Source organism: Oncorhynchus mykiss, chromosome 7 (genome assembly GCF_013265735.2).
Source record: "Oncorhynchus mykiss isolate Arlee chromosome 7, USDA_OmykA_1.1, whole genome shotgun sequence".
NCBI classification, from domain to species: Eukaryota; Metazoa; Chordata; class Actinopteri; order Salmoniformes; family Salmonidae; genus Oncorhynchus; species Oncorhynchus mykiss.
In genome coordinates, this window is record NC_048571.1 from 28,927,248 (window position 1) to 28,987,138 (window position 59,891).

General features: G+C 41.3%; 2 protein-coding genes across 2 annotated transcripts; one reads left to right on the forward strand and one right to left on the reverse strand.

Moving 5' to 3' along the window:
• Nucleotides 1-17,571: 17,571 nt before the first annotated feature.
• LOC110528935 (zinc finger protein 2-like) lies at nt 17,572-27,733 on the reverse strand. The gene is made up of 2 exons (XM_036983120.1): nt 26,909-27,733; nt 17,572-20,049 (listed from the first exon to the last, which is right to left on the reverse strand). Exons 1-2 carry the CDS (start codon nt 27,429-27,431, stop codon nt 18,668-18,670), a joined length of 1,905 nt encoding a protein of 634 aa, XP_036839015.1. The 5' UTR covers nt 27,432-27,733; the 3' UTR covers nt 17,572-18,667.
• Nucleotides 27,734-48,235: 20,502 nt separating this feature from the next.
• Nucleotides 48,236-50,366, forward strand: LOC118965279 (zinc finger protein 239-like). The gene is made up of 2 exons (XM_036983136.1): nt 48,236-48,787; nt 49,458-50,366. Exons 1-2 carry the CDS (start codon nt 48,514-48,516, stop codon nt 50,186-50,188), a joined length of 1,005 nt encoding a protein of 334 aa, XP_036839031.1. The 5' UTR covers nt 48,236-48,513; the 3' UTR covers nt 50,189-50,366.
• The last annotated feature ends 9,525 nt before the right edge of the window (nt 50,367-59,891 follow it).

The following is a 59,891-nucleotide window of genomic DNA, read 5'->3' on the forward strand; positions in this document are numbered from 1 at the left end:
AAAGAGAGTAGCATATTTCAACCCTGCAGGCGCAACACAAAACGCAGAAATAAAATATAAATCATGTCTTACCTTTGACGAGCTTCTTTTGTTGGCACTCCAATATGTCCCATAAACATCCCAAATGGTATTTTTGTTCGATTAATTCCATCGACATATATCCAAAATGTCCATTTATTTTGCGCATTTGATCCAGAAAAACACAGATTCCAATTTGCGCAACGTCACTACAAAATATCTCAAAAGTTACCTGTAAACTTTGCCAAAACATTTCAAACTACTTTTGTAATACAACTTTAGGTATTTTTTAACGTTAATAATCGATCAAATTGAGTACGGGACAATCTGTGTTCAATACCGGAAGACAACAAACTCACGCTACTTTTCGAGTCATGCTCCTCTCTCAAAAAGTACACTTCAAATGACACTCATTCAAGATGTCCGTACTTCTTCATGACACAAAGGAATAACCTCAACCAATTTCTAAAGACTGGTGACATCCAGTGGAAGCGGTAGGAACTGCAAACAAGTCCCTTAGAAATCTAGTTTCCCATTGAAAATGATTGAATAGACAGTGACCTCAAAAAAAAAAATCAGAATGATTTTTCAGGGTTTTGCCTGCTACATAAGTTCTGTTATACTCACAGACATGATTCAAACAGTTTTTAGAAACTTCAGAGTGTTTTCTATCCAAATCTATGAATAATATGCATATCTTATATTCTGGAAGAGTAGCAGGAAGTTGAAATTGGGCACGCTATTTATCCAAAAGTGAAAATGCTGCCCCCTATCCTGAAGAAGTTTTAAGATCAAATTCACTGAAAGTACACCTGGGAATACACACGGGAGAGAAACTAACACTGCTGGAGAGAAACTAACACTGCTGGAACGAAACTAACACTGCTGCTCTGACTGTGGGAAGAGATTAACCTCTTCAGTAGACCTTCAAATACATCAGAGAATTCACACTGGAGAGAAACCTTATGGCTGTGATCAATGTGGGAAAAGTTTTACTCAGCCAAGCAACCTGATAGTGCACCAGAGAACACAAACAGGAGAGAAGCCATATGACTGTCCTCATTGTGGGAAGAGATTTGTTACATCTGGCGTCTGAAGACACACCAGAGAACACACCATAGTTGTGATCAATATGGGAAGAGTTTTACTCAGCCAAACAGCCTGATAGTACATTTGAGAACACACACAGGAGCGAAATCTTATAGCTGTGATCAATGTGACAAGAGATTCTCTGATAAAATATTTCTGATCAAACATCAGAAAATACATACATGAAGGAGTTTTTTCATGATATCAATGACATAATGTCACAATGTGGAATGTTTTAACATTGTAGTCAGAGTATTTTAATGAATGTCACAATGTAGCACCCTAAATGTTTGCCCCCTGTCCATTTGATTTTAGCATTATATGGATATTAGCCTCAGGTGAAAAATCCAGGCTCTGAATTGAAAGAGTACTACTTATGAGATTTAACAAAAAAGTGTTGTGTAACTTACCATGTTGGCCACCCTCTTGAATCAAAATATAAAACTTCAAAATGTAGCTAGCTGTCTTCTTCAGGTTGTCCTCTAACCAGTGAGGTAAAAGATATCTCCCATTTCCATGAGTTTTTTTTAGTTGTGTTAGTTTCAACAGCACGTACAACTGATTTCCCCCCTAATCGATATCTGTGATTTATTGCTACTTGTCAAAACAACAGCGTTTCTGATGCTTGTGCAGTTTATTGTGCAGGTTGCTTATGAGGGCATTTCACATTACTTTTGGATTATTAGGCTCGCTTGAATCACCTGCTTAATATGTTTGTATTATTGTCCCATATCAACTGCTTTATACTTTAAAAAAACTCTTCAACCAGTAAAATGCTCTTTGGCTAGCTGTTCCATCAGCCTGACAATGAAGGTTTGTACACTAAGTGCTTGCCAAATTGGCCCATAACTTCACCTAACAATAACATAGACCTACTGTAGGACCCATAACTTCACCTAACAATAACAGACCTTAGGACTATAAATAATTAAATATTTCAGGTGAAACATGGAAACTAAAATGTCTTTATCATGACATTTCATAACCTGATCACCAGATAATTTTGTGAATAATCCCACTAGGCTACTCTGTAATGTGTTGTCATTCTAAATGTCCTGAATAAGAAAATAGCTCTGTGTGTTGTACAACAGCCTATCCATCAAGGAACAGGTCTCTTAACACATTATGAGCTAAGTATTTCTGTGTCCAAACAGACTAATGAGACCCTACTATAAATCAAGCAGACAATAACATTATAAACATCAATTTGTTAGGGATGTTGAATCCAACGTGGAGCACGGCATAACTGTCTTTACCAGAGTAATGAATGAAGAAGCACTTTGGTGTTGTTGCATGTCGGGATGTTTGTCATTTGATTGGAATTCAGAAAATTATTTCCTGGTTCAGCTGATGATAGTTGAACATGTGATTAACTTAATAACAGCTACAGTATTAAATATTATGTGTAATTATTGAAGAACCGTGTTAACGACTATCCATTTGGGTGTTTTCTATAAAGTTAAAGTGACTCTTAACCATAAGAACCATTGGATTTAGGAAACTCTGAAATGATTTATAATTGCTGTGCCCATGAAAACTGTTTTCCCAGCGAAACATAAGGAGACACTAAATGTGACGTAGTTAGAGTGCATTTCAGAGATATGAATACAAAAAACTGTCCGACAGCTAGATCCAGTATTTAAGTTGATGTTCAACATATGACAAGCTTAACATTATGACAATAACTACTGTTCCCTGAAGGAGGGAAACTAGGTACAACATACTATTAAATCCACACCTCGCTGGAAGCCTCGCCTTCCATAGGTGATGAGCGTGAGGCTCAGATTCATTCATTCAATTTAATACCGCTGTTCACTGACCCAGGAAAGGGAGGAGCCAAACAGGTGTTGTATTTTAATGTATGTTTGAGAAGAGTTTAAAACAAAGGTTTCAAACCAATTCATGAATGTAATTGAATCTAGGTATGTCTTGCCTTTAATATAATGGCATGAAAATAAATTGCCAGAATATTATACAATGACTTGCCAACAGCTCTAACAATATGACCTCCACAGGAAATCTTCACTGGCAATTGTAGAATACACTATATTTCCTAGAAACCTGGTTAAACTATCATTATGACATCATGGATGAATTCTAGAATATACTAATATATATATATATAGAGAGAGAGATATACATATTATAGAATATACTATATAGCCTAGAAACCTGGTTAAACTATCATTATGACATCATGGATGAATTCTAGTATATACTAATATATATATACATATTATAGAATATACTATATAGCCTAGAAACCTGGTTAAATTATCATTATGACCTCAGGGATGGCCAGTCGTTGTATTCATAGTGTAGTGAATTCAGGGGGTAGCCCTGAGCTGAACTCAAACCTGGGTCCAGCGACTGTCAAGCCAACACCTTATAACTGTTACGCCAAGATGTCTGAACTTCTTGACGAGGTCGCCAGGTTTTGGGTTACGGTTTCTACAATATCGTTCTCTATGAATTTGAGAGTGGTTACACTTCTCCTTCCCCCATCCCTCAGCTGTTTACCAAACCAAGTCTCTGGGCAGCCATTTTGTTGCTGTTTAAAAAAAACACACAACCCAGCAATCTGCAGTTCAAACAATAACATATGTTATTCCACCACTGTTTTGGTAATAAGATTATTATGGGGTTGGAGAAATGTAACTACAGATAGACCTATGGATGCAAGAACTGACCGCCCATGATATCAACATTATAGTTTTAACCATGTTTTTACCATGTTTAGGCTATACAGTGTTTATTTACATTGTTTCTAAACATTAGTCAAAAAAGCTTATTTGGGGATCTGATGGGCACAACAGTTGGTACAACAGGTACAACAGTTGAACTAAGCTCATGAAGCATGTGTTATATTCTTCAAGAATCAATGGCTATAAATAAATAATTTAAAAGTCACAATATGGATGTAGCAATTGCAGATTTCCGCTTTAACACCAAACATCAGTTAAACAACTGCAGAGTTTGTGCCTGTTTTTAAGACAGTACTTACTAGTGTCAATCAGGGAACGGTTTCTCAAAACCATCTTATGGCTAAATTCATCGTTAGAACCATTGGATGCCTTAAGATGTGTTTGGGAAACCAGGCCCAGGTATCCAGTTTCCTCCTCTTCTTCATCCTCCTTTTTCGATGTAACAGTCATCTCCCCCTCCTCCTCTTTCACTCCATAAACTGCATCCTCCTCTCCTTTTACTGTAAGATCCTCCTCCTCTTTCACTCTGAACGCGTCTTTCTCTTCTTTCACTCTCTACTTCTTGTTTTACTGTGATATCCTCCTCTTCTTTAGAAGGAGAGTAGCTTAGTGACCGCATGGTCGGGGATGCTAGCTGACTAATAACAACAACACTGTAAATTTGAAATTAAATCTAACTAGACGACAGAAGAGTGTTTAAAACACCGTGGCTAGTATACACGATAGCGTCTAAAGAGCTTTATTGGTTCGGCTATTGTGTCTAGCAAGCTACCGAGGTGGCTGACTAACTGTTGCGGCTGTTGAAAGAAGCGTTCTGTTCACTAGATTATACGTCACACCAACAGCATAACCTTAAATTCCCACACCGCCATCTGCTGACTGGAGTGGGTAACGCAGTTGAGCAAAATGTATATTAAAATGTACAGACAAAAAGTTATAGGGGGTAGGAACTTCCTGAATTGGAATTATCCCTCTACACCCTCTACACATGTACTGCACTGGCATTATCCCTCTACACATGTACTGCACTGGAATTATCCCTCTACACATGTACTGCACTGGAATTTTCCCTCTACACATGTACTGCACTGGAAGTATCCCTTTACACATGTACTGCACTGGAATTATCCCATTGGCTGGCAGAAACATGCAGTTTCGTTTTTATTGGGCCATCAAATCTGGCTCAGTGATTTTTGTGATTGGTTACATTTCAGTCGCATGTGCACAAGGGAGAGGTGGTGTCTGATGTATGCAGGTCAATGCAACTGAGAAATATCATCCTTGTAATTATTCTATGTGAATATGAGCAGTGGGAATGATTGTGAAATATTTAGTTTGTGAGAGCAACATGATAATTAATGATTTCTGAACAACCATTTTTTATTTAATGTCTATTAATAGTATCTTATCAACTTTATTTCACTTGGAGATGTTTCATTATAGCGAACATAACATGACAATACATGACATCTACAGTGGCAAGAAAAAGTCTGAGGTAGAAGGCAGAGAGCTCGATGACAAGAGGAGTGCAGAAGCTTAAAAGTGTCGTGAAGTACAGTGCCTTGCGAAAGTATTCGGCCCTCTTGAACTTTGCAACCTTTTGCCACATTTCAGGCTTCAAACAAAGATATAAAACTGTATTTTTTTGTGAAGAATCAACAACAAGTGGGACACAATCATGAAGTGGAACGACATTTATTGGATATTTCAAACTTTTTTAACAAATCAAAAACTGAAAAATTGGGCGTGCTAAATTATTCAGCCCCCTTAAGTTAAAACTTTGTAGCGCCACCTTTTGCTGCGATTACAGCTGTAAGTCGCTTGGGGTATGTCTCTATCAGTTTTGCACATCGAGAGACTGAAATTTTTTCCCATTCCTCCTTGCAAAACAGCTCGAGCTCAGTGAGGTTGGATGGAGAGCATTTGTGAACAGCAGTTTTCAGTTCTTTCCACAGATTCTCGATTGGATTCAGGTCTGGACTTTGACTTGGCCATTCTAACACCTGGATATGTTTATTTTTGAACCATTCCATTGTAGATTTTGCTTTATGTTTTGGATCATTGTCTTGTTGGAAGACAAATCTCCGTCCCAGTCTCAGGTCTTTTGCAGACTCCATCAGGTTTTCTTCCAGAATGGTCCTGTATTTGGCTCCATCCATCTTCCCATCAATTTTAACCATCTTCCCTGTCCCTGCTGAATAAAAGCAGGCCCAAACCATGATGCTGACACCACCATGTTTGACAGTGGGGATGGTGTGTTGCTTTGACGCCAAACATAACGTTTTGCTTTGTTGCCAAAAAGTTCAATTTTGGTTTCATCTGACCAGAGCACCTTCTTCCACATGTTTGGTGTGTCTCCCAGGTGGCTTGTGGCAAACTTTAAACAACACTTTTTATGGATACCTTTAAGAAATGGCTTTCTTCTTGCCACTCTTCCATAAAGGCCAGATTTGTGCAATATACGACTGATTGTTGTCCTATGGACAGAGTCTCCCACCTCAGCTGTAGATCTCTACAGTTCATCCAGAGTGATCATGGGCCTCTTGGCTGCAGTTTTTGCAGTGGTCTGATACTCCTTCCATTTCAATATTATCGCTTGCACAGTGCTCCTTGGGATGTTTAAAGCTTGGGAAATCTTTTTGTATCCAAATCCGGCTTTAAACTTCTTCACAACAGTATCTCGGACCTGCCTGGTGTGTTCCTTGTTCTTCATGATGCTCTCTGCAGCTGTTAACGGACCTCTGAGACTATCACAGTGCAGGTGCATTTATACGGAGACTTGATTACACACAGGTGGATTGTATTTATCATCATTAGTCATTTAGGTCAACATTGGATCATTCAGAGCTCCTCACTGAACTTCTGGAGAGAGTTTGCTGCACTGAAAGTAAATGGGCTGAATAATTTTGCACGCCCAATTTTTCAGTTTTTAATTTGTTAAAAAAGTTTGAAATATCCAATAAAGTTCGTTCCACTTCATGATTGTGTCCCACTTGTTGTTGATTCTTCACAAAAAAATACAGTTTTATATCTTTATGTTTGAAACCTGAAATGTGGCAAAAGGTCGCAAAGTTCAAGGGGGCCGAATACTTTCGCAAGGCACTGTATATATACTTTTTGTCTGAATTACAGTTGTAAAGACCCTTTGGGAAGAATTAAACTTGGTTCAGCTTCTCTGGTGTCCGTGAGTTATTTACTCTGAAAATGTTGAACCTAACACCAGAATAGAAAGAGGAGTGGGAGGCCCCGGTGCACAACTGAGCAAGAGGACAAGTAAATTAGAGTGTCTAGTTTGAGAAACAGACACCTCACAATTGCTCAATTGACAGCTTCATCAAATAGTACCTGTAAAACACCAGTCTCAACGTCAACAGTGAAAAAGATGCTGGCCTTCTAGGCAGAGTTGCAAAGAAAAATACATATCTCTGTCCAGTGTCTGTGTTGTTTTGTTCTAAATCTTTTATTTTTATTGGCCAGTCTGAGATATAGCTTTTTCTTTGCAGCATCTCGGATTCGCCTCTCCACTGTTGACGTTGAGACTGGTGTTTTGCGGGTACCATTTAATGAAGCTGTCAGTTGAGGACTTGTGAGCTTTTCTTTCAAAAACAAGGACATTTCTAAGTGATCCCAAACTTTTGAACAGTGGTGTAACTTATAAATACCTCAAATATTTCAACTGTATTGCCCCATCAGAAACCAAAACATTGCATAACTCCACTGTGTAGCCTCGAAACCTGGTTAAAACTATGATTTTGACCTTATGGATGACCAGTCCTTCTATTCATAGTGTAGTGAATTCAGGGGCTAGTCCTGAGCTGAACTCAAAACTGGGTCCAGTGACTGTCAGTGAAGCAAACACCTTATGACTGTTATGCCAAGATACAGTTTGCTAAGAGATCTGACTGCCCCTCTGAAGCCCTCAAATAAAACATTCACAGAGATTGTGGAGATATTGCAAAATCACCTATCACCTAAACCAATCCTCATCGCGGAACGTTTTCGTTTCCACAAGAGAGATCAGAATGAGGGGGAGGGTGTTAGTACATATGTAGCAGTGTTGAAGAAACTGTCTGAACATTGCCAGTTTGGAGAGAACCTAAATGACACATTAAGGGATAGATTTGTTTGTGGACTGGAACATGAACACATTGAAAAACGTTTGCACACAGAATCAGAGCTCACATTTGCAAAGGCTGTTGAAATTGCTGTGGCTATGGAAATCGCAAACTAAAGATGCATTTGAGTTGCAAAGTAAAAGAAGTACTGACCTGTCACAAATTTCCCTGCGCAAGTTTTCACGCAGTCGACAGCGTCCCTGTGTGACCGAAAAATGCAACAGGTGTGACAGAGATGGTCACAGAGCAGAGGACTGCCGTTTCAAAGACGAAATTTGTCACAAATGCAGTAGAAGAGGGCACATTCAAAGAGCATGCAAAGCAAAATTCAGTCACAACAGGAAAACTGAGAAAATTAAAGGGTCTGTGAATACACTAGCAGAGAACAGTGGCAGTGATTCAGATGAACGATTAATTGGTACAATGGAGTTTAACACAGTGACTTATCCCAGCAGTAGCATAATATGGGTGACACCAGATATCGAAGGCAAACCCCTCAAAATGGAGCTGGACACAGGATCTGCAGTGTCTATAATTTCCACTACTGTCTACAATGAGCACTTTAAGGCTATCAAGCTGAAGAACACAAATGTGTTGCTGAAGACATACTCAGGAGAGGGATTGAGCCCAATGGGGGCGTTGCAGGTCAGAGTGCATTATGGGGGGCAAACACAGCAGTTACAGCTGTATGTGGTGCCTGGAACTGGCCCCCCATTATTTGGCAGGGAATGGCTTTCAAAAATAAAGCTGAATTGGTGTGACTTGAAAATGCTCCACACGTTCCAGTCCAAAGAGAATGGTACAGACCAAACACTGGAACACTTGCGGAAGAAATACAACACAGTGTTCAGTGATCAGATGGGAACAGTAAAAGGCTTCACAGCCAAACTTGTACTGCGAGATGACACAACCCCAAAATTCTACAAAGCCAGATCTGTTCCATACTCCCTGAGACCAAAGGTGGAAGCGGAAATCGATCGCTTGCAGGATACAGGGATCCTGACGAAAGTGGACAGAAGCGAATGGGACACACCCATAGTTCCTACTGTGAAGAAAGACGGGTCTGTTAGAATGTGTGGGGACTTCAAGGTAACTGTGAATTCAATGTTGCATGTGGACCAATACCCCCTACCATGTCTGGATGACATCTTTGCTGCACTAGCTGGTGGGAAACACTTCAGTAAAATTGATCTGAAACTGGCTTACCTGCAGCTACCGGTTGAAGAGAGTTCCAAACAGTACCTGACAATAAACACACACAAAGGTGTATACAGGTATAACCGCCTGGTTTTTGGCATTGCATCAGCCCCAGCCATTTGGCAACAAACTATTGACCAGATTTTACAAGGAACCCAGTGTATCCTGGATGACATGATCATAACAGGACGCACCTGGCTAACTTGGAAGAGGTCCTGAAAAGACTGAAAGAGTATGGTCTACAGGCAAACTTAAAGAAGTGTGAGTTCTTCAAAGACAAGATTGTCTTCTGTGGACATGAGATTGACTGCAATGGATTGCACAAAACACAGGACAAAATCGAGGCAGTGGTACAGGCACCACGACCACAAAATATCACAGAAGTGAGATCTTTCACGGGACTGATCAATTACTACAGAAGATTCCTCCCAAAACTTTCAGCAGTACTCCAGCCTCTAAATCAGCTCCTGGAAAAGAATAGGACATGGCGGTGGACAGAGCAGTGTGAAAATGCATTTCTGGGGGCAAAACGGCTCATAACATCTGAACAGGTCCTGATGCATTACGACCCTGAAATGCCAGTGAAGTTGGCTTGTGATGCGTCCCCTTATGGATTAGGGGCCGTCCTTTCACACACACTGAAAGATGGGTTAGAGAGGCCAGTTGCATTTGCGTCACGAACATTGAATGATGCAGAGAAAAACTACTCACAAATCGACAAAGAAGCACTGGCACTAGTGTGGGGTGTCAAGAAATTCCATGCATACCTATATGGCAAGCGTTTCACACTGGTTACAGATCACCAGCCGTTGCTTTCCATTTTCAGTCCAAAGAAAGGCATTCCGGCAATGACAGCAGCCAGGTTACAGCGATATGCCCTGTTCCTTGCCAGTCATATGTATGACATTGAGTTTAAGCCGTCATCCCTCCACACAAATGCAGATGGATTATCCAGACTGCCGTGTACAAGAGAAAGACAAAGGAGGGTGGATGCAGTGGACATGTTCCATACCGCTCAGCTCGAGGCACTACCGGTCACAAGCACAGTTACCAAACATGAGACAAGGAAAGATGTGACCTTGTCAAAAGTGTACACCTACACCATGTCAGGATGGCCAGCTACTGGCAGAAAGGAGCTGACTCCATATTTCCAGCGGAGAAACGAAATTACAACGTACCAAGGATGTTTGATGTGGGGAATGAGAGTCATGATACCCCAGAAATGCCAACATCTAGTCTTGCAGCAACTACATGAAGGTCATGTTGGAATTGTCAAAATGAAGCTGCTCGCAAGGAGCCACTTCTGGTGGCCAGGTCTGGACCAACAGATAGAAAATATGGCAAAGAACTGTAGCGGATGTTTGGAAACCCTTCACATGCCTGTTCCTGTCCCAGTCCACCCATGGGAATGGCCCGCAGAGCCATGGCAGAAAATTCATGTGGACTACGCTGGTCCCTTTGAAAAGCACATATTTCTGGTTATAGTTGATGCCCATTCCAAATGGCCAGACCTCAGCTCAGACGATAGAGTGTCTCAGAACAACGTTTGCACGCTTCGGTTTGCCACTGCAGCTGGTAAGTGACAACGCGCAAGCTTTTGTAAGTGACGAGTTTACAAGATTCATGTCAGTAAATGGAATCAAACACTCAACCTCAGCTCCGTACCACCCTGCCACCAATGGGTTGGCAGAACGCTTTGTGCAAACCCTAAAGCAAGGACTTCGTGCAGCAAAACGAGACGAAGGGACTTTGCAAACAAAACTGGCCAAGTTCCTGGCCTCCTACCGAAACACCCCACATGCCACGACAAATGAAAGCCCAGCCGCACTGATGTTCGGGAGGCCTCTCCGCACACAGCTGGACATCATGAAGCCAAACAGGCGTAATGAAGTGCTGAACAAACAAGCCAAGATGCGGCCGGGAGCGCCATCTCCAAACAGGACAGGAAGTGATGGTGCGAGACTACAGAAGAGGAGGGAAATGGACAAGAGGGACCGTACACACACAAACGGGACCCAGAACTTACCAAGTTCAAGTGAGCCCAGACATAATGTGCCGGCGTCACATTAACCAAATGCATTCCACGGAAAACAGCACAACAATCGAGAGAGAACAGGCACAGAGATCCTGAGAGTGACACACAGGGAACTGTAGAGGACGGTAGGGCAGTAAATAGACCCCAGGCTGAAAGAAGGGAACGTGTTGATGAAGGTGCTGCTATAGCAGAAGCTATAATGGAACAAGCACACACTGAGGATGTTCAGGAGCCTCCAGATAATCTGAGGCGCTACCCAGAACGAAGGCACCGTCCACCAGACAGACTAGACTTATAAACAAACAAAGTAAAACTAACTGTTCAAGTTAAAATTAAAAGATGCAAAATAACTACAACAAGTTCTGGGAAATGTTTCAGTTGTGGTTTGGTAAAAGTAACTCTGATTGTATAAGAGAAGGAATGTTATGTTCTGTCAATTACTGATGTCCCTTTTAAGGATGGAGCACCCTTGGTCATGCGCAGTGTTGTTCTATGTTATTCTGGTACTAACTCGTTTGAGTAAATGTGAAGCTCCAGTTCAATTGTTTGTATTCAGAGTCTTTCTTATTACATAAATAGGTACTAAGTGTTAAGACACTACACTTTCCATGGCATCTTAAAGTTCTTACCGGGCCGGCACTCGGACCGGGGGAGGCTGCTGCACTAGTGACTGTTAGACTTTCTTCAGCAAAGATGGCTGAAAGAAATACTAGGAGAGAGGGGTACCCCTACACAGAACTGAACTGGATCAAAGATGGCAGACAGAAATACTAGGAGAGAGGGGTACCCCTACACAGAACTGAACTGGATCAAAGATGGCAGACATAAATACTAGGAGAGAGGGGTACCCCTACACAGAACTGAACTGGATCAAAGATGGCAGACATAAATACTAGGAGAGAGGGGTACCCCTACACAGAACTGAACTGGATCAAAGATGGCAGACAGAAATACTCGGAGAGAGGGGTACCACTACACAGAACTGAACTGGATCAAAGATGGCGGACATAAATAGTAGGAGAGAGGGGTACCACTACACAGAACTGAACTGGATCAAAGATGGCAGACATAAATACTAGGAGAGAGGGGTACCACTACACAGAACTGAACTGGATCAAAGATGGCAGACATAAATACTAGGAGAGAGGGGTACCACTACACAGAACTGAACTGGATCAAAGATGGCAGACATAAATACTAGGAGAGAGGGGTACCCCTACACAGAACTGAACTGGATCAAAGATGGCAGACAGAAATACTCGGAGAGAGGGGTACCACTACACAGAACTGAACTGGATCAAAGATGGCGGACATAAATAGTAGGAGAGAGGGGTACCCCTACACAGAACTTATCTGGATCAAAGATGGCATACAGAAATACTCGGAGAGAGGGGTACCACTACACAGAACTGAACTGGATCAAAGATGGCGGACAGAAATACTAGGAGAGAGGGGTACCCCTACACAGAACTGAACTGGATCAAACATGGCAGACAGAAATACTAGGAGAGAGGGGTACTCCTACACAGAACTGAACTGGATTAAACATGGTGGACAGAAATACTAGCAGATAGGGGTACCCCTACACAGAACTGAACTGGATCAAAGATGGCAGACAACAATACTAGGAGAGAGGGGTACCCCTACACAGAACAGAACTGGATCAAAGATGGCAGACAACAATACTAGGAGAGAGGGGTACCCCTACACAGAACAGAACTGGATCAAAGATGGCAGATAGAAATACTGGGATGTAAGGCAAAATGTAAGGGATTATAACGTCATAACAAATCATGCAAAACCATGTACAGTTGACAGGAATGTTAGTTAATGTAGAGACAAACGATTATGCTTTTTTTTTTATCCTGGTCCTGGGACATCAATGGTTACACAGTGTAACTAATAAACTAGAAACAGGAGTTAACTAGTTAATTCATATATAGAGAAATATAATGTTAAAAAACAGTACACTACACTTCCTATGCATCATGTAAATACTCTAAAACCGGTTCATCTCAATATCTAATGCCCTTCATCTGTATTGATCTGATAAACACAGGATAGGTGGAGTATTTCATCACATTACACTTAATTTCAACCAGTAGAGAATGTGAAACACTTTATTGAAAAGCTCATTATCCAAGTGTTATAAATACAAGTCCAATCTGTACTTCAATACACATCTGTTGTGCATTATAAAAACAGAGGAGGAAAGAGGTGGCGGGAGAGGTGTAGAAGACAGAAAGGGAAAGAGGTAAGCACATAGGAGCAGGGAAGGCAGCACATGATTAATGAATCACAGTGCTACCTAAATATTCTCTCAGTTCATCACAATTACATAATAGTGTCTCTAGTCAGCCAAAAGGTCATCTTAAAAGCAGGTGAGGTGGCGATGATGAGACTGGGGGTTGGCATCCTCTCACATCAAAACATGTCTGCAGACGAGAGACAGATGGAGAGAGAGCATGTTTAAGCCTTGTGTTTTATTTTTTATTCTAACATTGTTATTCATCAATCAGGAGGTGAAATGCAAAACTGACCTTGGATCATTAACTCTGGGACTACTGCATCTATCTGTATTTCAATGTAAAGCATCTCTTTAATAATACTTCCTGTTGACCCTATGTAGCCAGTTCAGATGCAGGAGGGGTTCACCGACACAGCTGATATAACCTAGACTATTTAGGGTCGAAGGGGAGAGCGGGATAAGAGCCTGTTTTGGTTTTGTACAGACATCACACCCTTACCTAAACAGCACCCTCACCTGAGAAGTAGAAATCAAAGGGATAGAAATTGTGAATTGAATAACTGCAGTTGACATAGCTAAGTAAATGGAAGAATACTCTTATTGCAATGTGAATGGCTCTTAAAAGAGACTTTGGTTGTGCATAGTGTAGTCTATGGTGTTGCCGGGGAACAGCACCCTCTGAAGAAGTAGGAGGTGAAGATCTCCTGCACACGGATTGCCTCTCTTGCTGCGTTGTTGGACTCCATCCTTGAAACATCCTGCAGAGCAGCAGACACCTCCTCTGGCACACGGTGGCGAGCTGCAGATCCCCTCCTGGTCCTTGTGTCCATCCTCATGAAGTTACGCAGGACACAGGTAGCCTTCACACACCTGAATTCCTCCAGGAGGCAGTCCCAGATGACCCTGGTCACCCGACCTTACATGTTAACTGTAGGCAATCGTTTTGAAGGAAGTTACAAGATATCTGTAGGAATATGGAAGACAATGTAATTATTAGACTGTTAAATCACCAGGTCATTGTGGATTACAAAAGTATAATATCCCTGATAACAAATCATGATTACATTGGATTGATAGATACATGGGCAGACATATGTGCATGTGTAGCTTGTGACAATAACATGATCATATCAAGGATGGCATCACAAATGAATACATAAATACCACTTGAAGCTTGATGAGTTGATCATTTGAATCAGCTGTGCAGTGCGAAGGCAAAAACAACAATGTGCCCCTCTTTGAGTCCCCCAGACTGGCTTTCATAGAGCTCTTTATCTGAGGACAGAAAACCTCACAAGAAACAGACTTCATTCTAGTCAAATTACACCACACTGAATATTATGTTACTATTATCTCCATCCTCACTTCTAGGGACAGGAACAACACAAAAGTACCTGCCCCATCCAGAATAGCTTCCTCTCTCACTGACAGTTGGGGCTGCTATCCTTTCACCCTCCATGGCTGTTAGCTAGCTACCTACAAATGCATTTGGAGTTTGTTTGTGATAAATACATCAAGATAGCTAGCTAATATGAAGTTAGGTAGCTGGTGATATTTAATTCACTTAGCTATCTATTATACAGTATTTGAAGTTAGTTAGATAGCCAACTAGATAGCTAATTTATCAGCTCATTTGAGTTAGCCTGCACTGTAGCTAGTTAGTTAATAATACATTGTGTTTTTTTACATTTCCAAAACCTATTTACTTACTTACTTACTTGAATAGGTTCTCCCAGCCATGTGGACAACTGGAAACAGGACAGCAAAGTTTGTCACCAGAGCGTTTTAGAGGATTTTACTATTGAACTATGATCCCATTTAATAACCAGACCTTCATACAAACTTGCTCTGCTGAATTCTTGACGGAGTCACAACGGGCGGCCTAAGCGGCATCTAGTCCATCTGCTGACTGGACGCAGTTGAGTAAAATGTATATTTTATTTTCAGACTACAAGTTAGTTTAGGAAGCATGAGTTTTTACTCACCAGTGTAACAACACAGTGTGGTTAAAGACTTAGTAACTTAGTTGTATTGAAGATCTGGTTACCTATAAGGACAAACAGTTATGTTTTTGCTTTATTAAATATTTCTTAACTTATTTCTGGATATCTTCTCAATTACCCACAATGCACTATTTCTACGCTAGCTTGGTATCTAGCTCAAGCTTGCTAACATTAGCCACACCTCATGCAACATGTGATTGTGTTCTCTAGTGGGAACTCGTTCGCATGGTAGAGCTTCTGGACATCAGAACAGTGATTAGTTACCTCAAACTTGACAAATATTTTTTCTTTAACGAGTCTGACGCGAAGTATATACTGCTTTCAGGAGACCAGGCCCAAATCCCTGTCATTCACCTGAAGAAAAGGTGGAGACGAGCTGCCAGACGACATAAATGCCTTTTTTGCTTTGAGGCAAGCAACTCTGAAGCATGATTGAGGTGTTCCGGACGTGTGTGATCACACTCTCCATAGCAAGACCTTTAAACAGGTCAACATTCACAACGCCGCCAGGACAGACTGATTACCAGGGCATGTACCCAGAGCATGCGCGGACCAACTGGCAAGTGTCTTCACTGACATTTTAAACCTCTCCCTGACAGCCTACAGGGAGGAGGTCAGAGACCTGGCACTTCCTCTCCCTCAACGTGAGCAAGACAGAGGAGATGATCGTGGACTACAGGAAAAGCAGGGCCGAACAGGTCCCCATTAACATCAACGGGGTTGTAGTGGAGCGAGTCGAGAGTTTCAAGTTCCTTGGTGTCCACCTCAAAACACAAATGGAAAAACCAAAGACTATAACACCTTCCCCCCTAAGAGAATGCTTACAACCAACAGACAACAACTTAAAACTCACTAGCTTCTAGAACTCTCGCCCCCTTGGAACGAGCCCCAAAACTAATCTCCATACCGAAAAACGCGCAGTCCAAATAAATTGTGATCCATGGCAACGCACTGGCTAAATGCAAAACTTGTTGAATGCACACCCTTGAGACAATCAGAAACCATGTTGTCCTCATTTCAAGAGGAAACTCCTGGAATTTCCGAAGTAACTTTCCACCTCACTGCAGAGCTTCTCTCTCTTTTCAGGGTTCACTCGATAGGCATGTTGTTGGATTGGGGCCCAGTCCCCAATGTCATGCTCTGGTACATTTGGGTTGGCACATCTGAAAATGAACCCGGATTTTCTAAAAGCAGGGCAACAGTGTCAATATAATTGTACCCAAAAATTGTCTGTTGGTTGCATAAATAATTTGGTTTACTAAATGTTACATGAAATGAAAATATGAAATATCAAAACCAAATGTGAAATAAATACAATTAGCACTTGAATCTTGTAAATAAATACTGGAGTGATTATAAAAAGTATTAATCAAATAGATTATAGACAAATGTATTATACTGCGTCCGTGTATATAAGCTTCAAGTACGTTATTTTTTTTTTCAACTTTCACTTTCAACTAAAACCGAACTTATATCGGATGTCGGGAATAGTCTTATTTTCAACGTCTTTTCAATGACATTTTGCTAGGTGGGATATCCCAATGTCAAAACACAGTTTTAATGTGTCCAAATCAATAACCAATATGCAGAAACAGTTTGGGATAAATTGAAAACCTAAACATAACATGTGCTATTTACACAAACATCTGCCACAATAATCATATTACTTGTATTTTTTAAACAAGCTCATTATAAACTGCACAAGCACCAGAAACGCTGTTGTTTTGACAAGTAGCAATAAATCACTGATATTGATTAGGGAGAAAATCAGGTTGTACGTGCTGTTGAAACTAACACAACTAAAAAAAACACATGGAAATGGGAGATATATTTTACCTCACAGGTTAGAGGACAACCTGCAGAAGAAAGTCGTCTACATTTTGGAGGGATGTATTTAAATGTAGGGGTCGATGAACAAAGGAAAGCAACACTTATTTGTCATCACTCATCGAATTATGCTAAAATCATTTGCATATGAGAGGAGGGAGATGAGGTTGCACGTCCTGTTAAAACTAACAGCTCAAAAACCACACGGAATCTGGGAATAATGTGTACATCCCTGGTTAGAGGACAATTTGTAGAAAACATCTCTTTACATTTTGAAGTGTTGTATTGTTTCAATTGGGTCCTGTCGTGGAAATTCAGTACTTCGAGAGACTTGGACATTTCTTCAAACAATCATCTTTATTTAACATTGATTAATTATTGCAATAATGAAACCGTCAGCCCAACAGTCTTAACTGACTGTTAGTCTGAGAGCCTACCCTTTACAGACAACGCCCAGTTTATTTAGCTAATACCCAGAATGCTTGGTTCCACCCCTCCCATCTAGATTGGGGGGCATCATAAGCCACTTTGGGCTCATCCTGTCTTCATTTGCACCTGGTGTTATATTAACCCCCGACCATGGCCAAATATCCCAGTTGTTATCTTAACCCCCGGCCCTGGCCTAATATCCCAGATGTTATCTTAACCCCCGACCCTGGCCTAATATCCCAGATGCCAGGATGTCTCAGGACCATTGAGTCCTTTGTTCTAGTCCTCTCTATCCCAGCTCAACATACACCATATATTGTCTATGGAATGCAGGCTCAATCAGACCGGAGACATATGTCTCACCTGTACCACTAATCTTAGAATGGAATGTGGCTGTTTGGTTTTTAATCACCGAGACATCAATCGTCAGCTTCAAGCCATCTCTAATGAAGCCCATGTCCTCGACACCCAGACTAGCTGCAGGAAGCTAGAGTGGACACCATAAAACTCACAATTAGCAGGACAGAAATATCGTACTGTTTGTTAAGTAAATCATTGATAAATATCCACCAAATGAGGTAAATACATCATTGTTTCTGTCACAGACGCATGTGGTTAAGTGTAATGTCTCTGTTAAAACTAACAGCTCAAAAACCACACGGAATCTAGGAATAATGTGTACATCCCTGGTTAGAGGACAATTTGTAGAAATCAGCTAGCTACATTTTGAAGTGTTGCATTTTCATTCAAGTGGGTCACCAACGTGGTAAATGTAACAACTTTTTTTGTTAGTCACTTTTTGTTAAATCATATAAAATAGTACTCTTTCATTTCAGAGCCTGGATTTTCCCCCTGAGGCTAATATCCATATCATGCTGAAATCAATAGAACGGGGCAAACGTTTAGGGTTCTACATTATGACATCATTAAAATATTCCTTCTACAATGTTAAAACATTCTACATTGTGACATTATTTCATAGATATCATGAAACAACTCCTTCATGTATGTATTTTCTGATGTTTGATCAGATAACTTTTATCAGAGTATCTCTTCCCACATTGAACACAGCTATAAGGTTTCTCTCCTGTGTGTCTCCGCTGGTGTACAGTCAGATAGCTAGATGTAGTAAAACTCTTCCCACATTGATCACAGCTATAAGGTTTCTCTCCTGTGTGTGTTCTCTGGTGTACTGTCAGACTGCCAGATGTAATAAACCTCATCCCACATTGATCACAGCTAAAAGGTTTCTCTCCTGTGTGTAGTTTACGGTGGGATATCAGGGAGCTTGACCTAGTAAAACTCTTCCCACATTGATCACAGCTATATGATTTCTCTCCTGTGTGTGTTTTCTGGTGCATCTTCAAAGTATGTGACATTGAAAAGCTTTTTCCACAATCTGAACAGTGGTGAGGTTTCTCTCCTGTGTGTACTCGCTGGTGTATAGTCAGAGAGCTAGATGTAATAAAACTTTTCCCACATTGATTACAACTAAATGGTTTCTCTCCTGTGTGTTTTCTCTGGTGTACTGTCAGATTGCTAGAATTAATAAATCTCTTCCCACATTGATCACAGATAAATGGTTTCTCTCCTGTGTGTAACTTATGGTGGGATTTCAGGGAACTTGACTGAGTAAAACTTTTCCCACATTGATCACAGCTATAAGATTTCTCTCCTGTGTGTGTTTTCTGGTGCATCTTCAAAGTATGTGAAGTTGAAAAGCTTTTCCCACAATCCGAACAGTGGTGAAATTTCTCTCCTGTGTGTACTCGCTGGTGTGTTGTCAGATGGCTAGATGTAATAAAACTCTTCCCACATTGATCACAGCTATAAGATTTCTCTCCTGTGTGTGTTCTCTGGTGTACAGTCAGATCTCTAGATGTAATAAAACTTTTCCCACATTGATTACAACTAAACGGTTTCTCTCCTGTGTGTTTTCTCTGGTGTACTGTCAGATTGCTAGACTTAATAAATCTCTTCGCACATTGATCACAGCTAAAAGGTTTCTCTCCTGTGTGTAGTTTACGGTGGGATTTCAGGGCACCTGACTGAGTAAACCTCTGCCCACATTGATCACAGCTATACGGTTTCTCTCCTGTGTGTGTTCTCTGGTGTGATATCAGGTTGGTTGAATGAGTAAAACTCTTCTCACATTGAGTACAGCTATAAGGTTTCTCTCCTGTGTGTACTCGCTGGTGAATTTTAAGGTATGATGAATATTTGAAACCTTTCCCACAGTCAGAGCAGCAATGAGGTTTCTTCCCTGTGGGTCTATGCTGGTGTTTCTTGAGGAGTTCTGATGTGGAGAGACTCTTCTCTGCCTCGTCAGCATCATGAGGTTGTTGAGGCTCCCCAGAGGATCCACGGTAGTCCCGTCTCTCTCCTGTGTGAATGGCAAAGTCAAACAGATGGTTAAAGGCCCACAACAGCAGAAATCCACTGTTTATATGAGGTAAAAGGTGATGCCCAGAGCGTACCCATGAAGTTGTACAACAATTGATGTCTGTTAAATTATATGAAAATTGTCTTGTTTTCACATTAGTAGTAACATCTAAGATTGTAGACAATAAATAAATTATTAAAGTTGTTGAAACTCTAAGCAGTGTGCCAGACAACTTTTGGTCTCCAATATAGGCCCCTTTTTGTGTTTAATAAAATTGCGGCACGAGGGCGATGCACATGCAATTTGCTTGTAGAAACTCCTCCATGCTAATGAGGAAACCACTAGTTATGGATGTAGTATATCTGGTAATAAGGAAACCACTAGTTATGGATGTAGTATATCTGGTAATGAGGAAACTCCTCCCTGCTATCGAGGAAACCAGACACTTCAGAACAAACTTCCTTTAGATGTTTTGGGGTTACTGTTGTTCCATGTTGTGAATGTTATCTAAGGTGTTACTATGGTTACTGTTGTTCCATATTGTGAATGTTATCCAATGTGTTACTATGGTTACTGTTGTTCCATGTTGTGAATGTGTTACTATGGGTTATAGCAGTATGGCCTAATAATTTGACATAATTTAACTTTTGAATATTTTTGGTTGATACTTCAAGGAGTCTTACAATTCAAAATCAGAAAGCTAAATTATCCTTGGTATAACCTTAAAACAGTACTATACTGGGGAAGCCCTTCATGTTGGAGGGTGTTTCTACAGTACTATACCGGGGAAGCCCTTCATGTTGGAGGGTGTTTCTACAATACTACACTGGGGAAGCCCTTCATGTTATTTAAACCTTCTTAAAACAATTCCGTATAGTTTAGAAGGACCTCCCCCTCAGACAAAGCTTAGACTGTAATGGGTTAAAACTGTTTGAAACTTACATTACTCAGACTAGTTATCCTGGGATCTAACATTACTCAGAGAATAGTTATCATGGGATCTAACATTACTCAGACTAGTTATCCTGGGATCTATCATTACTCAGACTAGTTATCCTGAGATCTAACATTACTCAGACTAGTTATCCTGGGATCGTACATCTTACATTACTCAGACGAGTTGTCCTTGGGAATAGTTTTAATACATTTGCAAAATATCTAAATCTGTTTTTTGCTTTGGCACTATTGGGTATTGGATTGGCATTATGGGGTATTGTGATGGCATTATGGGGTATTGTGTGTAGATTGATGAGGAAAACATTCATAATATAATCAATTTTAGAATAATGGGATGCACCGACATTACATTATTGGCCAATATTTTCCTTGCCCAAAAAACGAAACCGATAACCGATATTTAAAATTGTTGCTGCCTTTTAAGCGATACCGATTATTGGAGGACCATAAAAGCCGATACCGATTAATCGGCCAATTTTTTGTTTATTTATTTGTAATAATGACAATTACAACGATACTGAATGAACATTATTTTAACTTAATATAATACATTAATAAAATCAATTTAGCCTCAAGTAAATAATGAAACATGTTCAATTTGGTTTAAATAATGCAAAACAAAAGTGTTGGAGAAGAAAGTAAAAGTGCAATATGTTCCATGTAAAATATGTGCCATATAAGAAAGCTAACGTTACAGTTCCTTGCTCAGAACATGAGAACATATGAAAGCTGATGGATCCTTTTAACATGAGTCTTCAATATTCCCAGGTAAGAAGTTTTAGGTTGTAGTTATTATAGGAATTATAGGACTATTTCCCTCTATACCATTTGTATTTCATTAACATTTGACTATGGGATGTTCTTACAGGCACTTTAGTATTGCCAGTGTAACAGTATAGCTTCCCGAGTATCCCCCGAGCTGACAAGGTGAAAATCTGTCATTCCGACCCTGAACAAGGCAGTTAACCCACTGTTCCTAGGCCGTCATTGAAAATAAGAATGTGTTCTTAACTGACTTACCTAGTTAAATAAAGATTAAATAAAGGTGTAATATATATATATATATATATATAATTTGGCAAATCGGCGCCCAAAAATACAGATTTCCGATTGTTATGAAAACTTGAAATTGGCCCTAATGAATCGGCCATTCCGATTAATCGGTCGACCTCCACAACACACACACGGAAGCAGCGGTATAAGCCACTGCATGTCAGTGCAAGAGGTGTCACTGCAGTCCCTGGTTCGAATCAGGCAGTATCACATCCAGCTGTGATTGGGAGTCCCACAGTAGTTGTCTGTTATTTGCGTAAAGAGGGCGAAAAGGAGAGGGATCCCACATGTGGACAGGAAGACACAAATTATCATTATTATGGAAAATATCATTTTAAAAAACAGGAATTTTAAAACTTTGGCTTTCTAGGTCAAGCCAGCAGGCTACAACAGTAGGTTGTATCCAAGTGGTTTTATCTCTCTAGGTCATGCCAGTAGGTTGTATCTCAATAGGCCAGTAGGCTACAGTAACCTACTGTATGCCAGTAGGCTACAGTTGGTTGTATCACTCTAGGCCATGCCAGTAGGCTACAGTAGGTTGTATCTCTCTAGGTAATGCCAGTAGGCTACAGTAGGTTGTAACTCTCTAGGATATGCCAGTAGGCTCCAGTAGGTTGTACCTCACTAAGCCATGCCAGTAGATTATAGTAGGTTGTATCTCTCTAGGTCATGCCAGTAGGCAACAGTAGGTTGTAACTCTAGGTCAAGCCAGTAGGTTACAGTAGGTTGTATCTCTCTAGGTAATGCCAGTAGGCTACAGTCGGATGTATCTCTCTAGGTCATGCCAGTAGAATAGACGATTGTATCTCTCTAGGTCATGCCAGTAGGCTTCATTAGGTTGTATTCAAGTGGTTGTATCTCTCTAGGTAATGCCAGTAGGCTACAGTCGGATGTATCTCTCTAGGTCATGCCAGTAGGCTACAAAAGGTTGTATCTCTCTAGGTCATGCCAGTAGGCTTCATTAGGTTGTATTCAAGTGGTTGTATCTCTCTAGGTCATGCCAGTAGGTTTAATCTCAATAGGCCATGCCAGTAGGTTACAGTTGGTTGTATCACTCTAGGCCATGCCAGTAGGCTACAGTAGGTTATAACTCTCTAGGATATGCCAGTAGGCTACAGTAGGTTGTACCTCACTAAGCCATGCCAGTAGATTACAGTAGGTTGTGTCTCTCTAGGTCATGCCAGTAGGCAACAGTAGGTTGTAACTCTAGGTCAAGCCAGTAGGTTACAGTAGGTTGTATCTCTCAAGGTCATGCCAGTAGGCTACAGTAGGTTGTAACTCTCTAGGTCATGGCAGTAGGCTTCATTAGGTTGTATTCAATTGGTTGTATCTCTCTAGGTCATGCCAGTAGGCTACAGTAGGTTGTATCTCTCTAGGTAATGCCAGCAGGCTACAGTCAGATGTATCTCTCTAGGTCATGCCAGTAGGCTACAAAAGGTTGTACAGTGCCTTGCGAAAGTATTCGGCCACCTTGAACTTTGCAACCTTTTGCCACATTTCAGGCTTCAAACATAAATATATAAAACTGTATTTTTTTGTGAAGAATCAACAACAAGTGAGACACAATCATGAAGTGGAACGACATTTATTGGATATTTCAAACTTTTTTAACAAATCAAAAACTGAAAAATTGGGCGTGCAAAATTATTCAGCCCCCTTAAGTTAATACTTTGTAGCGCCACCTTTTGCTGCGATTACAGCTGTAAGTCGCTTGGGGTATGTCTCTATCAGTTTTGCACATCGAGAGACTGAATTTTTTTCCCATTCCTCCTTGCAAAACAGCTCGAGCTCAGTGAGGTTGGATGGAGAGCATTTGTGAACAGCAGTTTTCAGTTCTTTCCACAGATTCTCGATTGGATTCAGGTCTGGACTTTGACTTGGCCATTCTAACACCTGGATATGTTTATTTTTGAACCATTCCATCGTAGATTTTGCTTTATGTTTTGGATCATTGTCTTGTTGGAAGACAAATCTCCGTCCCAGTCTCAGGTCTTTTGCAGACTCCATCAGGTGTTCTTCCAGAATGGTCCTGTATTTGGCTCCATCCATCTTCCCATCAATTTGCACCATCTTCCCTGTCCCTGCTGAAGAAAAGCAGGCCCAAACCATGATGCTGCCACCACCATGTTTGACAGTGGGGATGGTGTGTTCAGGGTGTTGCTTTTACGCCAAACATAACGTTTTGCAATGTTGCCAAAAAGTTCAATTTTGGTTTCATCTGACCAGAACACCTTCTTCCACATGTTTGATGTGTCTCCCAGGTGGCTTGTGGCAAACTTTAAACAACACTTTTTATGGATATCTTTAAGAAATGGCTTTCTTCTTGCCACTCTTCCATAAAGGCCAGATTTGTGCAATATACGACTGATTGTTGTCCTATGGACAGAGTCTCCCACCTCAGCTGTAGATCTCTACAGTTCATCCAGAGTGATCATGGGCCTCTTGGCTGCATCTCTGATCAGTCTTCTCCTTGTATGAGCTGAAAGTTTAGAGGGACGGCCAGGTCTTGGTAGATTTGCAGTGGTCTGATACTCCTTCCATTTCAATATTATCGCTTGCACAGTGCTCCTTGGGATGTTTAAAGCTTGGGAAATCTTTTTGTATCCAAATCCGGCTTTAAACTTCTTCACAACAGTATCTCGGACCTGCCTGGTGTGTTCCTTGTTCTTCATGATGCTCTCTGCGCTTTTAACGGACCTCTGAGACTATCACAGTGCAGGTGCATTTATACGGAGACTTGATTACACACAGGTGGATTGTATTTATCATCATTAGTCATTTAGGTCAACATTGGATCATTCAGAGATCCTCACTGAACTTCTGGAGAGAGTTTGATGCACTGAAAGTAAAGGGGCTGAATAATTTTGCACGCCCAATTTTTCAGTTTTTGATTTGTTAACAAAGTTTGAAATATCCAATAAATGTCGTTCCACTTCATGATTGTGTCCCACTTGTTGTTGATTCTTCACAAAAAAATACAGTTTTATATCTTTATGTTTGAAGCCTGAAATGTGGCAAAAGGTCGCAAAGTTCAAGGGGGCCGAATACTTTCGCAAGGCACTGTATCTCTCTAGGTCATGCCAGTAGGCTTCATTAGGTTGTATTCAAGTGGTTGTATCTCTCTAGGTCATGCCAGTAGGTTGAATCTCAATAGGCCATGCCTGTAGGCTACAGTTGGTTGTATCACTCTAGGTCATGCCAGTAGGCTACAGTAGATTGTATCTCTCTAGGTCATGCCAGTAGGTTGAATCTCAATAGGCCATGCCAGTAGGCTACAGTTGGTTGTATCACTCTAGGTCATGCCAGTAGGTTACAGTAGGTTATAACTCTCTAGGATATGCCAGTAAATTACAGTAGGTTGTATCTCTCTAGGTCATGTCAGTAGGCTACAGTAGGTTGTATCCAAGGTTTTATCTCTCTAGGTCATGCCAGTAGGCTACAGTAGGTTGTATCGCTCTAGGTCATGCCAGTAGGTTACAGTAGGTTGTAACTCTCTATGTCATGCTAGTAGGTTGTATCCAAGTGGTTTTATCTCTCTAGGCCATGCCAGTAGGCTACAGTAGGTTGTATCTCTCTAGGTCATGCCAGTAGGTTGTAACTCTCTATGTCATGCTAGTAGGTTACAGTAGGTTGTAACTCTCTAGGTCATGCCAGTAGGTTACAGTAGGTTGTAACTCTCTAGTCATGCTAGCAGGTTGTAGCCAAGTGGTTTAATCTCTCTAGGCCATGCCAGTAGACTACAGTAGGTTGTATCTCTCTAGGTCATGCCAGTAGGTTGTAACTCTCTATGTCATGCTAGTAGGTTACAGTAGGTTGTAACTCTCTAGGTCATGCCAGTAGGTTACAGTAGGTTGTAACTCTCTATGTCATGCTAGTAGGTTGTATCCAAGTGTTTTTATCTCTCTAGGCCATGCCAGTAGGCTACAGTAGGTTGTATCTCTCTAGGTCATGCCAGTAGGTTGTAACTCTCTATGTCATGATAGTAGGTTACAGTAGGTTGTAACTCTCTAGGTCATGCCAGTAGGTTACAGTAGGTTGTAACTCTCTAGTCATGCTAGCAGGTTGTAGCCAAGTGGTTTAATCTCTCTAGGCCATGCCAGTAGACTACAGTAGGTTGTAACTCTAGGTCATGCCAGTAGGTTACAGTAGGTGTTATCCAAGTGGAAACAATTATCAACCCAATGTGGAAAGTCTCGAATTTGGTTAACAACAAAATGAATGGCTTATTTGCTACGTGAGGTTTACTTGATCCAACAGAAGTTTCGTAATGCTTACATTGTTATGTGGACACGTGACATACCGACAACTTTTGTCTCCAGATCGCTATGCATATTCATGCTAGTAGCTAAGCATCTCTTTCCATTGAATACAGGCGGTTGACGTCAACAACACTCATAGAATATACACAATAGATTACAATAATAAGATGGATCCACCAATCCAAAGAAAGGATATTTTGGAGATAGAGAACCCGCAGTACCGCTATGTGGATAACGACTCCCCTTGTTCGGGCGGAGAGACATCTTGTCAGTATATGCATAATCGTTGGTGTAGCCAACCCAACTCATATGGCACTACTGGGGGGGGCACGGTGTGTAGTAAAACATCACTACATGAAAATCACTACACGCCGGGCCCCAGTCTGTGGTCAGCAGATAGAGACCCTTCTCAAATATATATGTTAAGTCACTTTTTGGAAACCGAACGGAGAAAACAAGGGGTAGCTTGTTCTCTACTTCGTCTGATTTTAGACATATCAGTCATCATCCTATTGCCCCTCCGTTGAAGAGCTATTGACGAGCCAACTCAGAATATCCAAAGTTAGAAACACATTTAAGGAGGTACTTACTGGTGTTAATCAGATCTCCTCTCTCCACCTCTTCATTTTTCAATGTGACAGTAATCTCCCCTTCCTTCTTCACTCCAAAAACTTTATCCTCCTCTTCTTTTACTGTAACATCCACCACCTCTTTCACTCTGAACGAGTCTTCCTCTTCTTTCACTGAAACGTCTTTCTCTTCTTTCACTGAAACGTCTTTCTCTTCTTTCACTGAAACGCCTTTCTCTTCTTTCACTGAAACGCCTTTCTCTTCTTTCACTGAAACGTCTTCCTCTTCTTTCACTGAAACGTCTTCCTCTTCTTTCACTGAAACGTCTTCCTCTTCTTTCACTGAAACGTCTTCCTCTTCTTTCACTGAAACGTCTTCCTCTTCTTCTTTCACTGTAACAACCTCACCCTCTACTTCCTTTTTAACAGTAACATCCTCCTCTTCCTTCTCCTCTTTCACGATAATGTTCAGCCCCAGATCTTCTTTCTCCGTCCAGCAGACCTCCTCTTCTTTAACAGGAGGGGAGAAGTTTAGGGAGCTCATGTTCGGGGATGTTAGCTAGCTAGCTATCATTAGCAACTAGGCTAGTGCTAACTTAACCAGCCAGCTACTATAGCTGACTAATACAAAATAACGTAATATTAAATTAAATAGGTTAACAAGTACATACGAGAGATGTATGTCTAAAACACAGTAGCTAATATAGACCGAAAGCGTACAAATAGCTTGAATCTTTCGGCTATGTTGGCTAGCAAGCTACCGAGGTGGTTAACAAGCTGTTCCTGAAGAATCGTCCACTAGATTATACGTCACGCTGGCAGCGTCGCCTGAAAGACGCACATCGCCGTCTGCTGACTGGAGGGGAAACGCAATTGAGGATCATATTTTATTTTCAAACAAAGATTATTTTACATGTATTTAATTAAATAATACTATTATAGTGAGACATACACAGACAGGAATGTGTGGATTGATTAGTGCGAATGAAAAATGTTTACTACAGCACATTTAAGGCAGTTTCATTCATTCAAACTAAATCTAAATAAGTAGCAAGCTAATGTCGGTCTTTACTGCTCCTACATGGTGTAACAATATATCATGTAGATGTATATAATGAACAGACTAGGTCTATACTGCTCCTACATGGTGTAACAATACATCATGTAGATGTATATAATGAACAGACTAGGTCTATACTGCTCCTACATGGTGTAACAATGCATCATGTTGATGTATGTAGTGAACAGACTAGGTCTATACTGCTCCTACATGGTGTAACAATACATCATGTTGATGTATGTAGTGAACAGACTAGGTCTATACTGCTCCTACATGGTGTAACAATACATCATGTTGATGTATGTAGTGAACAGACTAGGTCTATACTGCTCCTACATGGTGTAACAATACATCATGTAGATGTACAGTGGGGCAAAAAAGTATCGAGGAGATATATCTCACTGGTCATCCCCAAAGCCAACACCTTCTTTGGCTGCCTTTCCTTCCAGTTCTCTGCTGCCAATGACTGCAACGAATTGCAAAAATCGCTGAAGTTGGAGACTAATCTCCCTCACTAGCTTTAAGCATCAGCTATCAGAGCAGCTTACCAATCGCTGCAGCTGTACACAGCCCATCTGTAAATAGCCCATCAAACTACCTACATCATCCCCATGTTTTTATTTTCTTTTTTTGCTCTTTTGCACATCAGTATTTCTACTTGCACACCATCATCTGCACATCTATCACTCCAGTGTTAATTTGCTAAATTGTAATTACTTCACTACTATGGCCTATTTATTGCCTTACCTCTGTACTCCATTTGCACACACTATATAGATTTTTCTATTGTGTTATTGACTGTACGTTTGTTTAACCCACGTGTAACTCTGTGTTGTTTTTGTTGCACTGCTTTGCTTTATCTTGGCTAGGTCGCAGTTGTAAATGAGAACTTGTTCTCGACTGGCCTACCTGGTTAAATAAAGGTGAAATAAAAAATTAAATCTTAACTTTATTGACAACACCCAAATGGATACTGTCATTAACGCGGTTCTTCAATAATTAGACATAATTACACACTATAGCAAACATACACTGCTCAAAAAAATAAAGGGAACACTTAAACAACACAATGTAACTCCAAGTCAATCACACTTCTGTGAAATCAAACTGTCCACTTAGGAAGCAACACTGATTGACAATACATTTCACATGCTGTTGTGCAAATGGAATAGACAACAGGTGGAAATTATAGGCAATTATCAAGACACCCCCAATAAAGGAGTGGTTCTGCAGGTGATAACCACAGACCACTTCTCAGTTCCTATGCTTCCTGGCTGATGTTTTGGTCACGTTTGAATGCTGGCGGTGCTTTCACTCTAGTGGTAGCATGAGACGGAGTCTACAACCCACACAAGTGGCTCAGGTAGTGCAGCTCAACCAGGATGGCACATCAATGTGTGACCAGAGCATGGAGGCGCTACCAGGAGACAGGCCAGTACATCAGGAGACGTGAAGGAGGCCGTAGGAGGGCAACAACCCAGCAGCAGGACCGCTACCTCTGCCTTTGTGCAAGGAGGAGCACTGCCAGAGCCCTGCAAAATGACCTACAGCAGGCCACAAATGTGCATGTGTCTGCTCAAACTGTCAGAAACAGACTCCATGAGGGTGGTATGAGGGCCCGACGTCCACATGTGGGGATTGTGCTTACAACCCAACACCGTGCAGGACGTTTGGCATTTGCCAGAGAACACCAAGAATGGCAAATTCGCAAATGGCGCCCTGTGCTCTTCACAGATGAAAGCAGGTTCACACTGAGCACATGTGACAGTCTGGAGATACCGTGGAAAACGTTCTGCTGCCTGCAACATCCTCCAGCATGACTGGTTTGGCGGTGGGTCAGTCATGGTGTGGGGTGGCATTTCTTTGGGGGGCCGCACAGCCCTCCATGTGCTCGCCAGAGGTAGCCTGACTGCCATTAGGTACCGAGATGAGATCCTCAGACCCCTTGTGAGACCATATGCTGGTGCGGTTGGCCCTGGGTTCCTCCTAATGCAAGACAATGCTAGACCTCATGTGGCTGGAGTGTGTCAGCAGTTCCTGCAAGAGGAAGGCATTGATGCTATGGACTGGCCCGCCCGTTTTCCAGACCTGAATCCAATTGAGCACATCTGGGACATCATGTCTCGCTCCATACACCAACGCCACATTGCACCACAGATTGTCCAGGAGTTGGCGGCTGCTATAGTCCAGGTCTGGGAGGAGATCCCCCAGGAGACCATCCGCCACCTCATCAGGAGCATGCCCAGACATTGTAGGGATGTAATACAGGCACGTGGAGGCCACACACACTACTGAGCCTCATTTTTACTTGTTTTAAGGACATTACATCAAAGTTGGATCAGCCTGTAGTGTGATTTTCCACTTTAATTTTGAGTGACTCCAAATCCAGACCTCCATGGGTTGATAAATTTGATTTCCATTGATAATTTGTGTGATTTTGTTGTCAGCACATTCAACTATGTAAAGAAAAAAGTATTTAATAAGAATATTTCATTCATTCAGATCTAGGATATGTTATTTTAGTGTTCCCTTTATTTTTCTAGCAGTGTATTTACTGTAACAGGACAAACAATTATAATCCAAAGTAGTGTGAAATGTACTCATAAGCAACCTGGAAATGGAGGTTACTCCCCTGAGTTTCCCACATTCACATTCAGAATTCATTGTGAAAAACTAAAATCTTTGCTCACCATTTTTGCTCCAGGCAGATATAGTACATCCATAACTATCGGTTTCCTCATTAGCAGGGAGGAGTTTCTACAATCAAATTGTGTGTGCATCGCCCTCGTGCCGCAATTTTAGCAAACACAGAAAGGGGCCTATATTGGAGACCAAAAGTTGTCTGGCACACTGTTTAGAGTTTCAACAACATGAACATCATATTTCTAGCCTACAATCAACAATGTTACTACTAATTTGAAAACAAGACAAAATATGACTATTCTTGCTCATTTCAAGACAATTGTCAAAGAAATGTAACATTAATTTCAGACGTCAATTGTTGTATAACATCATGGATATAATGTTGGCATCACCTTTTACAGTGGATTAGCGTTGTTATGGGCCTTATTATCTGTCTGACTTTGTTGTTCACACAGGAGAGATACTTAACTATCATGTATCCTCTGGGGAGCCTCAACAACCTTGTTATGCTGAAGAGGCAGAGAAGAGTCGCTCCAGATCACAACAACTCAATAAACCTGCAGAGATCCACAGGGAAGAGAACTCACTGCTGCTCTGACTGTGGGAAGAGATTCACCTCATCAGGCATTAAAATTAATCAGAGAACACACACAGGAGAGAAACCTTATAGATGTGATCAAATCCAATTTATTTATATAGCCCTTCGTACATCAGCTGATATCTCAAAGTGCTGTACAGAAACCCAGCCTCAAACCCCAAACAGCAAGCAATGCAGGTGTAGAAGCACGGTGGCTTGGAAAAACTCCCTAGAATGGCCAAAACCTAGGAAGAAACCTAGAGAGGAACCAGGCTATGTGGGGGGGGGGGGGGGGCAGTCCTCTTCTGGCTGTGCCGGGTAGAGATTATAACAGAACATGGCCAAGATGTTCAATATGTTCATAAATGACCAGCATGGTCAAATAATAATAATCATAGGCAGAACAGTTGAAACTGGAGCAGCAGCACGGCCAGGTGGACTGGGGACAGCAAGGAGTCATCATGCCAGGTAGTCCTGAGGCATGGTCCTAGGGCTCAGGTCCTCCGAGAGAGAGAGAGAAAGAGAGAATTAGAGAGCATACTTAAATTCACACAGGACAACAGATAGGACAGGAGAAGTACTCCAGATATAACAAACTGACCCTAGCCCCCCGACACATAAACTACTGCAGCATAAATACTGGAGGCTGAGACAGGAGGGGTCAGGAGACACTGTGGCCCCATCTGATGATACCCCCGGACAGGGCCAAACAGGAAAGATATACCCCACCCACTTTGTCAAAGCACAGCCCCCACACCACTAGAGGGATATCTTCAACCACCAACTTACCATCCTAAGACAAGGCCGAGTATAGCCCACAAAGATCTCCGCCACGGCACAACCCAAGGGGGGGGCACCAACCCAGACAGGAAGATCACATCAGTGACTCAACCCACTCAAGTGACGCACCCCTCCTAGGGATGGCATGAAAGAGCACCAGTAAGCCAGTGACTCAGCCCCTGTAATAGGGTTAGAGGCAGAGAATCCTAGTGGAAAGAGCGGAACCGGCCAGGCAAAGACAGCAAGGGCGGTTCGTTGCGCCAGAGCCTTTCCGTTGACCTTCACACTCCTGGGCCAGACTACACTCAATCAATCATATGACCCACTGAAGAGATGAGTCTTCAGTAAAGACTTAAAGGTTGAGACCGAGTTTGCGTCTCTCACATGGGTAGGCAGACCATTCCATAAAAATTGAGCTCTATAGGAGAAAGCCCTGCCTCCAGCTGTCAGCTTTGAAATTCTAGGGACAATTAGGAGGCCTGCGTCTTGTGACCGTAGCGTACGTGTAGGTATGTACGCAGGACCAAATCAGAGAGATAGGTAAGAGAGAATAAAGTAGATGGCATGGGTCAAAGTTATTGATTTATGACCCTGTGTCCATGATGACGTGTACATGTGCAAATATGGGCCTCCGGCCAGGCCATCCTGGCTGATTGATATCTAGGGACCTGGTTGAACTGGGGGGGGGTTCAGTGTTTGAACTTTTGAACGTGTATGGCCCCCACCCCCAGTTTTATTGCCCTTATGGTTGTTATCTGATGAAGCAGGAATGTCCGGGGTATTGGCTGTGGCATACGCATTATAAATGTCCAGAACAAGGCCTGCGATTTTTAAAATAAAGCCCAGAATATTAAACATAAAAATATGTCTCCTAGGCCAATTCTCGGGGTGCTCTGCACCTCATGTCATGAACCCAATAACAAAAGCCTGGAGGATGTTTTGCGTGAGGCTCCAGAATGTTTTAAAGGAATTTTGGGTACGAGTGAGGGACATATGTCTTACATATTCCAACTGAGGAATCTACGGTTAAGATATTCACAGACAGCGGCCCCAAACCCCTTTATCGGGCAGAACCCGAGAGTTTTTCTCCAGCGCTAAGGATGAGAGAATGGCTTAAAAAAAGACTTGCGCTGTGTCAAATTGAACAGGCCCTGAGTGCTTCAAGTCTACCCGGATATGCGTTGGAAGAACAGGTCTGCGGACGAAATGATCTGATGGCCCTAAGAGTCGCTTCAATGGCGTATACCCCTGAACGTGTATGGCCCCCACCCCCAGTTTTATTGCCCTTATGGTTGTTATCTGATGAAGCAGGAATGTCCTGGGGTATTGGCTGTGGCATACGCATTATAAATGGCCAGAACAAGGCGTGCGATCCCAGAACAGTAAACAAGATTTTTAAACATGGATTTTGCGATCAGTGGCAAAGCTGTGATGACTGTACCAACGGAAGCAGGACCACGGCTGAAACATAGAGAAAGGGCAAAGTATGCTGCCACAATATACGATGCTCCAAAAAAAGCGGTTTCTAAGTGTGTATAGAACCCAGATACCGCCCGCAATGGGGCTGAAAGATCAAGTGCTGATGTCTAATGGACAGCAATGGGGGTATCTGTTTGATTACTTGGCCTGTAGAGTGAACCTCTCTCTATACGGTAGCCGAAGGAGAAGAATATACCGACCAGACATTAGGAGTGGACTATGGGGTTGAAGACTGGACGGTTTTTCGCCAGGTTTTGTGTCCCGAACTGAGACGTATCACCAAGGGGTATAGCTTGTTCACAGGCTACGAGACCCGTTGGGAAGGTACCCCTGACTCCTCAGGAAGAGTATTTCACAGGGTGAAAATACAGAGAAAGAATGGACTTCCCTGTGGCTGCTTGGAGTTCTATATCAGCACCGAGGAAATCAGCAACCAAAACATTCGTGATGGAGGCTTGGTCTGGGATTTTATGTTGCGCATGCTTATTCTTTTAAAAATTGGGATTTAATGGAATTGAACATGTTGGAGTTGTTGGACGCTCTGTTTGTACAGAGCCAACAGCGACAGAACATTGTTCGGCTAAAGAAGTGCATAATATATACTAATCCTGAGGATTATGATTCAAAGGAGCCCCAAGAAGATACATCGTCAGAAGGGTCACCCCACAAAGAAAACTAAGTACGCAGCTGCGTTAACCACGCCCTGATACCCCGAGGGCTGGTTCAACAATAAAAGGAGGGTCCTTAAAACCTACAGTTCTTCACTTACGCATTAACCATGGATATTCCTACCGCATACCAGAACTCCGAAACGTCATGGGGGCCCGACCCTAAGGATTGTATGCCTTGCAGCCCAACATTCTACTCCCCCCTGGCAAGACCCGCGACACCCCCTACATGTACACAGCCTGAGGACGTGTTTGATGGGGTGGTCAGTACTATTTTTGTGGACACCATCAAGGCCTCTGTAGCCACGCTTTTAGACGTGGTGATTGGAGAATATATACGAGAAAAATGCATCGGTTGTGAGATCAATCACCCCAGCCAGCGCAGGCATCCATGCCTATACGACCCCCCAAGATACTACTTCTTCAACCATTTTGAGGCGCTGGTGAAAAGACTTTGGTCCTGCAGGTTTATACCATCGCTGGTCAGAGCCCTGGAGTCTATGGGCCTTGTGCCGTCTATCCCCAGAGTTTACGGGGTAACCGAGGCATTCCTACATCCATGAGAAACTCAAAGAAATCCGACACACCCTGGTGGACGATAACAAATACAGGGAGGCTGTGGTGGCTGATGTGATGACTTTCTGGCTCAATAAACCCCAAGAGACCGAGTGACATTTTTGTTATTTAGATGTAAAGCAATGGGTAACTATGTGCATACGATGTTAGAGAGAATAAATACATGTTTTCTCTTGAGAGAACTTACAAATGTAACGCATCAAATTATTGAAAATAAAGTGAACAATGTATCATTCTACACAACCCACAATTCCGGGACTACTGTGTGCTGAAAATGGAACAAATCATGAATCATGTACGACATGCGGGCGAGTGTCTACAATGGACACAAATGGAATCCCGGCTTGGTGGTGATTCTGAAGAACTAGAAACAACCTTGTCTAAGATTTTACTTTATTTGTTTGAAACACCATTTAATTGTAACATGTATCATATTTGTTGTTTATATACTTTTATAGCGGATGTGTGTGTTGTAAAAATTCAGCGACACAAGCCTGTTAATCTAAACCAAATATACAGGGTTTTGCATGATGTGATCATTGAGAAAACGGGGACATGTATCCTGCAACGAATTCTGAATTGTCTGTATACGTAATACATAATGTTTTCTTGAAAATAAAAATCCCCAAAAATGAAAATGAAATGTTGTCGTTATTTGAAAGTGGCTCATTAACGTTATTCTACCTCAGAGAGGCAAGAAGGATGGCAGAGCAGATGTTGAAAAACATTTATTATAATCCCTCTAATCCTGGGTCTTATGGGGGTAAGGAACGTTTACAGAGAGCTTTAGCCGAAGAAACAGGTAGCCGGTTAAGCGATGCTAAAGTGAATGAGGGGCTATCAGAGCAGGATGCGCACACTCTACATAAACCCGTACCCAACCATTGTCCCAATTTCAGGCTGATCTATGTGACATGCAGGCCCTTGCAGATAAAAAATGATGGAAATCGCTACATGCAAACGGTTATAGATATTTTCTCTAAAATAGCTTTTGTCAGGGTCTTAAAAAATAAGAGTGGGGCAGAGGTGACCCGGGCCTTTGACTCTATCTTGAAGGAAGGAGGAGCCCCCAAGAAAGTGCAGACTGATGGCGAAAATATTTTTTTAATAATACTTTTCAGAAACTCTTGAAGAAGCACAATATAGTACATTTTGCTACAGGCTCAGATTTGAAAGCTTCAGTTGTTGAACGCTTTAACAGAACTCTGAAGGAGCGGGTGTGGCGCTATTTTACAGCTCACAGCACGCATAGATATATCGATATAGTTCAATATTTAGTAATTGGGTATAACAATAGTTATCATAAGAGTATACGGATGAAACCCCCCGAGGTCTCTTCTGAAAACTCTTTTCAAGTCTTTAAAAATCTGTATGGTTTGTTCCCCCTTCGCTGTAAGAAAAAAATAAATGTTTAATTCATTGTGGGGGACTTGGTTCGTATATCCAAGTTGAGGGGTGTTTTCGACAAAAAATTTGAGCAGGATACAGTGATGAGCTATTCACGGTTACCGAATGTCTGCCGCGCATACCCCCGGTCTACACATTAAAAGATTATGACGGGGAACTTATAGAGGGATCTTTTTATGAGAAGGAATTACAGAAAGTACAGTTGGGTAAAGACAAAGTGTTTCACGTGGAGGAGATTCTAGATCAAAAGAGAGAATAGGGTCAAAAATGGGTGCTGGTCCGCTGGAAAAACTGGCCCCAAAAGTTCAACAGTTGGGTATTAGAGCAGGATGTGGTGGAGGCATCGGGGGTTAATTTAAACCCACATGCATGATAAAATACATCATCATTCGTGTGTACACCAGAGTGCATCATGGAACACAGCGGCTTCTACCTGACTCTCCCCAGTAATGCGTCCGCACATATATATCGTAATAATCAGAGTTCGAATTATACAACTAGTTTTCCAAAGCCTATAGAGTTATCAGAGGCCTGGGAAGTAGGTCTCAGCGAGATTACATACCCCCATAGCTGGTATAATATCAAAGATAAGGAGACGACACCATTCTGTATACTTCCGGCCCTTCCTTGGACACTGTGCTATCTAACCTCCAAACGAGCTTCAACGCCATACAACACTCCTTCCGTGGCCTCCAACTGTTCTTAAACGCTAGTAAAACCAAATGCATGCTTTTCAACCGTTCGCTGCCTGCACCCGCACGCCCGACTAGCATCACCACCCTGGATGGTTCCGACCTAGAATATGTGCACATTTATAAGTACCTAGGTGTCTGGCTAGACTGTAAACATATCAAACATATCCAATCTAAAATCAAATCTAGAGTCTATTCTATTCCGCAACAAAGCCTCCTTCACTCACGCCGCCAAACTTACCAGAGTAAAACTGACTATCCTACCGATCCTCGACTTCGGCGATGTCATCTACAAAATAGCTTCCAATACTCTACTCAGCAAACTGGATGCAGTTTATCACAGTGCTATCCGTTTTGTTACTAAAGCACCTTATACCACCCATCACTGCGACCTGTATGCTCTAGTCGGCTGGCCCTCGCTACATATTCGGCGCCAGACCCACTGGCTCCAGGCCATCTACAAGTCCATGCTAGGTAAAGCTCCGCCTTATCTCAGTTCACTGGTCACGATGGCAACACCCATCCGTAGCACGCGCTCCAGCAGGTGTATCTCACTGATCATCCCTAAAGCCAACACCTCATTTGGCCGCCTTTCGTTCCAGTTCTCTGCTGCCTGTGACTGGAACTAATTGCAAAAATCACTGAAGTTGGAGACTTTTATCTCCCTCACCAACTTCAAACATCTCCTATCTGAGCAGCTAACCGATCGCTGCAGCTGTACATAGTCTATCGGTAAATAGCCCACCCAATTTAAATACCTCATCCGCATACTGTTTATATTTATTTACTTTTCTGCTCTTTTGCACACCAGTATCTCTACCTGTACATGACCATCTGATCATTTATCACTCCAGTGTTAATCTGCAAAATGGTAATTATTCGCCTACCTCCTCATGCCTTTTGCACACAATGTATATATACTCTCTTTTTTTTCTAATGTGTTATTGACTTGTTAATTGCTTACTCTATGTGTAACCCTGTGTTGTCTGTTCACACTGCTATGCTTTATCTTGGCCAGGTCGCAGTTGTAAATGAGAACTTGTTCTCAACTAGCCTTCCCTGGTTAAATAAAGGTGGAAAAAAATAATAAAAAATAATAAAAAATCGGAACCTGCGAAACTTATTAAGGTTAAAAAATGGTTCTATAGAACCGCCGACAGGATCGTCTCCGAGTTGAATGAACTCCTAACACTGAACAATATGGAAATATTCCTGATCTACAACCCTACATAAACGTGTACAAATCTCAGGAGATGCTGCCTGGGGAATAAAGACCGGCGGTAATTTAGCCTACATGTTGGGGATGGGTCCCAATGAATGGACGTGTGTGAAAGATAAATTATTCCCATTCCCTGCGGATATACATGCAGGATTTTACAACATATTTGTGTATACCAACATCATATCCTATCAAAGGGTCGGAGACAGCTGTGTGCCACTCCTGAGAACAGTTCATATAGACGGAAAGGATGGGGACATAGTCACTGTCACCTACGACAAGCCACACTACGTACCTGTAAGCAAGAAATATATTGAAAACATTTATGTTGAGCTTAAAACAGATCAGAACGAAAACATTGAATTTACTTATGGTAAAACGTTTGTAAAAATCCACTTTAGACCCACCAAAACCTCTCTACATATATAATATTAGTATTATATATTTTATATACATAATACAAATAAATTAAAAAGGGTTATGGAACACCGACATCTCGACCCTAACCGTTATGTCTCATACTATGTTGATCAAGTGGGTAATGGGTTACCCGGCTATTATGGATCCCCAACCATGTACTGTTCGGGGATAGGAGGCATATTTCGTAACCTCTTTAGGATGGTTTTACCGTTTATGAAGAGAGGCCTCAGCATAGCCAAACCGCATTTAAAATCCACAGTAAAAAATATAGTAAGTGAGGTTGTAGCCAATGCTATGACCAGAAGGGCGTCACCAGATGTTGAGCGTCAAGAACGCTCGGGCTGATGATGCTGTCTCGAAGACCAAAAAAGAGACCTTTAGGCTTGCGCCTAAAAAACGGAGGTTAACAGTTAAAAGAAACTCAGTTAGTCAAAGACTGGGTAAAGTGAGGAGGTCTGGACCATAAACGGTAAAAAGAATACTCGGAAGTATTTTCTAAAAGATCAAGCACCATGGCTGTTTTACACCGCATGTCCTCTGAAGCTATAAAAACAGAGCTCGATCTTTTCAAGGCCCCCTTAACCCAACATTCAATAAAGAGGTCCAGTTATGTGGAGATAGGCCCACTCTGTGCCATTACAGACAATGGTCCCATAGAGTTTTTCATACCAGGCCACGGTGACAACTATCTGGACCTCAACAACACCTTGGTGCATTTGCGTCTAAAAGTGACCAAAAGAGATGGTACTAATATTGCAAACGATGCCAAAGTGAGTCTCATTAATTACCCAGTGGCCACCATCTTCTCCCAAGTGGATGTAACTTTGGGTGAACGTCTAATCAGTCAAAGCAGTGCCACATACCCATATAGGGCCATCATGGATGGAGTGCTTACTCAACTACTCTGAAGACACTCTCAAGACACAATTCAGCGCCGGGCTGTTTAGCAAGGATACTGCAGGAGTCTCTATGGAATCGACAGACCCATCCACCGGTGCAAACAAAGGACTGGAGGCACGCGCTTGCTACTGTGCCGAATCTCGAGAGTTTCATCTGCTAGGCCCTATACACTCTGACATTTTCTTTCAAGAACGTTTACTCTTAAATGCGGTTGATTTAAGACTAAAATTAACCAGGGCCAAGGATGAGTTTTGCCTAATGTCTGCCCAGGACGGGGACTTTAGTTTAAAAGTGTTGGGAGCCACGCTTTTTATTAAAAAAGTGTCTGTATCTCCGGCAGTTCGTCTGGGTCACTCACAGGCTTTGATGAAAGGAAATGCCCTTTACCCTCTCCAAAGAATTACCATGAAAACCTTTAGCATACCTGTGGGCAGTAGAATCTGCAGTCAAGAAAACCTATTTCTAGGCCCTTTACCACGATACACGGTTATAGGTTTGGTTGATCACGCCTCTAATACGGGCAGCTTAAATAAAAACCCATTTAATTTTCAACACTTCAATGCAGAGTATGTAGTTCTGTGTCAGGACGGATGTCAGGTCCCTGCTAAGGCTTTCCAACCGCAATTTAATAACAACATATCTGTGCGAGAATTTTACAATCTATTCCTGGCTACCGGGAGGCATCTAAAATATCTCTCTTTACCTATTGACAGAAATTATTTTGCAGAGGGTTACACAATGTATGCTTTCAATTTATCACCTGATGATGACAGCTCAGGAAATCTTTCGGTGGTGTCCCAAGGTAACCTCAGGCTGGAAATGCGTTTCCGTACACCTTTAGCCTGTACCGTTAGCATGATTGTTTATGCATGCTCTGATTCAATCTTGGAAGTGAATACCCGAAGACAGGTTTTAGTGGATTATTATTAAGGATCGTTGAGCAAAGACATGAATACCCAAGAGTTGGAAGGGCTCATGAGCCGACTAAACACATGCCGGGTGAACATTGGCTAGCGGTGACATTAGAAGAGGAAGGAGGAAGAAAAATATCAACTTTTTTTGATTCCTACGGCTTTCCCCCCGGTTTTTCACATTTCCCCAAATCTATTAAAGATTTTTTTAACCAAAAACAGCTCAAAGATATACTACAGCATCAAACAGGTGCAAGATAACCTTTCCACTACATGCGGTCACCACTGTGTATTCTACCTATGCCAAAGAGCCCGGGGAGTTTCTTTTGAAGATGTTATGTCTCTTTATAAGGATGATTTAAGAAGTAATGACAACGTTGTAGCTTGTTTTGTTCAAAAATATCAAAAGTGCTCAAATGTGTCTCCTTTAAGACCATGTATTCAAGGTGTATGCTCACGTCAAAAACGTAAAATGTATTGAATTTAATCATAGTCATTCAAAAGTCATTCAAAAGTCTAACCACCCAGAGAGATCGGGATTAGGAAAAGGTCCGGAGGCGTTCAGGGGGGTAAATGAGTTATCATCATTCATTTCATAGGGAGGCGGGGTTGTTGGGGCATCTTTAGGGGTGCTGTATCTCGTTGAAGTTTTTTTTTTTTAAAGCGTGAATCTGTTGACGAAGCTTATAGTTGGGTACACCCGAGAGGGGAATGTTGAGGATGGTCAGGGCCTACTGAAGCCACCCTGGAGGTCTTCTGTCATCAGCAACCTTGTGGGCCGATGTGGTACTTTTAAGCAAGTCAAGCATATGTGAACCCCTGACAACAGAGCCCTGAAGGATAAACTCTCCTTTGTCGTTCCAAGTAGCGGCCCCATTTGAGTCTTTTATCTTGTTCATAATGTATCTAACATTTTTCCTGTTACGTGCCGGAACATGTCAAGTCATGCATTACTTTATCTTCAACAGGCATTTGATCTTCAGACGGTAAGCTCGCAGGTACAAGCATTACAGGGGCTTGGCTCTCGCTAGGCTCGTCATCTTTTAAAGGGTCCGGTAGGGAAATAGTTAATACGATTAATCCGATACGATTAAATCGTTCATACGATTAATCATTTCTAGGAGTTCGGCTGGAATCTGTGATAATATGCTTTCATCTATCGGTATTATGTCTGTTACCCCCGCCTCGTTCATACGATTAATACTTTCTAGGAGTTCTGGCAGTATCTGTGATAAGAGGCTTTCAACTGTCTCAACTTGTTCCTGGGGTTCTGCCATTTGGATAATTAAGGATGTGCGTTCTTGGGTATTTCTGGAATGATCCGTGTTACATATATGATTTTAGCGCCTGTATTTGCGTTTTTTAATCGGTTTGCTGTTTAACATGTGTGGAATTGTTCTATGCCAGAATGACAGATCGTCTCGGTACTGTCTCTCAAGTAAAACCCCCAGTCGTTTGTGTAGCAAAACCTTCCTCGATTTCAAAGCCCTGGAAAAGACTGTGAAAAACCTTGCTTGTTCTATTTCAGATCCGGATGTTGACGCCATAGAATTGTCGGGGTCTAGAAGGTTGGCCTCATCACAGAATAACCGGTCGTCAACCTCTGAAATGTCATGAAAAACAAGGATATCCTCCGCTTTGGTTGTTTCATTGGGAATGTTCGGTGAGCCGGAATCCCCCAGCTCTAGATGTTTATGTGGCCTTCTGTGCCGCTTTCGCAGGGGAGGATAGAAAATAATACATACAAAATAGGTTATTAAATATAAAAATATGTTAGATACAAAAAATGTCAAATACATTTCAGGTATAATACTATATATTAACAATACATAGTTAAAATACCTCGGCTTTTTTGGCGCTGGCTGTTCTGACGAATCGCAGAAACCGGGGGGGCGTGACTTTTTTCATCTAGTGTTCCCGATTCTGGGCTGGTCTCATGGGAGTCTGAAAAAACATTATTTGTCCTTGTTTTAACATATTCAAGCCTAAAAATGTATAAATAATAAAAGTATGTATAACTAATAATATATATATAATGACTTCATACCATGTCGATGGAGCGCCGGATCGTGAAGCCGAAAGTTCCCGGCACAGTAGTACCTTTCTGGAGGGGTTGATTCAGAGCAATGTACAAGAGCCTTCGTTATGCGTTGCTTGTTGGGGCCTGGAATGTGTAGCGAGTGGTTCCAGATCATTTAAACCTCTTAAAAGCTGCGTAAATGATGGGGACCCTAACAAACGTTAGATAATATTAACAGTTATACGAAATATATACACTTTAACTTATATGTGCATTTGGACTAAAATACATACCTAAAAAAATCGTTGTCCCCCATTTAAAACACAAATAACTCGTGTTTAATATTACAATAATATCACGATAATATTCAAACAAATCTTGAAATATATTTTTCACTTACTCACCTTCAGAAATATCCATTAGGAGGGATTCACAGACTATCTTTTTTATCTGTCCTGGACGCTAAATATTCTGGGGCTATTGGTCTGTGGGCTTGAAGCTAAAGCTGTGCTAACATAGTGTTAAAGTATGCTCCACTAGACTCGCTACGCGTTCGTGTCCCTAACTAGAGAAAGTACGGAATGAGTTTACAGGGCCGTGGTGGGCATTTTTTCGGGAGATATCGTGTATGCAACACCCTGTATATTTGGTTTAGAGAACAAAGGCAGTGAATTCAAACAACAGGAGTGGATGTCGGCAGATATCTGGACATGCTGTCTGCATGATAGTGCAAACCTTGGTTTCAAACGATCCCCTACAGAGAGAAAGGGCCTGTGCATTGTTGAACAAACACCCCTCCCCTTTTGTTTTTGAAACACACACTCCCACTGGCCCGTCACACGCACACACACGCACCCTGATTTTCCATAAGTCTTTTTTCTTCGCGACAGACCGGGGTGATGATGTAAAATACATTTTCCTATCGTTAAAGGGTGAGATACTGTTTTAAATTCCTTTTATTTAATTCCAAAATATTTAGTACAAACTTTTTTAAGACATGTTAGAATTAATTACCCAATTTTACTAATATTTAAACATGCATCAGGAGTGTTTTATGTAAAAACATTGGAGGCCTACAGTTGTACATCATTACAAACTTTAATAACCAGTAATGTTTATAACATACCATTGTAGGAAAGACTATAAAATAATACATTATTTTTTTAAGACATTGCATATCTCTGCGTGAGAGAGAAGACAGTTTCCCCTTTTGTTAAAGGGTGAGATACATTTTTAAAACCAATGATTTAATTCAAAATATTTAGTACATACATTTTAACACACGTTATAATTCAAAATGTTTATTATTTCTTACAGATAAAGGGGCTGGTTAGCCCTGACCATTATCCGTTTCCAATTCACCATCGCAAAGATGCTTGCCCACTCCATCAAAGCTCCGGACGTTTTCACTCCAGGGAAAGATCCTCCTTCTGGCTTGTGAGTCCTGTGTTTGTCTCAACGATAATCTCGGCCATCGCCGAAAATTGTTCACGATTTTGGAAAAGACTGTCCAGCTTATTCATAAGTGTTCTGAATATATGACAATCACGCCATTTAAAACTGAACACAGGCATAAAAAAGTTTACATCCTTGCATGCTTTGGAAAATACATACGAACTGGCAGATTTCGTCGCATTTGCACTATCAAATTGTTCACATGCTAAAATTGTCACTTTGGAGTCAGGGGTATACGCCATTGAAGCGATTCTTAGGGCCATCAGATCACTTCGTTCGCGGACCAGTTCTTCCAGCGCATATCCGGGTAAACTTGAAGCGCTCAAGGCCTGTTCAATTTGACACAGCGCGAGTCTTATCTTAAGCCATTCTCTCATCCTTAGCGCTGGAGAAAAACTACCGGGTTCTGCCCGATAAAGGGGTTTGGAGCCGCTGTCTGTGAATATCTTAACCGTAGATTCCTCAGGCTGGAATATGTAAGACATATATATGTCCCTCACTCGTACCCAAAACTCCTTTAAAACATTCTGGGGCCTCACGCAAAACATTCTCCAGGCTTTTGTCATTGGGTTCATGACATGGGCTGCATAGCACCCCGATAATTGGCCTAGGAGACATATGTTTGTTTACGTTAAATATTCTGGGCTTTATTTAAAAAATATTGTTTACTGTTCTGGGGTCACATGCCTTGTTCTGGACTTTATCTATAATGTGTCTGCCACAGCCATTACCCCGGACATCCCTGCTTCATAGATAGCAACCATAAGGGCAATAAAACAGGGGGTGTGGGGCCATACTCTTTCAAAAGTTCAAACACAGAACCCCCCAGTTCAACCAGGTCCCTAGACATCAATCAGCATGACAACTTCAAAGGAATAGATGCAATATAGATATAAAATAACACACCCTCTAACATGTGACAACAGGAACAGGATGTCCTGGCCAGATGCCCATATTTTGACACAGGGCCATAAATAAAAAATGTTGACCCGTGCCGTCTACTTTATTCTCTCTCACCATCTCACCTCATACTGTATTGGAGCAGCGGCAGCTGACTGCCCAGTTCAACGTTTCACCTCATACTGTATTGGAGCTGCAGCAGCTGACTGCCCGTTCAACATCAGTTCACCGTTTCACCTCATACTGTATTGGAGCAGCAGCTGACTTGATCGTTGATGCTAATCATCATGTTTTGAATCTGAGAGTAAATAGAGCCGACAACAACTCTAAAAATGAAGAGTTCAACTGGAGTTGTTTTCAGATCCTCTAGGGTACGTTCGTCTATACAGTGGGGCAAAAAAGTATTTAGTCAGCCACCAATTGTGCAAGTTCTCCCACTTAAAAAGATGAGAGAGGCCTGTAATTTTCATCATAGGTACACTTCAACTACAGTGGCTTGCGAAAGTATTCGGCCCACTTGAACTTTGCGACCTTTTGCCACATTTCAGGCTTCAAACATAAAGATATAAAACTGTATTTTTTTGTGAAGTATCAACAACAAGTGGGACACAATCATGAAGTGGAACGACATTTATTGGATATTTCAAACTTTTTTAACAAATCAAAAACTGAAAAATTGGGCGTGGAAAATTATTCAGCCCCTTTACTTTCAGTGCAGCAAACTCTCTCCAGAAGTTCAGTGAGGATCTCTGAATGATCCAATGTTGACCTAAATGACTAATGATGATAAATACAATCCACCTGTGTGTAATCAAGTCTCCGTATAAATGCACCTGCACTGTGATAGTCTCAGAGGTCCGTTAACAGCTGCAGAGAGCATCATGAAGAACAAGGAACACACCAGGCAGGTCCGAGATACTGTTGTGAAGAAGTTTAAAGCCGGATTTGGATACAAAAAGATTTCCCAAGCTTTAAACATCCCAAGGAGCACTGTTCAAGCGATAATATTGAAATGGAAGGAGTATCAGACCACTGCAAATCTACCAAGACCTGGCCGTCCCTCTAAACTTTCAGCTCATACAAGGAGAAGACTGATCAGAGATGCAGCCAAGAGGCCCATGATCACTCTGGATGAACTGCAGAGATCTACAGCTGAGGTGGGAGACTCTGTCCATAGGACAACGATCAGTCGTATATTGCACAAATCTGGGCTTTATGGAAGAGTGGCAAGAAGAAAGACATTTCTTAAAGATATCCATAAAAAGTGTTGTTTAAAGTTTGCCACAAGCCACCTGGGAGACACACCAAACATGTGGAAGAAGGTGCTCTGGTCAGATGAAACCAAAATCAAACTTTTTGGCAACAATGCAAAACGTTATGTTTGGCGTAAAAGCAACACAGCTGAACACACCATCCCCACTGTCAAACATGGTGGTGGCAGCATCATGCTTTGGGCCTGCTTTTCTTCAGCAGGTAAAGGGAAGATGGTTAAAATTGATGGGAAGATGGATGGAGCCAAATACAGGACCATTCTGGAAGAAAACCTGATGGAGTCTGCAAAAGACCTGAGACTGGGACGAAGATTTGTCTTCCAACAAGACAATGATCCAAAACATAAAGCAAAATGTACAATGGAATGGTTCAAAAATAAACATATCCAGGTGTTAGAATGGCCAAGTCAAAGTCCAGATCTGAATCCAATCGAGAATCTGTGGAAATTACTGAAAACTGCTGTTCACAAATGCTCTCCATCCAACCTCACTGAGCTCGAGCTGTTTTGCAAGGAGGAATGGGAAAAAAATTCAGTCTCTCGATGTGCAAAACTGATAGAGACATACCCCAAGCGACTTACAGCTGTAATCGCAGCAAAAGGTGGCGCTACAAAGTATTAACTTATGGGGGCTGAATAATTTTGCACGCCCAATTTTTCAGTTTTTGATTTGTTAAAAAAGTTTGAAATGTCCAATAAATGTCGTTCCACTTCATGATTGTGTCCCACTTGTTGTTGATTCTTCACAAAAAAATACAGTTTTATATCTTTATGTTTGAAGCCTGAAATGTGGCAAAAGGTCGCAAAGTTCAAGGGGGCCGAATACTTCCGCAAGGCACTGTATGATAGACAAAATGAGAAAAAAAATCCAGAAAATCACATTGTAGGAATTTTAATGAATTTATTTAATTTAAGTATTTGGTCACCTACAAACAAGCAAGATTTCTGGCTCTCACAGACCTGTAACTTATTCTTTAAGAGGCTCCTCTGTCCTCCACTCGTTACCTGTATTAATGGCACCTGTTTGAACTTGTTATCAGTATAAAAGACACCTGTCCACAACCTCAAACAGTCACACTCCAAACTCCACTATGGCCAAGACCAAAGAGCTGTCAAAGGACACCAGAAACAAAATTGTAGACCTGCACCAGGCTGGGAAGACTGAATCGCAGCTTGGTTTGAAGAAATCAACTGTGGGAGCAATTATTAGGAAATGGAAGACATACAAGACCACTGATAATCTCCCTCGATCTGGGGCTCTGAGAATGTCATATGTTCAGATGAAATCAAAATATAACTTTTTGGTAAAAACTCAACTCGTAGTGTTTGGAGGACAAAGAATGATGAGTTGCATCAAAAGAACACCTTACCTACTGTGAAGCATGGTGGTGGAAACATCATGCTTTGGGGCTGTTTTTCTGCAAAGGGACCAGGACGACTGATCCATGTAAAGGAAAGAATGAATGGGGCCATGTATTGTGAGATTTTGAGTTAAAACCTCCTTTCATCAGCAAGGGCATTGAAGATGAAATGTGGCTGGGTTTTTCAGCATGACAATGATCCCAAACACACGGCCCGGGCAACGAAGGAGTGGCTTCGTAAGAAGCATTTCAAGGTCCTGGAGTGGCCTAGCCAGTCTCCAGATCTCAACCCCATAGAAAATCTTTGAAAGTCCGTGTTGCCCAGCAAAACATCCAAAACATCACTGCTCTAGAGGAGATCTGCATGGAGGAATGGGCCAAAATACCAGCAACAGTGTGTGAAAACCTTGTGAAGACTTACAGAAAATGTTTGACCTCTGTCATTGCCAACAAAGGGTATATAACAAAGTATTGAGATAAACTTTTGTTATTGACCAAATACTTATTTTCCACCATAATTTGCAAATTAATTCATAAAAAATCCTATGTGATTTTCTAGATTTGTTTCCCTCATTTTGTCTGTCATAGTTGAAGTGTACCTATGATGAAAATTACAGGCCTCTCTCATCTTTTTAAGTGGGAGAACTTGCACAATTGGTGGCTGACTAAATACCCTTTTTGCCCCACTGTACATGATGTATTGTAACACCATGTAGGAGCAGTATAGACCTAGTCTGTTCATTATATACATCTACATGATGTATTGTTACGCCATGTAGGAGCAGTATAGATCTACAGTCGCTGGCTACATATTTAGAATTGACCTAATGAAATTACCTTAAATGTGCTGTAGTAAAAAAAATAAGATTCGCACTAATCAATCAACACATTCAGGTCTTTGTATGTCTCAATATAATAGTATTATTTAATTAAATCCATTTAAAATAATCTTTGTCTGAAAATGATCCTGCGTTTCCCCTCCAGTCAACACACCGCGACGTGTGTCTTTCAGGCGACGCTGCCAGTGTGACGTATAATCTAGTGGACGGTTCTTCAGAAACAGCTGGTCAACCACCTCGGTAGCTGGCTAGCCAACATAGCCGAAAGATTCAAGCTATTTACACGCTTTCGGTGTATATTAGCTACTGTGTTTTAGACACACTTCTGTCGTATCTACTTGTTAACCTATTTAATTTAATATTACGTTATTTTGTATTAGTCAGCTATAGTAGCTGGCTGGTTAAGTTAGCATTAGCCTAGTCGCTAATGCTAACTAACATCCCCGAACATGAGCACCCTAAACTACTCTCCTCCTGTTAAAGAAGAGGAGGTCTGCTGGACGGAGAAAGAAGCTCTGGGGCTGAACATTGTCGTGAAAGAGGAGAAGGAAGAGGAGGATGTTACAGTTAAACAAGAAGTAGAAGGTGAGGCTGTTACAGTGAAAGAAGAAGGGGAGGATGTCTCAGTGAAAGAAGAGGAAGACGCGTTCAGAGTGAAAGAGGAGGAGGATGTTACAGTGAAAGAAGAGGATGCAGTTTTTGAAGTGGGAGGAGAGGAGACAGGTCAGAGTAACACCAGTAAATACTAATATTTGTACACAAACGTGGTTTTGAAGCAGCAATGGTTTTTGTTTTGCATACATTTTAAAGTGAAAAATCAGAGTCTTGTGTCCATTACTGTTGAATTGCCCAGCTCCTAACTATACTGAACAAAAATATAAATGCAACAATTTCAAAGATTTTACTGATTTACAGTTCATAGAAGTCAATTGAAATAAATAAATTAGGCCCCAATCTAATGATTAAATAACTGGGCAGGTGCGCTGCCATAGGCCCACCCACTGGGGAGCCAGGCCCAGCCAATCGGAATGAGTTTTTCCCCACAAAAGGGCATTATTACAGACAGAAATACTCTTCAGCACATTACCACATGACTTCTTACTTACATTCCTTGTTTTACAAACATTGCCAAGCTGCTTATTCGTTTTCTTGTTGTTGTGTTTTTTGGTGTAATCAGTCATGGCAAAAAAATATTTGGGCTGGTAAAAAAAATCTGTGGTATGTATATTCTTTCATCTGCCTGCTACAGTGGCTGGTATATTCTTTCATCTGCCTACCACACTGGCTGGTGGACCAAAATCAAACTAAAACAAGACTTAGAAGACATTTGTCAAAGTTTGTAAAAACATTGAACATTCACTACATTGACTGTCTGACTTTGTTGTTCACACAGGAGAGAGATGTGACCATCGTGGATCCTCTGGGGAGCCTCAACAACATCATGATGCTGACGAGGCAGAGAAGAGTCTCTCCAGATCAGAACACCTCAAGAAACACCATCAGAGACCCACAGGAAGGAAACCTCACTGCTGCTCTGACTGTGGGAAACATTGCAAATCTTCATCAAAACTAAAAATACACCAGCGAGTACACACAGGAGAGAAGCCTTATAGCTGTGATCAGTGTGGCAAGAGTTTTACTCAATCAAGTAGCCTGGTATCACACAAGAGAACACACACAGGAGAGAAGCCTTATAGCTGTGATCAGTGTGGCAAGAGTTTTACTCAATCAAGTAGCCTGGTATCACACCAGAGAACACACACAGGAGAGCAGCCATATAGCTGTGATCATTGTGGCAAGGGTTTTACTCTGTCAACCAACCTGGTATCACACCAGAGAATACACACAGGACATCAGCCATATAGCTGTGATGTATGTGCAGATAGTTTTACTACGTCAAGCCAGCTGGTAGTACACCAGCGAGTACACACAGGAGAGAAACCTTATAGCTGTAATCAGTGTGGGAAGAGTTTTACTCAGTCAAACAGCCTGAAATCACACCAGAGAACACACACGGGAGAGAAACCTTATAGCTGTGATCAATGTGACAAAAGATACTCTCATTCAAGTAGTCTGATTAAACATCAGAAAATACATGCAGGAGATCCACAGAGTGTGGAATGATCTGCAACACCAGACCTGGGTAGTAGAACACAGAGTGTGGAATGACCTCCAACAACAGATTGATACAGTTGAAGTCGGAGGTTTACATACACCTTAGCCAAATACATTTAAACTCAGTGTTTCACAATTCCTGACATTTAATCATAGTAAAAATTACCTGTCTTAGGTCAGTTAGGATCACCACTTTATTTTAATGTGAAATGTCAGATTAATAGTAGAGAGAATTATTTAGTTCAGCTTTTTATTTCTTTCATCAGATTCCCAGTGGGTCAGAAGTTTACATACACTCAATTAGTATTTGGTAGCATTGCCTTTAAATTGTTTAACTTGGGTCAAACGTTTCGGGTAGCCTTCGACAAGCTTCCCACAATAAGTTTTGGCCCATTCCTCCTGACAGAGCTGGTGTAACTGGGTCAGGTTCATAGGTCTCCTTGCTCAAACACACATTTGAATTTATTTCACCTTTATTTAACCAGGTAGGCTAGTTGAGAACAAGTTCTCATTTGCAACTGCGACCTGGCCAAGATATAAGCAATTCGACACATACAACAACACATGGAATAAACAAAACATACAGTTAATAATACAGTAGAACAAAAGAAAACAAGTCTATATACTGTGAGTGCAAATGAGGTAAGATAAGGGAGTTAAGGCAATAAATAGGCCATGGTAGCAAAGTAATTACAATTGAGCAATTAAACACTGGAATGGTAGATGTGCAGAAGATGAATGTGCAAGTAGAGATACTGGGGTGCAAAAGAGCAAGATAAATAAATAAATGCTGTATGGTGATGAGGTAGATAGATGGGCTGTTTACAGATGGGCTATGTACAGGTGCAGTGATCTGTGAGCTGCTCTTTACACATTTTCTACGGGATTGAGGTCAGGGCTTTGTGATGACCACTCCAATACCTTGACTTTGTTGTCCTTAAGCAAATTTTGCCACAACTTTGGATGTATGCTTGGGGTCACTGTCCTTTTGGAAGACCCATTTGCGACCAAGCTTTAACTTCCTGACTTATCTCTTAAGATGTTGCTTCAAAATATCCACATCATTTTCCTCCTCATGATGCCATCCATTTTGTGAAGTGCACCAGTCCCTCCTGCAGCAAAGCACCCCCACAACATGATGCTGCTACCCCCATGCTTCATGGTTGGGATGGTGTTCTTCGGCTTGAGAGTTTCCCCTTTTTCCTCCAAACATAACGATGGTCATTATGGCCAAACAGTTAGAGTTTTGTGTAATCAGACCAGAGGACATTTCTACAAAAAGTATGATCTTTGTCCCCATGTGCAGTTGCAAACCGTAGTCTGGCTTTTTTTTATGGCGGTTTTGGAGCCGTGGCTTCTTCCTTGCTGAGCGGCCTTTCAAGTTATGTCGATATAGGACTCGTTTTACTGTGGATATAGATACTTTTGTACCCGTTTCCTCCAGCATCCTCACAAGGTCCTTTGCTGTTGTTCTGGGATTGATTTGCACTTTTCGCACCAAGTACATTCATCTCTAGGAAACAGAACGCGTCTCCTTCCTGAGCAGTATGACGGCTGCGTGGTCACATGGTGTTTACATGTGCATACTATTGTTTGTACAGATGAACGTGGTACCTTCAGGCGTTTGGAAATTGCTCCCAAGGATGAACCAGACTTGTGGAGGTCTAAAAAAAAAATTCTGAGGTTTTGGCTGATTTCTTTTGATTTTCTCATGGTGTCAAGCAAAGAGGCACTGAGCTTGTTGGTAGGCCTTGAAATAGGCCTTGACATCCATGTGTACACCTCCAATTGACTCAAATGATGTCAATTAGCCTATCAGAAGCTTCTAAAGCCATGACAACATTTTCTGGAATTTTTCAAGCTGTTTAAAGGCACAGTGAATTTAGTGTATGTAGACTTCTGACCCACTGGAATTGTGATACAGTGAAATAATCTGTCTGTAAACAATTGTTGGAAAAAATACTTGTCACGCACAAAGTAGATGCCCCAACCGACTTGCCAAAACTATAGTTTGATAACAATAAATGTTTGTTGGTTGACAAATTAGTTTTAATAACTCCATCCTAAGTGTATGTAAACTTCCGACTTCAACTGTACATCTACATGATGTATTGTTACACCATGTAGGAGCAGTATAGACCTAGTCTGTTCATTATATACATCTACATGATGTATTGTTACACCATGTAGGAGCAGTATAGACCTAGTCTGTTCATTATATACATCTACATGATGTATTGTTACACCGTGTAGGAGCAGTATGGACCTAGTCTGTTCATTATATACATCTACATAATGTATTGTTACACACAAAAAAAGGGAAATTATATTATTTTATACTAATACAATTGGTCATAGAAAGATTTAGTTTAACATGTAATTCTCAAAGGCAGGGGTCTGAACTATTGTCTCCCATGATTTCAATACTCCAGCACCCTCCCCTTGGGAGGATAATGACACTCAAATGTTTTATGAGATTAGAGAACACATTGGGTGGGATCTTAGACCATTCCTCCATACAGAATCTCTCCAGGTCCTTGATTTATTTTGTCTGCGCTTGTGGACTGCCGTGTTTAATTCAAACCACAAGTTTTCAATGGAGTTCAAGTCCGAAGACTGAGATGGCCATTGAAAATGTTCATTGTGTGCCCAATTAACCATTTCTTTGTGGATGTTGATGTGTCTTGTTGGAAGATCCACTTATGGCCAAGTTTCAGCCTCCTAGCAGAGAGGAAACCAGGTTTTGGGTTAAAATATCATGGTAGTGGGTAAAGTTTATTTAGTTAGTTATTTTATACAGTACTTTTTGCTCATCTTTATCAAGGGTATCAATAACTATGTGCTTATTTTGATATCTAGTTATTTGACTGAATCAGAAATACAGATGTGTAGTAGATGTAGAGTTTGTTTTAAATTCTCATACAAAAATCTGAACTAATCAAACAACACTTGTTGCTCTTTGTACGTGTTGACATAATATTCTTATTTAATGGAGAGGGAAAAAACGTTTCCCTAAACTGCTTTATAATATTATAATTCAATGAAGAAGAAGAAAAGTTTTCCCTCAACTGTGTTTCCTCCCTCCAGACAGCAGATGGCGATATGTGTCTTTCAGGCAATGTTTCTAGTGTGATGTATAATCTAGTGGACGGAACGCTTCTTCAACAGCTGCAGCCACCTCGGTAGCTCGCTAGACAACAAAGTCGGAACATTCAAGTTCTTTAGACAATTCCGTGGTTTATTTGCCACTATGATTTAAACATACCTATGTGGAAACAACTAGCTACCCCATTTAATTGAATATTTACCTAAGTCAACTAGCTGGCTGGTTAAATTAGCACTATTCTAGTCGCTAATGCTAACTAGCTATTATCCCCGACCATGAGCTCACTAAGTTTATCTCCTTCTGCTGAAGAAGAGGGGGTCTGCTGGACGGAGAAAGAAGTTCTCATGAAAGAGGAGGAGGAAGAGGAGGCTGTTACAATACAGAAACAAGTAGAGGGTGAGGCTGTTACAGTGAAAGAAGAAGAGAAAGACGCCTTCAGAGTGAAAGAGGAGGAGGATGTTACTGTGAAAGAAGAGGAAGATTCGGTTTTTGGAGTGGAGGATGAAGTGAAAGAAGAGGAAGACGTTTTAGGAATGAAGGATGAGGAGGGGGAGATTACTGTCACATTAGAGGAGGATGAAGAAGAGAAGACTGGAGAACTGATTAACACCAGTAAATACAGTGAGTACTATCTTATAAAATAGGGACATTGATCTGATAAACACCAGTGAGTACCATTTTAACAGGGACACAAACTCTGCTGTTGTTTAACTAATGTGTCATTTTTAAAAGGGCATTCTACACTTGAATATGATTTGTACTGTCAGAATTGTTCATGACGTCCTCCAGTGACTTTTTAAAAACTTTGCTGTTGAAAAGTGATATATAAATACAGTAAAGTATAAACACACTAAAGGGAAACAAATAAATGTTTTGAGCAAAATAGTGTTCTTTTTTTAGACAACTGCAAACTAGAAGGTGTGAGTGATGTCATAGTAAGGCCTTCAAGGAGTTGGCTTGATGGGAAGTCGTGATGTCATCCAATAGGCGACTGATCTTCATGTGAATATTTATTCTTCTTTTCAAAATTCTTCATGTTCTGTCAAGTTGGTTGTTGATCATTGCTAGAAAGCCATTTTCAAGTCTTGCCATGGACTTTCAAGACGATTTAAGTCCAAACTGTAACTAGGCCATTCGGGAACATTCAATGTCATCTTGGCAAGCTCCTCCAGTGTAGATTTGGCCTTGTGGTTTAGGTTATTGTCCTGTTCGTACAGCTTTTTGTTTTCAGATCTCTGAAATGCACTCTACCTATGTAACATTTAGTGTCTCCTTATATTACGCTGGGAAAACAGTTTTCATGGGCACAGATCCTAAATCATTTCAGAGTTCGCACTTTTCAATGGTTCTAACCGAGAGTCACCTTAACACCCAAATGGATACTGTCATTTACAAATAATACATTTTCTTCACATTTTCAAACAGTTCATTTATATTTTCCAACAGGGCTATACATTTGGGTGAGGTTTTTTTCTCACCTGAGTAGCCTCGTTTCACTGCCAAAAATAAAATCAAACCATCTAGTGTTCAGCGAAATAGCAACACAATGTCAAATACAGGTAGCCTAGTCAAATAATTAACATCCAATCACATTAACCGTTACTCTCTCACGTGAATTCCACTAACGGTCCGGTCCGTATGTAGCCAAACGTAGCTGCTCCTCATATTGGTATCTGTACTGATGGCGCAGGGAGACATAGTAGAGTGGTAATGCGCGTGCAAGCAATTGACGCCACTTGGGTACACTGCAGCATCCACCGACAGGCTCTTGCTGGAAAACGTTTGCAATGATATGGGCAGCAACCATGTAACGCTTTTACAACATACAGAAGTGCTCTGGTTATCAAGGGGCAAAGTATTGACACCTTTTTTGTTTTAATTGAGAGTCGAGCTTAAAGTTTTCTTTAGTGATCATCATTTTCACTTGTCTGACCGCTTGCATGATGACGAGTTTCTCACACGACTGGCCCATCTGGGTGATGTTTTTTCTCGCCTGAATGATCTGAATCTAGGATTACAGAGACTCTCCACAACTATATTCGATTTGCGGGATAAAAATGAGGCTATGATTAAGAAGTAGGAGCTCATCTCTTCACTTTAGTATTGCCAGTGTAAAGGTATAGCTTCTGTCCCTCTCCTCGCTCCTACCTGGGCTTGAACCAGGAACACATCGACAACAGCCACCCTCGAAGCAGCATTACCCATATAGAGCAAGGGGAACAACTACTCCAAGTCTCAGAGCGAGTGACGTTTGAAACGCTATTAGCGCGCACCCCGCTAACTAGCTAGCCATTTCACATTGGTTACACCAGACTAATCTCGGGAGTTGATAGGCTTGAAGTCATAAACAGCTATTGGCAAAACGCACAGAATTGCTGTTTGAATGAATGCTTACGAGCCTGCTGGTGCCTACCATCGCTCAGTCAGACTGCTCTATCAAATCATAGACTTAATTATAACATAATAACACACAGAAATGCGAGCCTTAGGTCATTAAAATGGTCCAATCCGGAAACTATGATCTCGAAAACAAAACTTATATTCTTTCAGTGAAATACGAAATCGTTCCGTATTTTATCTAACAGGTGGCATCCATAAGTCTAAATGTTCCTGTACATTGCACAACCTTCAATGTTATAATTACGTAAAATTCTGGCAAATTAGTTCGCAATGAGCCAGGTGGCCCAAACTGTTGCATAAACCCTGACTCTGCGTGCAATGAACGCAAGAGAAGTGACACAATTTCATCTGGCTAATATTGCCTGCTAACCTGGATTTCTTTTAGCTAAATATGCAGGTTTAAAAAGATATACTTCTGTGTATTGATTATATGAAAGGCATTGGTGTTTATGGTTAGGTACAGTCGTGCAACGATTGTGCTTTTTTTCGCAAACAATTTTTTGTTAAATCATCCCCCGTTTGGCGAAGTTGGCTGTCTTTGTTAGGAGGAAATAGTCTTCACACAGTTCGCAATGAGCCAGGCGGCCCAAACTGCTGCATATACCCTGACTCTGTTGCAAGAGAAGTGACACAATTTTCCTAGTTAAAATAAATTAATGTTAGCAGGCAATATGAACTAAATATGCAGGTTTAAAAATATATACTTGTTTATTGATTTTAAGAAAGGCTTTGATGTTTATTTATTTATTTTTTTACCTTTATTTAACTAGGCAAGTCAGTTAAGAACAAATTCTTATTTTCCATGACGGCCTAGGAACAGTGGGTTAACTGCCTTGTTCAGGGGCAGACTGTGTGTGGAAAATGATTTAAGACTGAGACTCTCCAATACAACCCATAATTGCAGGGTTATGTGCATCCTTTCAAGCACACCCATCTCATTAACCCGTGGTGAGTTATTCACAATTTTCAATTAACAAATAAGATTTTGTTTGTAAGATGGTTAAATAAAGAGCAAAATTATTGATTTATATTATTTTTTGTGCCCTGGTCCTCTGTCAATTTCCACCAGCCAGGTTGTGACGAACTTATGTTTAATAAATGTATTGTATAATGTGTGTGTGTGGCAGGCTAACAATAATGGCAAAAAACAACACTTGAGAGTGCGCTGACCCTGGAGCAAGAGGGGGTACGCAGCTGGAGGTTTCCTCATTAGCATGGAGGAGTTTCTCCAACCAAATTGCCCTCGTTCCACAATTTTAACAAGCACAGAAAGGGGTTTATATTGGAGACCAAAAGTAATCTGGCACACTGCTTAGAGTTTCACCAACTAACTTATTTCTAGCCTACAATCATCGATGTTACTACTAATGTGAAAACAAGACTAAATATGACTATTGTTGCTCATTTGACTGTCTTAAGACAATTGTCAAATAATTTAACCGATGTCAATTGTTGTACAACTACATGGGTACGCTCTGGGCATCACCTTTTACCTCAAATAAACAGCTGATTTCTGCTGTTGTGGGCCTTTAACCATCTGAATGACTTTGTCATTCACACAGGAGAGAGACGGGACTATAGTGGATCCTCTGGGGAGCCTCAACAACAACATGATGCTGACGAGGCAGGGAAAAGTCTCTCCAGATCAGAACTCCTCAAGAAACACCAGCAAAGACCCACAGGGAAGAAATCGAACTGCTGCTCTGACTGTGGGAAACATTGCAAATCTTCATCAGAACTTAAAATACACCAGCGAGTACACACAGGAGAGAAATCATATAGCTGTAATAAATGTGGGAAGAGTATTACTCCGTCAAGTAGCCTGGTATCACACCAGAGAACACACACAGGAGAGAAATCTTATAGCTGTGATCAGTGTGGCAACAGTTTTACTAATTCAAGAAACCTGCTATCACACCAGAGAACACACACAGGAGAGCACCATTATAGCTGTGAGCAATGTGGAAAAAACTTTTCTCGGATAGGACACCTTAAAGGACACCAGAGAACACACACAGGAGAGAAACCTTATAGCTGTGATCAATGTGGCAAGCGTTTTACTAAGTCAAACAACCTGGTATCACACCAGAGAACACACACAGGAGAGCAGCCATATAGCTGTAAGCAATGTGGGAGGAGTTTTTCTCAGTCAAACAGCCTGGATAGACACCAGAGAACACACACAGGAGAGAAGCCTTATAGCTGTAATCAGTGTGGGAAGAGTTTTACTCAGTCAAGCAACCTGGTATCACACCAGAGAACACACACAGGAGAGCAGTCATATAGCTGAGAGCAATGTGACGAGATACTCTCATTCAAGTGGTCTGATTAAACATCAGAAAATACATGCAGGAGATCCACAGAGTGTGGAATGATCTCCAACACCAGACCTATATAAATCAAATCACATTTTATTTGTCACATACACTTGTTTAGCAGATGTTATTGCGGTTGTAGCAAAATGCTTGTGTTTCTAGCTCCAACAGTCCAGTAATATAAGTACTTTCTAACAATACACACAATCTAAAGGAATGTAATTAAGAATATATAAATATTTGGATGAGTGATGTCAGAGCAATATAGACTAAGATACAGTAGAATAGGATAGAATACAGTATATACATATGAGATGAGTAATGCATAGACAGATACAGTAGAATAGGATATAATACAGTATATACATATGAGATGAGTAATACCAGATGTGTAAACATTATTAAAGTGACCAGTGTTCCATTCCTTGAAGTGGCCAATGATTTTAAGTCTGTATGTAGGCAGCAGCCTCTCTGCGTTAGTGATGGCTATTTAACAGTCTGATGGCCTTGAGATTGATAAACATATTCTGTCTCTCGGTCCCAGCTTTGATGCACCTGTACTGACCTCACCTTCTGAATGATAGTGGGGTGAACAGGCAGTGGCTCGGGTAATAACAAAGAACAAATGTGTGTGCCTGAGGGGAAATGAACTTTTATACAGCCAAAAGGGGTGAGAAATTACACCAATATCAGTGGACAATTTGCACTAATGTAAATTAACATAGATGATGGAACATATTCCCTTTTCGCTGATGTGATGAACCGCTAAGGGAACATAGGTATTTCCCATCTAAACCATGTGTGACCTCTCACCTCTCTGGCTGTAGAAGTGTTCTTCCTAACCAATCCCTCAACAGCTCTCTGACTGAGCTCCACCCCCACTCGGTCTTCAGAGGAGAGGAAGGCTAAGGAGGGATGGAAGGATGAATGGATCAGTCAGTCAAAGTGTAGAGCTGCTGTTTATGCTGTCTGACAAAATCACTATTTTAGTAGTTCATTAAAGTAAATAAGGCTTTATGACTGCTGAATACCAACGATCAATCACTTAGATCATGTATTTTCAGGTCGGGATGCATCCTTGGGATGTCCCTAGGAGTTGACATTTAAAATGGTTACGGTCGGGGTTAGGGTTTAGGGTAGAGATGTCCCAAGGATCCCAGATAGCATTGACCATCGTGCATTCTTCTGGCTCTTACATACAGTGGGGCAAAAAAAGTATTTAGTCAGCCACCAATTGTGCAAGTTCTCCCACTTAAAAAGATGAGAGAGGCCTGTAATTTTCATCATAGGTACACTTCAACTATGACAGACAAAATGAGAAAAAAATCTAGAAAATCACATTGTAGGATTTTTAATGAATTTATTTGCAAATGATGGTTTTTACGTCCCCCCGAAATACCTGAAGGGGACGTAAACAAAATAATTAGCGTAGCCGGCGCTACACAAAACGCAGAAATAAAATATAAAACATTCATTACCTTTGACGAGCTTCTTTGTTGGCACTCCTATATGTCCCATAAACATCACAATTGGGTATTTTTTTCCATTAAATCCGTCCATGTATACCCAAAATGTCCATTTATATAGCCCGTCTGATCCAGGAAAAAAATGCTTTCCAAAACGCAACGTCATTTTTTTAAATTAAAAAAGTTGCCTATAAACTTTGACAAAACACTTCAAACTACTTTTGTAACCCAACTTTAGGTATTTGTAAACGTTAATAATCGATCAAATTGATCATGGGGCGATCTGTATTCAATAGCAGCTACTCTTGAAATCATGGTCCATTGTCTCTCTCCCATAAGCTTCCTCCTCTGTACTGGATGACAGGAAGTGCCTATTTCTCATTTCACCAAGGATTAATTCCAACTCAATTGCCAGTACTGGCAAC

Coding starts and splice junctions, on each gene's coding strand:
- LOC110528935 (XM_036983120.1), bottom strand. CDS start 27,431: ATGAGCTCCCTAAACTTCTCCCCTCCTGTTAAAGAAGAGGAGGTCTGC. Junction 20,050..26,908: donor AGGAGATCTGATTAACACCA/GTAAGTACCTCC, acceptor CCATTCACACAG/GAGAGAGACGGGACTACCGT.
- LOC118965279 (XM_036983136.1), top strand. CDS start 48,514: ATGAGCACCCTAAACTACTCTCCTCCTGTTAAAGAAGAGGAGGTCTGC. Junction 48,788..49,457: donor AGTGGGAGGAGAGGAGACAG/GTCAGAGTAACA, acceptor TTGTTCACACAG/GAGAGAGATGTGACCATCGT.